Source organism: Moschus berezovskii, chromosome 25, assembly GCF_049115385.1.
Source record: "Moschus berezovskii isolate FMDL1 chromosome 25, NW_MosBer_1.0, whole genome shotgun sequence".
NCBI classification, from domain to species: domain Eukaryota; kingdom Metazoa; phylum Chordata; class Mammalia; order Artiodactyla; family Moschidae; genus Moschus; species Moschus berezovskii.
The window spans coordinates 12,915,537-12,970,206 of record NC_142484.1 but is presented as its reverse complement, the minus strand read 5'-3'; the positions used below and the strand labels follow the sequence as shown (position 1 = coordinate 12,970,206).

Genomic DNA, 54,670 nt, shown 5'->3' with positions numbered 1-54,670 from the left:
GCTGAGCGCACACCATGCGTGTGACAGGAAGAAGTGTAACCACATGTCCTGACGCTAAACCCGCTTGCTTTAATCCACATAAATTATGCATGTGGGTAAGTGCTTCTGTTCCTAAATGGTAACTGAAGAAACCTGAAAGCAGACAGCCTGTCGGATATAGCCGGGTTCTCACGCTCCTAAGCGGTGTGTCCAGACTCGAACCCGTGTCAGCCTCAGCCCGTATCACACAGCCTCCACCATCACATTTTTCTCTTCCCCCACAAACCCTCCACGTCCAAAGCTGCCATCCCCTCCCCCGTAAGTCCTGCTCTTCCTGACCCCAGGACTCTATCCATGGGGGCCTTCCTCAGAAGGCTGCTCCAACCACCCAAACGGCCCTGGGGCCAGAGCTACTTGGAGGCTGTCCACGTGTGGATCTGGCCACAGGCTGAAAGACACTGGCTTCAATGGGTGATGCCTTGGAAGGGAGTAGGGGCCATGTCAGGCAGCTCCAGCTCAAGTTTAAAATCACCGAGCTCTGCTGCTCAAGGTGATTGAGATTGGACACAAACCCAGGTGAGGCAGATCATGCCAGGTCTGCCTGCAGTTGCCACCCCTGCGAGGACCAGTTTGCACTCAAGTCTGGTGTGGGGGAGGTCTGGAAAGAGCAGGGGAGAGCAGAGTCAACCTGTTAGGGAGCCCTTGTCCATGAATGTATCTTAACCTTCTAGAACAAGAACTGTATTTGACACCTACTTCCCTGTGCAGGGTAAACATGAACTAGATTCTAAATACCCATTGTCTGGTGGCCACAAGGGTATTTGGAAATTCTGCCTTTTCCCTGCAGGACGCCCACCCGCACCCCTGGACTTGACAGCAACACTGCATCCTCCCGGCGTCTTCCCCATATCACCCCACCCTGCCTTCTCTCCTTGTCCCGGCGAAATCCAAATTTAGCCCAAATGTCACTCCTATGAAGGTGTCACAGGCAGAGTTAATCTGTCCCCCTTAGTTCCCCCAGAATCCGGAACTCTTCTCAACTAGAGCTTGCACACCAGGGCGTTTTGATTTTCCTGGTCCATGTAAGAGCTCTCTAAACGTGGCTGCAGGAAAGCATGAGGCCATGAAACTGATGAGCATGTGAGCATATTACGAAGATCAGGCTTCTGCTCTTGGCTTTTTTCATGTACCATTTAGGAACAGAAGCACTGACCTCACATGTCATGAGTTTAGTGTCAGGACATGTGGTTATACTTCCTCTGTCACACGCATGGTGTGTACTCAGTAAGCTGACAGGACAGTGTCACAGGAAGGATCTTGGCCTGCATCACCTTCTTTTAATCTGGGATTGCAGTAAACACACACGTGTACATTGCATTCAAATGACAGCACTGGGTGCCTTCTACGTGCAAGGCATTCACAACCCCAAGAGGGGCCTCTGAAGGAACCTGGGAGACAAGATGAGATGCTTCTTTTGTGTGTGGGGCGGGGGTGGAGCAGCAGTCTCAGTGCCATCAATGTCTCTTCTTGTTATTACTTGGGATGGGTTACTTTCAATCATCTTTCCTATCTGAAGAATACTGCATCACTGGTGACTGTAGAGCACCTACTTTGTACACCTACAAATTCCGTAGGTGATTTTGTCCCATCAAGCAGAGAATTACATTCTGACATCTTCTCTTTAGCTTTAGAGTGGAAGGTGGCAGATTTTTTTTTGCTACTTATTCAGTGGACATGATTTACTGCGCCAATTAGTATACCAGGCCCTGAGGACTCAAAGGTGCATAAGACATTGACAGAAATGCAAAGAAAAGGTGATAAATACCACAATTTATCTCTGCTCACTGCAGCTGTGCAGCAGGGAGATGGGGGTCTTGCCTAGATGACGTTGGGGTTGTGCATTGACTCCTTGTGCTCCGACCTGGAAGAGGTGTGTATCATTTGCCATTTGTCATTTCCCTGCCCACAGCGAGCCACATGGCCACATCTAACTGCAAATCCTAGCCTGTGCCTAGAGGGCAGAGACCTAGAAATATTCTGTGAGGGACACAAATGACTATGGCTGTGCAGGTGACTTTCTCCTGATGTGCAGAGATGTCTGTGAAGGAGAATGGCTTCCAGAGGGTGAGAAGCATTAGGAAGAGAGCTAGTGGGGAATTCTGGCTGCAGAGGAGGGATCCCAGTAGGAGTGCTGGGAGGCGAGTTACCAAAGGAAGACAGGTCACACTGTGACGGCCAGGCAAGGAGGTCCAGGATCTGACCCAGGAGACACTGTGGGCTTCGTTTATTTATTTACTGTCCGCACTGCTCTTTGCTGCAGCTCTCGGGCTCTCTGTGGGCTCAGGAGTTGAGGCATACTGACTTAGCTATGGAATCTCTGACATGTGGAATCTTCCTGGATCAGGGATTGAACCCGTGTCCCCTGCATTGGCAGGCAGATTCCCAACCACTGGACCACCAGGGAAGTCCAATGCTGAGGGTTTTAAAGGAGCTGTGGTGTAGGATGAGTGACCTGACTGCTGTGTGTAGGAGAGAAAAAAGGGTGGCCAAACTGGAGGCAGGAGATCCATTGGCTTATTATTATTATTTTTAAATGCATCACTTTGTTCTCCTTGTGGGGTGGCCAGATACTGCAAACCTTAAGCATGTGACAGTCACGTGGTTCCTTCAATAAACCTTGGAGCTTCTGCAGTTCTCCTGGGGCCCACAGACTGCATGGTCCTGAAGAGTCAAATATTAAGTTTTCTTGGCAGCCACACCTTCCTTTGACGTTTGGGTTATTGAATACAAACAATGTGTCTTCAGCATTGTCCGTTTCTGTTTCTAAGAGTGCTAGCTGTGCTTTCTTCTTGATGAACAGTCTGACTCCACCTTGAACAATTTCTTCCTCACAGTTTCCTTTTGTCTTTGTATTCTAGCATGTAGGAAAGGCCATTACAACCCCTGACACCAACTTTCAAAACTATGTGTTCAGGCTTATCTTTATAAAAAAATATATATATATATATTTATTTATTTATTTATACCAGGTCTTAGTTGGGGCATGCAAGATCTTTTTCCATTGTGGCTTGTGGAATCTAGTTCCCTGATGAGGGATTGAACCTGGATCCTCTGTACTGTCAGTGTGAAGTCTTAGCCACTGGACCAGCAGGAAAAGTCCTCAGGCTTATCTTTAAGAAGTTGCTTTATCTTATTTACTTCTGAAGGTGTCTTCTTGCTCATGTCCACTGTCCGGACAGTGGCCCGGACTAATGGAGCTGACATCCTCTCTGTCTAGGTGCCCCAGTGCCTCAGGCCAGAGCGCGGCACCACGGCTTCTCTCCATGGACACAGTGGGGACATTCTCCATTTGATTCTTGCACTAATGCAGGCAAAAAGAATCCGCCTGCAATGAGGGAGACCTGGGTTCGATCCCTGGCTTGGGAAGATCCCCTGGAGGAGGGAAAGGCTACCCACTTCAGTATTCTGACCTGGCGAATTCCATGGACTGTATAGTCCCCGAGGGTCGCACAGAGTTGGACACGACTGAGTGACTTTCACTTTCACATCCAGGCAAATGTGGCTAAGAGCTTGGAGTGGGATCCTCTGAATGGAGAGGAAAGAGAGGACCCTACACATCATCTGCTTAAGAGAAAGACTTGGTGAGGTCTGGAACAAATTACATGCGAGATGCAAAGGAGGGTGGAGAGTCAGAGATGACTCCCAGGTTTGGAGCCTAGGAGAATGATCATATTAGAGGAAACAGTGCAAGAGGGACAAGTCTGGGTCTGGGAAGGACGTTTGGAGCTTGCTGAGTGCAAGTTCAGTTCAGTTTAGTTCAGTCGCTCAGTCGTGTCCAACTCTTTGAGACGCCATGGACTGCAGCATATCAGGCTTCTCTGTCCATCATCAACTCCTGAGCCTACTCCAACTCATGTCCATTGAGTCGGGGATGCCATCCAACCATCTCATCCTCTGTCGTCCCCTTCTCCTCCTGCCTTCAATCTTTCCCAGCATCAGGGTCTTTTCAAATGAGTCAGTTCTCTGCATCAGGAGTTTCAGTTTCAGCATCAGTCCTTCCAATGAATATTCAGGACTGATTTCTTTTAGTATTGACTGGTTGGATCTCCTTGCAGTCCAAAGGACTCTTAAGAGTCTTCTCCAACACCACAGTTCAAAAGCATCAATTCTTCAGCGCTCAGCTTTCTTTACGGTCCAAGTCTCACATCCATAGACGACCATTGGAAAAACCACAGCTTTGACCAGACGGACCTTTGGTGGCTGCAAAGCAGGGCTTTTATTTTGTTTACTCTTGTCTCGCAATACCTAAAGCAATGCTCAGCACACAGTCTGTGCTCAGTATTAGTTCTTGACTGTGTAATACCAGTAGAGCATGGAGAAGTTCCCAAAGAACTCTTAATGCCAGATTGCCACTCTTCTGTGATGTCAATGCTAGGAAGGCAGACTCACCTCCTTTTTAAGTTATTTTAACAATGCAGGGCATGTTGGCTTTGTGGGTTTTTAAAAATATTTATTTGGCTTCGCCAGGTCTTAAATGCAGCATGTGGGATCTAGTTCTCTGACCAGGGATCAACCCTGGCCCCCTGAATCTTAGCCACTGGGTCACCAGGGAAATCCCAGATTTACCTCCTTGAAACCACAAGATGAGTTGCTGATAAAGTGTAGAGGAAAAAGAGGCTGAAAGAGAGAGCTTTAGGAACTTTGATGTTTAGGGGCAAGAATGTAGGACTAAAATCCAGGGAAGGTGGGCATTGGAGGCCCAGATCTATGGGTATCAGATGCTGCAGATGGGTGATGAGCCCGGAACAGAGAAGAGGGCACGGGGTTGAGGAACTTGGGGAGGGCTGGGCGGGCAGCTACTGGCAAGAGGGAGCCGAGGGCAGTGGCTGGAGCGGCAGGCCGGCCCGGGGCGGTCCTGGGTTTTGTTTGGGTTTGGAGGGGTTCTGCGTGGGACCTGGATGTGGAGCTAGGTGGGGAGAGCTTGAAGACGGAGGGAGGCAGGGACGGAGGGAAATCGTGGCGGGCCTCCGAGAGGCGGCTGGGAGGCTGTGTTCCAGCGGAAAGGGCCACTTCTAGGCGAGGAAGAGGGCAGGGGGGTTAAGTTTCGCCATCGCTCGGTCCTTCCCGCGGGCCTGTTCGGTGCGGGGCACAGTGCAAGCCGAGGGCCACCACCGGGCAGGTAGTCAGCCTGGCGGCTCCACCGCCTCCAGGAGGTGGCCGGGCTTCCCGGTTCCTTGGGGAGGAGGCAGCCGCGAGCCCGGGGGGTGGGGGCGGGTGGGGGTGGGGACTGGGGGAGGGGAGGGCCGAGATGGGGGAGGGCCCGGGCCGGGAAGGTGCGGCGGCGCGGCGGGCGGGGCGGGGCGACCGGGAGCCACACCCTGAAACTACCTGCGCGCGACAGGAAGGGCCGGGCAGAGCCTGGGCGGCCGGAGCGCTGGGCCTGCGATCTGAGCGAGGCCCGTCTCGCGCCCCGGCCCCGGCCCCTCGGCGATGGCCAGAGCCCCACGGCCTCCGGGACCATGAAGAGCGAGCGGGCGCGCAGGGGCGCAGGCGGCTCCGGTGGCCTCGGCGCTGGACTCAAGTACACCTCGCGGCCGGAGGTGGGCGGCGCGGGCGCCGTCCAGGCGGGATGCGCGGGGGCTCGGGGGTCGGGGCGCTGCCAGGGGCGGCCGGGGGTCCAGGGAATCGGGGGGTGTTGGGGCGCCGGGGGAGCCAGGGGGACCGGGGAACCGGCAGCGCCGCGCTTGTCTCGGCCGAGGGAGCCGCTGCGCTGCCGGTTTGTGGCCGCGGCGCCGGCCCGACGGGTGGAATTTCCTGCTTGGCGGGTGCCTGGCCGGACCTTCGGCTCAGCCCCGCGGTCCCCTCCCCCGGCCCTCTCCCCCGCCCCAACCCCGGGCCGCTCCCTGGCCTGGAAGTGCGCTCGTCTCGGCACCTGGTTATCTCCGCGCTGTCCGTGCGCCTCGGGAAGGAAGCCGCGGCGCAGGCTGCGAGAGGGGGTTTGGGTCGGGGAGGGAAGTTTCCAAGCGGCTCTGGCGTTCTGGAATCCTTGGCCTCTGCGGGAATTTGCTCTTGTCTTGCTGGCCAGAAGGCATCTGAGCCCCCCGGGCAGAGGGCAACCGGGAGCCCAGAACTTCGGTTGCCATAGAACCTGGAGCTTAGGACTCCAGGGTGGGGCTTGCTTGGTCTTCTCGGAAGGCGGATGGAGCCCTTTGTAAGGAAGTGGGAACCTGTGTCTTGAACTTGAGACCCTGAAGCAGGGAGCTCTCGTGTGGCGGAAAGAATCTTTGTCGCTGTTGCTCAGTCGCTCAGCCCTGTCCGGCTCAGTCGTGTCTGACTCTTTGTGACCCCATGCACTGCAGGACGCCAGGCTTCCCTGTCCTTCACCATCTCCTGGAGCTTGCTCAAACTCATGTCCATTGGGTTGGTGATGCCATCCAACCATCTCATCCTCTGTCTCCCCCGCTTCTCCTCCTGCCTTCAATCTTTCCCAGCCTCAGCGTCTTTTCTAATGAGTCGGGAACTTGAAAACATTAAATCTTACCATAGAGAGTGGAAATGGGTTGTTAGTTTCTTTACTGATGGCAGTAAAAGGGCACCCTAGGGGGCAGTGCCTAGGCAGGACTGGCAGCCAGGCCTCCACCTCCCTGTAGTGGGGCTCCCAGGACTGCTGAGACGTGGGAGCTGTTATGGGCTCTGCAAACATGGGCCTGTCCCCCTCTCTCCCGGGATCCTGGGGCCAGTGAGCTCTTCTACTGGCCCGCACTCGGCGGTTGGGCCCACATTGGGCCTGATTTGGGAGGTCTCACCGACCAGTCCATTTCTCCAGTGGCGCGCGGACTGAGGGAGCTTGCCAAAGACGAGATTCTGGGTCTGCCCTGGTGCTCTGAGCCACCATCGCAACTGAGGTGGGCACTCTGTTTTCTCCACTTGTCCACCCTGTGAGGGAGGAAGCAGGACTCAGCGCCCAGTCTGGAGGCTGGGGTCTGTGGCCGGTTGTCTGCCCTGCTGGCGGCCGATGCAGCCGAGTGGCCGGCCTCTGTTTCCTTTCCATAATTCCCATGTTTGTGAATCCCTGATAATTGCCTGTTATAGGAGCTCTAGAATCTTGCCTTCTCAGCAGAGAGCCCGCTGTCTGGTGGTGTTATTTCAGGACTGTTTTTCTTCCCTCCCTCTTCCTCACTTCCCTTTCAGGGACCCTCTCCAGCTGACACTGCCCACATGCCACAGTGGCCTTTGCGCTCCCATGGCCACCCGTCAGCCCTCACTTCCTTCCCATTTGGTCCCTCCTCATTTCTCACTTTCCGTGAAGCTCATCCATTCCCCATGTTAATTCTGCCATTTTCTCCCACGTGGATCACTCCATCTTTCCTCCTGCCAAGCTCCTTGGAACCGGCAGTACCTTGTCCTGGACTTGCGCCGGGGTCAAAGACAAATAAGATCTGGTTATTTCCCTGGAGGCCCTTACGCTCTTGAGAGCCATGCTGAGAGATGTGCATGAAAATTAGATGTGACTCTGGGCTCCCCTGGTGGCTCAGACAGCAAAGAATCTGCCTACAATGCAGGAAACCCAGGTTCAATCCCTGGGATGGGAAGATCTTTTGGAGAAGGAAATGACTACCCACTGCAGTATTCTTGCCCAGCGAATCCCATGGACAGAGGAGCCTGGTGAGCTAAAGTCCACGCGGTGGCAGAGAGTCAGACTGAGCGGTTGTTTAACACTGTCCTGAAGGAAGTAGCTTGCTATGCCCAAAGCTCATTTCAGTTTCTCCAGGAAGTCTTCCCGAGTGCCTTCCTGCTTCATGCTTCCCCAGCTCTCTCACGCTCCAGATCACTCTGCCGTGTTTGCAGCTGGGGTCTGCGGACTCCGCCTTGGCTTGTCTTCTAACCAGGAGTGCAGCCGCTGCCCCTGGGTTTGTCCTGTGCCTGAGCAGAGCCAGTGTAGGTCACGCTGAGCCCCTCAGGAGCACTGTTGCTTTTGAGTTCCTTGCTCCTGGCCTCTTCCATCCCTTCGTGGAGGGAGAAATGTTCTGTTTGGTGATGCTTGGATCTGGCCGTCTCTTTCCCAAGCTGATGACTCTGGCCCCTGTGCCCCCTCCACCTGATCCTATTACTATTAAGGGGGAGTATGTGTTCCCTAGTGTTTCCAGAGCCCTAATGGACGTGTCCTGTCTGGGGACTGTGAGCCCAGCCTGCATGAGAGCAGGGGCGTGAGTGTCAGTTATCACGGTCATTGATGATTGCTGGGAAGACTGCCTCACTGGGTGTCTTGGCCCCAGTCGGACCTTAGATGGTGGCCAGGCAGCTGCTTGGAAGGAGTCCTTGGTTCTTTCTCAAGTTGGTGTTGCCTGGGTGAGACTCAGTGTCCCTCGGCACGCAGAGACCAGGATTAGGAGAGCAGATTTGGTGGGGTCAAAATCAGATGTCTCGGGGGTAAGGTTCTGCAGCTCTGGCTATTCTCAGGGTCTCCTCTCTTTGTTAGTCGGTCATCCACATGACAGATAGTTATTAGGTGCCCATCGACAGAGCAAGCGCCAGGCCCTGGGCAGCAGTCCTGAAGGAGAGCACAGCCACACAATCTCTGCCTTCAGGAACCGCCCAGTATAGCGCAGCGCCGTTACTATGGTTGAGTTGCTCACTTGTATCTGATTCTGCGATTCCACGGGCTGCAGCGCACCAGGCTCCTCTGTCATTCACCATCTGCCAGCGTATGCTCAAACTCATGTCCATTGAATCAGTGATGCCATAGTGTAGCATAGAGAGATTTGATTCTTCATGGTAAGAACTGGGTTCTAGAGAAGCTGGGGGGCCACTTAGGAAGGGTGTCTGACTCAGGCTTGAAGGACCAGGGTAGGTGAATTATAGCCAGAGCCACCTGCGACATGGTGACAGGAATATTTAATGTGGAGCCAAGACCTGGTGCCACTGCTTTCCCTCCAGGTGATCTCAGAGATGTTACATGATCTTTCTATGCTTCAGTTTCTATAAGAATGATATGTATGTTACAGGCTTGTTGCAAAGATTAAAAGGGATAATTTACATGCAAGCCCTTTATAAGGTGCAGCCTGGTGTACAGGTGTGTGGCCTGCCTCCAGAACACAGGGGATGTCTCCCCAGTGATGGAGACCCTCTTCCAGTCTTTATTTCTCCTCTCTTTACTCGGCTTCTATGAACAAGGTCCTTCTGAGAAAGGGAAATGGTGCTGAGACCGGCTACTCCACCCTTTCTCCCTCCAACCACACAAAATAGAACTTTAAGCACTTCCTTCTTTCTCGGTTCTGTGCTGGCCCCTCCGGAAGGGGAAGGCCCTGGGCTGGGAGGTGTGTGTGGTGGGGTTTGGGGGGCTACTGAGACCTGGGTGCTGTGAATGGACAGGAAGCCTGTGTTCCTCAGCTCTTACCCAGCCTTCCCTCCACCTCGCTCCTGGAAAGACCTGGAAATCCGTGGCCTTCACTTAGGACACGGGAAAACTGAGGGTAAGGGAAGATGACACTAGCTTGACAGCTGCCCAAAGAAGAAGGCTGTGTCGCCTGCACACCCCTGGGAGCCGCCATGAGCTGGCTCCTTGGTGGGGTGCATCTCATCACAGCCCCTTCCTACCCCCACACCTGAGCCTCTGGCGGCCAGCTGTGGTCTGTGGTGGCCGTGATTCTGGAGTTCCCCTGGTGCCAGCTCCTTCTCTGGCCTGTGGTTCTGCCCAGGCTCTTGGCTCACGTCTCCTAAAAGAGAAAGTCTATTCTTAGAAAAGTAGTGACTGTGTGACAAGCCCCCAAGGAGCCCAGGCCCCAGAGATGTGGCTTCTGGCCACATGCATGCTGCTGGAGTGTTTCCAGTACTAATCATTGCTGAGTTCATTGAGCATGGACCTTGTATTACACCTCTTAGCGTCAGTACTTTGTTATCCTTTTATAAGTGAAGGAAGTGGAGCACAGAGAAGCTAAATAACTTGCCTAAGGTCACGGAGCGAAACAGTGGTGACATCAGGATTTGAACCCAAGCAGTCTGGCTTTGCTGTATTCCACTCGGACTGCCTCAGTGAAAGACAGGGCTAGTAGCCCAGTGGGCTCAGGAAGGGATAAAGCCCTTAGGGTAAGAGCTGATTTGATTTGGTAAGAAAATGGATTTTTCTTCTTGGGACTTTCTGGGACTTAACACATTTATAATTACCATTTGGTAGTATAGGAAGCGGAGAAGGCAATGGCAAGCCACTCCAGTACTATTGCCTAGAAAATCCCATGGATGGAGGAGCCTGGTAGGATGCAGTCCATGGGGTCGCTAAGGGTCGGACACGACTGAGCGACTTCACTTTCACTTTTTACTTTCACACATTGGAGAAGGAAATGGCAACCCACTCCAGTGTTCTTGCCTAGAGAATCCCAGGGAAGGGGGAGCCTGGTGGGCTTCCGTCTATGGGGTCACACAGAGTCAGACACGACTGAAGTGACTTAGCAGCAGCAGCAGCAGCAGCAGCAGTATAGGAAGGGTCACTGGGAATTTCTGAGAGGCTCATGGAACTCTCACCCTGCCTGGCAGTGGTGAGAAGAGTGTTTGGGGTTTGCTCAATGTTCGTGGGCAGTATTTGCCCTTTTTTCTTTGCTAAGAACTTTTCTAGAAGCAGATTCCTACTGAGAATTCCATCTTGGAAGCTCATGTTTTCAGAATTTGCTTGTTCTTCTGGGCTTAGCAACAGAATCTTTAGAGTCCTTGTGATGGTTGACTAACGGCTCAGAATCTTGGATCCTTTGTTCTCTTGAGTTGGTGGTGATGGTGGTGAAAGGTGAAGAAGAATAGGATGACAGTCATTACTACCCATCACTCAATATGAGCACTTTGGTTTATTCCTTCCTTATCCTCACAGCAACTATAGGAGAAAAATGCCTAGTTTATAGATGACCATGTGTGTGCGCGTGTGTTCAGTTGCTCAGTCCTGTCTGATTCTTTGTGACCCCATGGACTGTAGCCCACCAGGTTCCTTTGTCCATGGGAGTCTCCAAGGAAGAATACCGGAGTGGATTGCCATCTCCTCCTCCAGGGGATCTTCCCCACCAGGGATCAAATCTGTGTCTCTTGCGTCTCCTGCCTTGGGAGGTGAATTGTTTACCACTGCACCACCTGGGAAGCCCCCACAGATGGCAGTACTGAGATTCAAAAGGTTTGCATAATGGCCCAATCCCAAAGAAAGGCAATGCCAAAGAATGTTCAAACTACCGCACAATTGCAGTCATCTTACTTGCTAGCAAAGTAATGTTCAAAATTCTCCAAGCCAAGCTTCCATAGTACGAGAACTGTGAAATTCTGAATGTTCAAGCTAGATTTAGAAAAGGCAGAGGAACCAGAGATCAAATTGCCAATATCCATTGGATCAATGAAAAAGCAAGAGAGTTCCAGAAAAACATCTACTTCTGCTTTATTGATTATGCCAAAGCCATTGATTGTGTAGATCACAACAAATTGTGAAAAATTCTTTAAGAGATGGGAATACCAGACTACCTTAACTGCCTCCTGAAAAAGGTAGGTTCGGACATGGAACAACAGACTGGTTCCCAATTAGGAAAGGAGTACGTAAAGGCTGTATATTGTCACCCTGAATATTTAACTTATATATGGAGTGAAAGTGAAGTCACTCAGTCGTGTCCGACTCTTAGCGACCTGATGGACTGCAGCCTACCAGGCTTCTCTGCCCATGGGATTTTCCAGGCAAGAGTACTGGAGTGGGGTGCCACTGCCTTCTCTGAGTATATACAGAGTACATCATGCAAAATGCCAGGCTGGAAGAAGCACAAGCTAGAATCAAGATTGCCAGGAAAAATATCAACAACCTCAGATATGTAGATAATACCATTCTAATGGCAGAAAGTGAAGAGGAACTAAAGAACCTCTTGATGAAGGTGAAAGAGGAGAGTAAAGAAGCTGACTTAAAACTCAATATTCAAAAACCACAGATCATGGCATCCTGTCCCATCAGTTCATGGCAAACAGATGGGGAAACGATGGAAACAGTGAGAGACTTTATTTTTGGGGGCTCCAGAATCACTGCAGATGGTGACTGCAGCTATGAATTTAAAAGACACTTGCTCCTTGGGAGAAAAGCTATGACCAACCTAGAAAGCATATTAATAAGCAGAGATATTACTTTGCCAACAAAGGTCTGTCTAGTCAAAGCTATGGTTTTTCCAGTAGTCATGTATGGATATGAGAGTTGGACCATAAAGAAATCTAAGTGCCGAAGAGTTGATGCTTTTGAAGTGTGTTGTTGGAGAAGACTCTTGAGAATCCCTTGGACTGCAAGGAGATCCAACCAGTCAATCCTAAAGGAAATCAGTCCTGAAAGTTCTTTGAAAGGACTGATGCTTTTGGCCACCTGATGCAGAGAACTGACTCATTGGAAAAGATTCTGATGCTGGGCAAGATTGAAGGCAGGAGGAGAAGGGAACGACAGAGGATGAGATGGTTGGATGGCATCCCCGACTCAATGGACGTGAGTTTGAGCAAGCTCCAGGAGTTGGTGATGGACAGGGAAGCCTGGAGTGCTGCAGTCCATGGGCTTGCCAAGAGTCGAACATGAATGAGTGACAGAACTGAACGGAATGGAATGGCTGAAAGGCAGTTAGAGGCAGAGTGAGAGTTCAAACCTAGATTTGTGCGACTTCAAAGTCTACGGCCTTAACCGCAAAGCCATTGTACAGTTGTATTCCGAAGCGTGGGTGATTGACGTACATTCCCAGCAAAGCCCAGGAACGCGTGGTTGGACAGAGTCCTGAGCACCAGGTGCCAGCATGGGTCCAATGCCGGCCTCTCACCATCCGCCTTGTTTCTGCTTTGATGAGCTTGGTGAACCTCACCTGGTAAACCAGGAGACTGACTGGAGATGACGCTGAAAATGTAGCTTTTGGTTAGGATACGCATGGTTAAAAATCATTATGGGAATTAAAAAAATTTTTTTTTAATTTATTTATTTTTGGCTGTGCTGGGTCTTCGTTGCTGTGCGGGCTTTTCTCTAGTTGCGGCGAGCGGGGGCTGCTCTTCGCTGTGCTGCACGGATTTCTCATTGCGGTGGCTTCTCTTGTTGCGGAGCACCAGCTCAAGGGCGCGTGGGCTTCAGTAGTTTCCACTCCCCGGCTCTAGAGCACAGGCTCTGTAGTTGTGGGAAAGGTCTTAGTTGCCCTGCTCCGTGTGGGATCTTCCCTGACCAGGGATCAAACCCTGCATCGGCAGGCAGATTCGATACCAGGGAAGCCCAAAATGGGAATTTTAAAATAGAAGAACTTCACCTGCCAGAGGAAACAAATCAGGTTGTTTGTGTTTTGCGTGCTCTGTGCAGTCTGTGCCACGTCCAGGGGTTTTACCTAGCGTGTTGTTGTCCATGAGCAGTGTATGTTCTGGCAGGTGTCTCAGCCTCCTGTCTGCTGGGCCCAGTGGAGGACTGCAGGCGGGAGGAATGGGTGCCTTGCCGCACAGCTGTGCCCAAGAGGGAGCCCTCACGCACCCAAGTCGCTCAGGGCTTGGGGCTGCCCCTGCATCCTTCCTGTGTCGTTTCTTATATCGGAACAGCTCTGACATGGTCTTGGAGAAATCGGCTCTGTTGGTGGCATCCTACTGGGAGGGAAAGGCCGACACCTGGGATATGACTTAATCATGAGTCAGAAGGCCCTGGGCTGCCTGCCGGAGAGGCCGTGCAGCATAGCACTCTGTCCGGCTTTGCTGAGAGTGAGCACACCACCCTGACTGCAGACGCCAAGCCTTCAGCCTCCCACTGCTGGGACCGGAGGAGTCCAAGGAGCCAGCAGGGCGCCACGGCAGACCCAGAGTTTTGAGTTGACGAAGCCAGGCCTGTAATGTGTCTCCCTAAAATGTCAAGTAAATCTCCCCACTGTTTTTACTTGGTCATACTTTAAACAGTTATTTTCACGTTTTATTTATTTTTGGCCACACCGCACGGCTTGTGGGATCTTAGTTCCCTGACCAGGGGTTGAACCCAGGCCCTCAGCAGTGAAAGCGTGCAGTCCTAACCGCTGGACCGCCAGGGAATTCTCTAGAGAGGCTTTTTAATATCTTGGTATTGCCTGTAATATTTTCTATTAAAAAGTTGCTTTCTTTTTTCTGATGATTGAAGTGAGGAAAGGACTTTTATTTATTTTTGGCTCTGCAGGTTTTCTCTAGTTGCGGCAAGCAGGGGCTGCTCTTCGTGTGGTGTGCAGACTTCTCATTGCGGTGAATTCTCTTGGTGCGGAGCACGGGCTCTGGGGCGAGCGGGATTCAGTAGCACATGGGGGCTCAGTAGTTTTGACGCACGGGTTTAGTTGCTCCACTGCACGTGGGATCTTCCCGGACTAGGGATCGAACCTGTGGATGGAACCTGTGTCTCCTTCATTGGTAGGCAGATTCTTAACCATTGGACCACCAGGGGTGCCTCAGGACTCTTAAAATTGAGCAGTGTAGAAATATACACAGTGAAATTCCTGTGAAATTCTCTCCCCCAGGTTTCATAACCCCTATAAATAGTTTGGATTCTATTCCCCCACAATCTTTTATGCATGAACCAATACTTCTGTGCATATTAATATATGTGTGTACATGTATTCTCTCCCAAATGGAATCATAATGTTCTTCCTGTTCTGCAGCTAAAGGCATGGTTGTAATGAACTATTCATCACACATTTATTACAGATCTTTATGCATGCTAGGATTGTGGAACAAGACATGGATCCCTCCCGCTCCCCACCTCCATCCTTAAGGAGCAGGTGGTTGAACTTGAGATGACTGGAGCAGTGCTTGCGACGTTGGGGAGACCGGAAGGGGCAGGGCTTTCCTGGGGAGCTTCTCAGAGGAGGCACCCAAGGGGGAGTTTGGAAGGGTGGGAAGGGCCCGACACTGAGTTTGTTTTTCTTCACTTAACATTGTATTTTAGAGAGTTTTTTCCACTTTATTACCTACTCTTTGAAAAACTATTCTTGATTGCTGTGTCAAGTTTCATCAAGTGAATGTGTCATTCTGTATTGTTATTTTATTTGTGGTGTTTGTGTGTGCTAATTGCCTGTGTTGTGGAACAATGAATGGAAACAGAGCCAAGGGGCTAGGGGAAGAAATTGACGAACAGCCCTGACCCCTTTGAATTCTGCTGCTGAATTCTGGGTTCCAGGTCTTAATGGGAACATTGCTCCTGTGAAGTGGCACCACATGACCAGAGGTTCAGGAAACAGTTTGAACGGTTGGTTGAGTTGAGCATTTGAGCTGGACAAAGAGCAGACCCAGAGGAGTGTTTCTGTAGCTGCTTGGAGCTGGAGGAGCTGGGAGAAATGAGGCTGGTTCTATTGCAATGCTAATATGCTGGGCTATTGTGATGCTGAGCGCCCTGGGGGAAGGGAGAACTTTGTAACGCTGGCCCTAGCCGAAAAAGCTATTTCCCTCAGAAAGGGTGGCCCCCCGGGGGAGGGACTGGAGAACACGGTTCTCAGGTCTCTCCTTGCTCTGTCCTTGCACGGTTTGTAATCATGGACTGGGGCCTTCAGGCCTCTCCCTGGTGATGGGGCTTTGTTGTTAGCATATTCAGTGCTTTCTCCCAAACTGCTAGATTTGTAGTTGAGCTCATGTTCCTGGCCCTGGAGAAGGAAATGGCAACCCCCTCCGGCAGTCGTGCCTGGAGAATCCCATGGACAGAGGAGCCTGGCGGGCTGCAGTCCATAGGGTAGCAAAGAGTTGGACACAACTGAGCAACTAACACTTTCACTTTTCTAACATTCCTGGGGCCTTCCTGGTGGCTCAGATGGTAAAGAATTTGTCTTTAATGCAGGAGACTTGGGTTCGATCCCCGCATCAGGAAGATTCCCTGGAGAAGGAAATGGCAGCCCAGTCCAGTATTCTTGTCTGGAGAATCTGATGGACAGAGGAGTCTGGCGGGTTACAGTCTGTGGGGTTGAATCCATGCCTGCTGCGTTGAAAACAAGGAGTCTTAGCCACTGGGCTGCCAGGGAAGTCTTGGTTCAGGATCCTGACTGTTGGTAGACACACAGACAGATACAGAGATGTACACCAGTGTTGAAATCTTATGGAACTTAATAATGAGTACAAGTAAAATGGGAAATCTGAATCAGATCTCTGGGTTATAGCAGTGTCGCGGTGTTATAGTCTTATGAGATGTTACCATTGAGGGAGAGTGGGTGAAGCGTACAAGGGATCTTGGTATTATTTCTTACGACTGCATTTGAATTTACAGTGATCTCAACAAAAGTGTTAATGACTAAAAAAAGCACTGTCCCATGAGACTGGAATGTGGGCTCAGAAAAAAAGTCAAGAAAGATGAAAAGAAATTACATGGTGCCGCTTTCACCTCTGTCTTCAGTTTCTCATTTGTTAGCTTCTTAGTCTAGTCAGTTTTTTAGTTTCCTGTTCAGTTTCTTTCTGGTTTAGCTTCTGGGAGAATGTGCCTGGTTAGCCCCTGCAGGCAGATACTTCTGCTCCCAGTCAGGTGACAGGAGAAAGGCGGGCGTGGCTGGGCCAGGAAGAGGGTTTCTGACCAAAAAAGGACACAGTAGGGGCAACGTTTGTGGGATCAAAGAGACTGGTGGTATTGAGGGGAGCTGCTCTGTTATGAATCTTGGAGCCCATCTGAGATAGAATTCTCTGCTTGAAATTACAAAAGAGGGGGTTCATTTAACTGAGGACTGGGGGAGGAAGAGGCCAGGAGGCTCTAAAGTGAGATGCTGGAGGTGTAGCACGTGGCGGGGTGGCTGACACCAGAGAGCTTGGCGAGCTGTCAGCTGATCCCTGGGGTGTAGACTGAGCTTTCTCTCCCCTTCCAGGGGAGTGGAGACAGGTCTGGAAAGTTCCCTGGGCCTTGGAAGCTGTCTTGGGTAGGCTACTTAATTCTGGCTGTGAAGAGCGAAGTCCTTCAGTCAGTCTGTCAATCAGGTTCTAACCCTGGGCAAAGTCAAGGGTAGAGGGTGTGGAGGAGAGAAGCAGTAGAAAGAGGAAACTGGGGCGCCTGACCTCCCAGGACTGCCTGTCTGCCCGCTGTGCCCTGGGGATATCATTGATGCCAAGGGTCTTAAGGGAGGAGAGGTCCCAGGGACAAAGACTGCACTGAGGTTGTCCACAGACACTTCCTGGAGGGGCTGGGCCCTGGCTTTGACCTCGGGGACACAGGGGCTTCGGAGGTGGTGATGGGAGCCGAGCCTCTCAGGGTGGCGGGATGGGCACCAAGCTACTTCCTCACAGGTCTGGGGGCCGCCTGACTGAGGACAAGGTTAGCACGCCCAGACCAGTGTTGGAGGGATAGAAATCCACCCACCCCGACCCCTTGTAAAAGAAAGAAGAGGCTTGTATCTGCTGAGTCTGGTTGCAGGTGTGTGGTCCCAGTGCAACAGTGGTGTGGCCAGGCGGGGCCCTGGGCAGTGCCAGGAATGGGAGGGGATACAGGCATGAAACCTGCAGGAGCTGGACGCTGACTGGCAGAGAATCACCAGGTCCTGTGCCCGCAGTGCCCACAGTCGACTGAGTCAGACCCTGGGAACTTTCCGTCCAGCTCTGACCAGGTGTACGGACTTTGGGTTTTATTTCCTCCAGTGAGAGCCGTTGGCTCTGGGTCAGCTTTCTGTTCTCCTGGATGCCTTGGGGTCACAGATCTGTAGGTAATTCTGAATCCTCTGTAGGGCCCCACTGCCTCACCCATTTCCCAGCAGGTCAGCAGCTGAGAAAAGTGACCAGGTTGAAAGGGAGGGGTCAGAGGTTCGAGCAACAAGAAGGCAGAGAGCTCCATCAGCCGCTGACGAGCCTCGGCTGGCAGTTTTGTCTGCTGGCAGCCTCCGGGACTTCTGGGTGCTGCTCATAAGCTGTTGTGGGAGGGTCCTGAGCTTGGGCGCCAAGTCCAGCCCCTCTTGCAGGTACCTTGCTTCCCAGGTGGTTGCTTAAAATAGGCCGACTGAAACTGACATGACCCAGCCGACGGGCTCCTCTCACTGAGAGGGGAGGTGGGTGGGCCGGGTCAGCAGCCTCCGGGAAAGGGTAGGCAGCCTGGCCGGTATTCTCCAGATCCATTTCCCGAGAATGACCTGGGATGCAGGTTAAGCTTGCAGACCCTGGGATGGTGCCCCTGCCCGGTAGCATCGGAACCTCCCGGGAGAGGAGCCAGGGGATCTGGACGCTGGGCAAGCACTAGGCTCCTTTTGCTGATGTATTTTAATCATTATTTTTCACGACCAGGCAAGTCTGGAAAATGCTGGGGTGGTGCAATTTAGAGGAGCCTCCTGTTGCTTGAGAACCTGGCTGCTTTGGGGAATCAGTCGCCCCAGGGCTGGTGAGTGAGTGAGTGGATGCCGCCGTGGGTGTCTTTTCCCTTCTCCTTTGTTGCTTCGGTCATCCTGTGATGAGCGGATCAAGTGTCTTCTCTATGCCGGTCATTGTGTGGGGCTGGAACTGCAGTGACTGCAGAGCGAGTGAAGTCCCTGCCCTTGAGAGCCTGCATGTCGGCTGCTTTCTGCCCACAGCTGCTCGAGTTTTTTTTTTTGATGGGTGCTGGTTTTTTAACATTTATTTATTTATTTTTTGGCTGTGCTGGGTCTTCGTTGCTGCGCCTGGGTTTTATCTACTTGCAGAGAGCGGGGACTACTCTAGTTGAGGTGCACGGGCTTCTCATTGCAGTGGCTTCTCTGCTGCGGAGCACAGACTCTAGGGCACGTGGGCTTCAGTAGTTGTGGACTCGTGGACTCTAGAGCTTGGGTTCGGTAGTTGTGGTGTTCAGGCGTAGCTGCCCGATATGGGATCTTCTTGGACCAGGGATCAAAGCAGTATGCCTTGCATTGCAATGTGGATTTTTATTCACTGGACCACCAGGTAAGCCCATGCTGCTGATTAAACTGGAGAGAGCCCATCTAAGTAGGGCCCCTCCTGCCTGGAGACAGGGTCCCTTCATAACTGGCAACTTGAAGAAGGGGCCTTTCTTCAATTTCACCCCTGGTATCTCAGTGCTATGCGTTGTACTGTGCTCAGTATCTCCCAGGGTGACAAATACAGTGTTAGGTTTTGGAATTCACTCCTTGCTCTGTCATCTCTGGTGGCCTTGAGCCATGCTGAGTTTCTAGGGACTCTGGCCAGGATCTAATCTGAGCTGGCATTGGGGAGTGGCCAAGAGAGTTATGCTGGCTTTGTCTTTTCCTCTTGAAAATAAAGGCACCTTTGAAGTCGCACGAGATGGACCCTCACCTTGGGAAATGATTGCAGGCATGCACACCATGCTTTCTTGTTTGAACCATGTCACAGATATTTTGTGGTTATCATCATGGAATTGACATCCATCCTGGGCTACCCTGGTGGTCCCGTTGTTAAGAATCCACCTGCCAATGCTGGGGACACAGGTTCGTTCCCTGTTCTGGGAAGATCCTACATGTTGCAGAGCAGCTAACGCGTGTGCTACAACTCCTGAGCCCATGCTGTAGAGCCATGCACTGCTACTAGAGAGTAGCCACCACTCTCCTCAACTTGAGGAAGCCTGTGTGCAATTAAGACGCAGAACAGTCAAAAATAAAGAAAGAAATATCTCTTACAAAAGAAGTGAAATCTGTCCCACCTGGTGGGTGTAACTGAGTCACCGAACCTGTGACCAGCAGCTCATGGTGAAGCTGGGAGTGGCGCATGAAGCCAGCCATCCTGTCTAGCCTCAGGTCAGTGTCTGCAGCCAGTGACATCACTTCTGCCCGTTGACCTTGATCCTCGGCTGCAGGAGCACGTCATCAGGCGTCACGAGAGGGCGTTTCGTGGCCCCTCCCAGGACTCCCCGTGACCTCTTCAGCCTCAGCTTCATCCCCTACCTTCCCAACAGATCACACCCAGCCTTGGCCAAATGAGGAACAGTCTTGAAAAGGAGAGCCTGGTGTGAATATTTATTTCTTCCCTGTCTGCTTTGACTGGAATCTCGTGTGGATTTTGGGGTCATTCCTGTCCTTTCTGCTGTTTGTAAACACAAGCACTTACCAGGAGCTGTTCTCCCACAAGGACTGTAATGGGCTGCCAGCTGCAGCTGCTGGCTCTGGATCTGCTGGTCCCTAGAGCCGGTGGGAGAGCCGGCCTGGCGGGAGAGCAGTGGTGCCAGGCCATCCGGGGGCACTCGGGGAACTGAGTGAAGGGTCCTGTCAGAGGAGGCTTCTGAGGCTGACTTGGACACAGTTTTTCTCGCTAAGCATGTAGCTTTTAGCTCTGGTGAGTTTGGTACTTAACAGGAGAAGGGTGGCCACAAGAGTCTGTTGTTTAGTCACTCAGTCGTGTCCGACTCTTTGCGACCCCATGGACTGTAGCCCTCCAGGCTCCTCTGTCCATGGGATTCTCCAGGCAAGAATACTGGAGTGGGTTGCCATTCCCTTCTCCAGGGCATCTTCCCTGATCCAGGAATCGAACCCACGTCTCCTGCACTGACAGGAGGATTCTTTACCACTGAGCCACCAGGGAAGCCCACAAGGATCTTTCCTATAGCATCAAATAAAATATGCCTTTTCCTTTTTATCTTCTATAAATTCGTTTTTTGGACTACCCCTGACTTTGGGGAGGATAGGCATTATTTGCACTGGTGTGCTTTAAACCGGTAGAAAATATGATATTCTGCAGGGCTTACATGTCCCTCCTCCTGGGTCTTTGGGTGGTACCCCCTCATCCCTCCAGGAAGTCGGGTGGACACGGTGGTGGTCTGGTGTCCCGCTCCCTGGGTCATCCCTCCAGGAGCTCTGTGTGCACCTGTGATGCCCGTCTGTCCTTCAGGAAGTCATCCCTCACTGTCTTGTCTGAGCTGGCCTTGAGCCTCCAGGGTCTGACTCAAGCCGCTGGTGAGAAGAGGCCGTGAGACTTGTGTGGCCTCTGTTTGTGGTCGGCCAGCACCTGCTTCACAGCACAGCCCTGGGTTTTATGTGCGCACCTGCAAACATGTTTACTTTATGAAAGAGAAAGGAGAGGCCCAGCTGGGCATGAACAGCCTCCCTCTTCCATTGGCTCTCTGGCCTGTAGAGGTGGTCGCATGTAGGGAGAAGGCTGTGTTTGCCGTTGAGCCTGAGCCGGTGGGAACTGCCTGCCTCCTATTTCCCTGGGGGTCTCCCGGTCCCATGCATCTGTAAAACCCCAGCCACAAGGGTTGGTGTGGCTCGTCCCTCTTTGTTGTTTTACTGGCTTCACTCCCTTTGTGAAGCGGAGACATCACTTTGCCAACAAAGGTCCATAGAGTCAAAGCTATGGTTTTTCCAGTAGTCATGTACGGATGTAAGAGTTGCACCATAAAGAAGATGAGTGCTGAAGAACTGATGCTTTCGAATTGTGGTGTCGGAGAAGACTCTTGAGAGTCCCTTGGACAGCAAGGAGATCCAACTAGTCGATCCTAAAGGCAGTCAGTCCTGAATATTCATTGGAAGGACTGAAACTTCAGCTCCAATACTTTGGCCACCTGATGGGAGAGCTGACTCATTAGAAAAGACCCTGATGCTGGGAAGGACTGAAGGCAAAAGGAGAAAAGGGTGACATAGGTTGAGATGGTTTGATGACATCACTGACTCAATGGAGATGAGTTTGAGTCAACTCCGGGAGATGGTAAAGGACTGGGAAGCCTGGCGTGCTGCAGTCCATGGGGTCACAGAGAATCGGACATGACTTAGTGATGAACGACAGCAGCAACACCTCCCTTGTGACTTTGGACAGGTCACTCCCTGTCTCTCAGCCTCAGTCTCCTTATCAGTAAAATGACTGGGTTAGGCAAGATGATCTCTCATATACCTTAAAATGGAGCCAAGAGTAGGGTAATAAAAGAAATTGTCTAGTTACTGATTAAACAGCATTTCTGGGCTGATCGGAGCCCAGGATTCACACTGCAGGGATGAACAGACCTTGGAGCCAGCCCCACCGCCGACACTGTGCTCTGCAGCCAGCCTGGGGTTACCCATGGGGTCCACTGTCCATGCTGTCAGCCACCTTTCCTTCCCAAGGAGTTTGCTTTCCCGTTTCCCAGAATATTTGCTCCCTGAGTTCTGGATGCTGACCAAGGGAGGCCAAAGATGAAGGTCAAATCTGGAGCGCCACCTCGTGGCTGTGTGATCCCACAAACTCATCATTTCTCCCTGCCTTTCTGTAGAATGGTGGTGAGGATACCCATCATGAATGTTTTCAGGGTTGTTGTGGGGCTTCAGTAAGAAAACAGTTGCGAAGTTACCCTGTACGCTGAAAATAAACTGAATAAACTATTATTCTCTTAACATTTCTTCCAACACCTATAAACATAGACACGCAGTTTGATTAGAGTCTAGCTAAAGTCTTACTCTTTTTTCATTTTCCAGTATGTTTAGACAACCAAGGACCATTGGGCATTTAAAGCAAACCTGCAACCTAGATGGGCAAGGACATGATTCCGAAGATCATATAAAAACAATCAAGTTGGTATCCTAAGAACGAACAAGAAGGTGGTGAATTCATAGAATCAAAAAGGCTATGGTTAAAAAAAAGAACCATCTAAGAATCAAAGTCACTCTTGGAAATGAAATGCATGACTTAAAAAAAAAATTGTTGTCTTTGCATTAAATCTCAAGGTGATGTAGGTCCTTCAGTTTTGTTCTTTTTCAGAGCTTGTTGCATATGAGTTTCAGAAGCAGCTCATCAACTTCTGTGAACAGCCTGTTGAGGTTTTGATCAAGATAGTGTTGATGCTGTAGGCAACTGAGGAAAATAAGACATCTTAACTGTCTTGAGTCTTCCAACCCATGACCATGAAATTTTGCTTGATTCATTTGTATCAATTTTTAGATTCCACATATAAGCGATATCATATGGTGTTTGTCTTTGACTGACTTCACTTAGTATGATAATCCCTAGGTTCATCCATGTTGCTGCAAATGACAATATTTCATTCTTCTTTATGGACGAGAAATATTCCATTGTATAAATCTACCATATCTTCTTTATCCATTCATCTTTGGTCAAGATTTAGGTTGTTTCCATGTCTTGGCTATTGTGAATAGTGCTGCCCTGAACAAAGGGGAACGTATCTTTTTGAGTTACAGTTTTGTTCTGATATAGGTCCAGGAGTGGGACTGCTAGATCACATGGCTACTCTGTTTTTAGTGTTTTGAAGAACCTCCATACTGTTTTCAATAGTGGCTGAACCAGTTTCCATTCCCACCAACAGTAAGAGGGTTCCCCTTTCTCCACACCTTGTTCAGCATTTATTATTTGTAGAATTTTTGATGATGGCCATTCTGACCAGTGAATAACTGTGATTCCTCATTGTAGTTTTGATTTGCGTTTCTCTAATAATTGTCTAGGTTGAGCATCGTCTCTTGTGCCTGTTGGCCATCTGTATGTCTCCTTTGAAATGGCTGGTTAGGTCTTCTACCCATTTTTCGATTGAGGTGTTTGTTTTTTGTTACTGGGTTTTCTGAGCTGTTCGTATATTTTGGAAATGAAGCCCTTGTCGGTCACATCATGCAATAGAGGATGTACTTTTAAACCTAGGTGTTCTGAAACTTCATCATGATGTATTTTATTATATATGTGCTTTTTCATTTATCTTTCTCATTATTCAGTGAGCCCTTTGAAGAGATACGACTCTCTTTAATGCTTGGAAATATTCTTCTAGTATTTCTCTGATAACGTCCTCTGCCACACTCAGGAATGGGGCTCAGGTATTTATAGAAGATAGAGGTGAGACAGGGAAGGGCATTATTAGAAATCTCCAGAGCCCCACCTCCACTCCAAACAAAAATGCTCCTACCCACACATCCGGTAGAAGGGATGGGAAATTGATTTCTCCAGACTCGAGGACACCGGGTTCCAGAGGGGTGCAGTGAAGGTGAAAACAGTCATAGGTCTCTTCTCTCCCATGTTCTGAATGTCGTGGCTAGGTTTCAATTACCCCATCCTGGAGATTAGAAAATTATTCTCTGCAGTAACTAAGCCATCCCTTAGAAAGATCTACACAGCCTAGCAGCATCTGAGGGAGTGTCTAGTAAAGTATCTGGCTGGTCACTGAATTGTGGCCCAAAGTGAAGCCACCTGTGGCCAGCCACGTCCACAGAACTTCCAAACAACCATTAGGACTTCATTCCTGAATTTGAGCAAATAGCCTCATATTCTCAGGCATTTAAGGAAAGCCTTCAACACAAAAGAGAAAATCAACAGCAGTTTCTCTACTAAGAAAAGTTACTCAGTAGAAATATCAGGATGAGAAGACTTTTGCATCCAAAAGTCAGAGAATAAGACAGAACTTTTGGAGATGAAAGTTTTGATAGCAGAAATGAAAAACTCAATAGAAAGATTAAAAATCAATATGGATAATAGTAGCAGAGAAAGGATAAATAAAGGATCCATATAGTAGGGCTTATAGAAGGAGAAAATAGAAGATAAAGGGGAGGACATAATCTAAAATGATACAGGAAACTTTCCCAGACTGAAAGATATGACTTTCCAAGCTCAAAGGGCGGACGGAGAGCTCAGTGTTGTGAAGTTGAAAGACCCAATTCCAAGCACTTCCTCAAGATTTTCAGAGAAAGACAACAAATTACAAATAAAAAATGATGGATTTGTACTATTATTTCTGCAAAGCAAAATTAAAAGCTGTAGAACATTGGGGACTTCAAAATTCTAAGTGAAAATTATCTGAATTATACCCAGCCCAGACAGCAACAAACATGAGTACAGAGTTACGGTTCTTCTGAAACATGCAAAGTTGCGAGAAATGTCCCTCTCTAGAAACTACTGAAGTATGTATTCACCAAAATGAAGTAAGCCAACAGTGATGAAGACGTGGAATCCAGGAAATAGGGGTCTTAATGCAAGAGGGAAAGGAAGTTCCCTGGTAGTCCAGTGGTTAGGACTCAGTGCTTTCACTGCCATGACCCTGGGTTCAATTCCTGGTCGGGGGAACTCAAATCCTGAAAGTCACAGGTATTATCCACCCAAGAGGAAGTTGAATTCAGGAACTCCCCAGGGTCATGGTGGTGGGGGAAGTTCCAGACAGCAGCTACGGGAAAGGACAGAGTGCCTCCAGGAAGAAAATGAAATGAGAGGTTCTTTGACGGACTTTATATGTGGGAGGTGAGAAGAATGTTACAGAACACTTAGATTGTATGGGAAGACTTAGATGTACGGGAAAAAAAAAAACCCGAGTAAATGAATGTTCACAGCAGGAAAAAACAAATCAGTTATAGTGAGAAGGAAACTGTCGTGAACAATATTCTCAAGACTAATAATGAAAACGTAGAATATGGATATAATTTTTTTTTTAACTTTAGCCCTGTATCTTTTGGGAAGATGGGTGAAAGAAGGAAGGACTTTGAAATACACATTACCGTAATATAAGTCAGCTGATTATATTTTATAGATGAATCGAGTTGGTGGTATTGGTGTATTATTCAGAAATATGGAGACAAATTCCAGAACAAGCAGGTTGAAAACATCTTAAGTGGTTGACTCTGGAGTGTGCTTCTTTTTAAAATTTTATTTCGTTTTGAGATGTAATTTTTGAGGTGTACAACATGTTGGTTTGATACGTTTATATATTGTAGTACAGTGATCATGGTGAGGTTAGCTATGGGATGTATGTCTGGGTTTGATATTAGATGAAGTCACCAGTATAACTCATTAGGAAACTAAAATTCGAGATACAGGTACCCAAATGTGGTTGGTGTGGGGGAGAAACTCTCACAGCAGTGAGCAAGCTGTGCAATGAATGTGACAAACCAGGAAATATCAGCTCAAGTACAAGTCTGAGGTTCACACCAAAGCAGCCACGTCTGAAAACTGTAAACGGGCTCCTCTGTGGAATTTGGGGTGGGGCTTTTGCTTTTCCGGCAAGCCCTGTTGGAGTGGGTATGAGGCAGCTGACTCTGAAAGGGCACAGCCCCTCCCCAGGGTTTAGGGCGGCAGACAGAGTGTGTGCTGCAGGTGGACGAGTCTGCCTTCCTGCCATTGCATGCTGCAGACACCCCACCTCTCTGCCCATGCCCCCTGTTCCTAGAGCCCACCCCCACCGCCATCCCGTTTGTTTTTAATGCTCTTGGGTCTGAGCATGGACACGGATGGATTCCAGTAGAGACCTGGCCTTCTCAGCTCACTATGGTGTCCTGGGCTGGGAGACTTCAGGCTCAAGGCAGAGAGACTTGTCCTGCCGTGGCACGGCACAGCTGCCCAGGTTACTGCCTTTTTACTTCTGGCTGGTTACACGCTGGCGGAGCAAGGATTGGGGTCAGGGTGTACAGTGCAGCTTGCCCGGAGATGCTGAGGAGGCGATCCCTGGGCTGGGCTGGCTCTCCCCACACCTGGCCCTCCTCCTACATCCGAGGTGACTCACTGAGGTGACAGTCTCAACTGACTGTGCTCAGACGGGCTGCTTGTTTCATTTTTATTTGCACTCACAGTTCTCAGGCGGTGCGTGCCTGTGGATGCCCGGAGGGGAGGCCGCTGCTCCGTCCTCCTGGCTTTTCTCGTGCAGCTGGACCTGAGAGCCTGGACATGTCCTTCCCCAGCGGGGCCGGCAGGCTGCAGAGCTGGGGTTTCTGACGGGCAGTGCACTGGCTTCTCTGTGCAGAATATGAATGGCTGTGAGGAAGGCGTGGAGTTCTTGCCGGCCAACAACAGCAGGAAGGTGGAGAAGGGCGGCCCGCGGCGGTGGGTGGTGCTGGTGGCGGTGCTGACTGTCTTCCTGGCACTGTCCCTCCTGGCAGGGCTGCTGGCATGGCACTTCCAGGGTGAGTGACCCTCCTCGGGGTGGAGTGGGCTGGTCTGGGGCAGGGAGAGGAGACGGCAGGGTCCGCTCCCCGGGGTGGCTGAGGGCAGCTGTGCCGGTGCGGGCACTGGAGGGCATCCGTCCCTCCCTCTGACCGCCGGCCTCCCCGGGTCTCCCGCAGACCGGAACGTGCGAGTCCAGAAGATCTTCAACGGCTACCTGAGTGTCCGGAACGAGAACTTCCTGGATGCCTACGAGAACTCCAACTCCACTGAGTTTGCAAACCTGGCCAAGAAGGTGAAGGAGGCGGTGAGTCCCGGCCCCCCAGCACTGCTGTCGGCTCTGGCATCCCCACCGCCGCCCAGCAGAAAGGAGGCCCCTGCTGCCCCCAGATGTGTGACAGGGGCTCTCCAGCACCTGGGCTGGGGGCCGGGGTCCTTTGTGCTCTCTGGCCCGCCATCAGCCTCCTCTCCTTCCCTCAGCTGAAGTTCTTATACAGCGGGATCCCAGTCCTGGGCCCCTACTACAAGACGTCGACGGTGACCGCCTTCAGGTGGGTGCTGGGAGGGCTGGCGGGAGGGGGCCGCTGCGGGGGGCGGGCAGGGTGTGGGGCCCGCCGGGGCGATGAGACCATGAGGTCCTGCTTGAAGAGCCAAGATGCCTGCCAGTCCTTCTTCTGACTTTATCTGGAAAGTACTTTAGATTTTGCTAGTCTCATTTAATCTTTTACGGAGGCAGTATGGCAAGCGGCTGGAGAAAGAAATGGCACCCCACTCCAGTGTTCTTGCCTGGAGAATCCCAGGGACGGGGGAGCCTGGTGGGCTGCCGTCTGTGGGGTCACACAGAGTCGGACACGACTGAGGCGATGCAGCAGCAGCAGCAGCAGCATGGCAGGCGGCACCGTCAACCCCTTTCAAGTTCAGGAAACAGACTCGAGCTGTCAGTCAGTGCGCCCAGGCTAGAGGGAGAACCCACACTCCACTCCAGGTTTTCTCTCACTCCTGAGCCTGAGCGGCAACCCTAGCAAGTCTGGTTGGGTGTGAGACTATGAGAGTCAAGGGCCCAGGCCTCTGGCTCAGGGGTCAGCAGGTGGGTGGGCATACAGGAGCCTAGGGCGGCATGGGAGGACCGGCCTGGAGAAGGTTTCTTGGTGAGTGTCTCCTCCAGCCGGGAGGCTCTTAATCCTGCCGTCTTCACTGGGCACCCGGGAAGGTGTGGACCCCGGCGTTTCAAGCTCAGCCCTCTCTCCCCAGCGAGGGCAGCGTCATTGCCTACTACTGGTCGGAGTTTGACATCCCCAAGCACCTGGTGAAGGAAGCCGAGCAGGCCATGGCGGAGAAGCGCATGGTCACCGTACCGCCCCGAGCCCGTTCCATGAGCTCCTTCGTGATGACCTCGGTGGTGGCCTTCCGTGAGTGCAGGGGGCACCGGGGATGGGCGTTTGTCCGGCCTGGAGCACGGCCTGCTCCTGGGCTGGTGTGGGGGCCTCAGCTCTCCCGGAGTCAGTGCCTGGGAAAGGAGACTGCAAGCTGGCCGGGCGCCTCCCTCTAGGGGAATGAGGAAACGGACTGCATGAGTAAGTGCTTTCTTCTCCCTCTTGTTCTTCAGCCAGCGACCCCAGAAAAGTACAGAACACTCAGGACAGTGAGTATCTGCCCTCCTTCCGAAGGAGAAGGGAAGCGATGTGGCCAGATGCCCATGCAGTCAAGGGGGTCCCCCAAAGTCACACGTGGCGATGGCCAGCACATCCTTCTGCCCTTCCCAGCCTCTCCTGGTTCCAGAGCAGCCTGGGGCACCTCAGAGGGGCCAGGCCCGGCTGCACCCCCATGGGCGGGGGTCATGGTGGCGCTCCTGCCCAGTTCTGCCCCGTGTCCTCTCGCCCCACACAGACAGCTGCAGCTTTGCCCTGCACGCCCAGGGCAGCGAGCCCACCCGCTTCAGCACGCCCGGCTTCCCCGACAGCCCCTACCCATCTCACGCCCGCTGCCAGTGGACGCTGCGGGGGGATGCTGACTCTGTGCTGAGCCTCACCTTCCGCAGCTTCGATGTCGCCACCTGCGATGAACGTGGCAGTGACCTGGTCACGGTTTATGACACCCTGAGCCCCGTGGAACCCCACGCCGTGGTGCAGTGAGTGTCCTGGGCGAGTGGAGGTGGGCAGTGGGCTGCCTGTGGTGGGCTGAGCCTCAGGAATGACCGCTGTGGAGGTTGGAACGTCAGGCCACGGCCGACTTGCAGGCATCACAGAGCAGGGGTGGCGTGGTCCTCAGCGTGAGCTGTGGGAGCATCTAGAGGTGACCATCAGCCTTGGCAAGGGTGCCGGAGGCCCGGGTCCCTAGATGCTGGTGAGTGGGTGCTCTTTTATCTGTCCTTTACTTGCCACTGTGAAGGTGCTGCCTACTACTGTATTCTTTTTTCTTTCTCTCTTTTTTATTTTTGGCCACACCATAAGGCTTGCAGGATTTTAGTTCTCCAACCAGGGATTGAACGCAGGCCATGGCAGCGAAAATGCCAAGTCCTAACTGCTGGACCACCAGGGAAGTCCCACCACCCCCCTCCCCCAGCCCCCGCCCTTGCTATTGTGAATGAAGGTTTTCTTGTTGTTCAGTGATGCCGAGGCCTACAGATGGGAGATGACTGCTGTTGAAAAGACAGTTTGTTATTCACAAGCGGACAGTTGGTTGCTGAGAGGAGGAGCCACACAGGGCCACAGGGGGAGGCGCCAGGGTTGTTCAGGAGGCATAGGGGCCTGGAGGATAATGTGGGCAAGGGCCTTTGCGTGGATTCTGCAGGAAAAGCAAGGCAGAGTTACACCTTAGGATGGGTTGGTTTGAATAACTCCAGTGGGCTCCGTAGCCTGGGGCCGTCTCCATTAGACTGGTACCTGGACAATTAGAGGAGGTAGAGTGGTCTCCAGCAGAAGAGCCCCACAGAGAAGGTGTTGGGGTGTGGGCTCTGGTTAGCCTGTGTGTGAAAGTCTTGCCCAAGGTTTTACTGTCTTGAGAGATTGACTAGCCCTGGGGGGCGGGGGGGAAGGCTACCTCTCCAGGGTTAGCAAGTCCCCAGGGGTCAGAGCATCAGAATTATTGGAAATAAAAAGGCATAATAGATACACATTACTGTATATAAAATACATAACCACAGGAAACTATTAAATATCTTGTAATAACCTATAATGGAAAAGAATCCAAAAGAAAAAATATATATGTGTAACTGAGTCACCTTGCTGTACACCTGAAGGACTGTAAATCAACTGCGCTTCAATTAAGAAAAGGCATGGAGGCTTCCCTGGTGGCACAGTGGTAAAGAATCCACCTGCGAATGCAGGAGACTAGGGTTGGATCCTTGGTCTGGGGAGATACCACGTGCTGCAGAGCAGCTAAACCTGTGCACCACACCTGTTGAACCTGTGCTCTGGAGCCCAGGAGTCACAACTGCTGAGCCCACATGCTGCAGCTGCAGAAGCCCGTGCGCCCTAGAGCCCACGCTCTGCAGCAAGAGAAGCCCCTGCAACGAGAAGCCTGGGCACAACTGAAGGGTAGCTCCCACTCTCCAAAACTAGAGAAAGCCCAAGCGAAAGCAGCAAAGACCCAGCACAGCCAAAAATAAAATGAAATAAATTATTTTAAAAAGGTTTTTAAAAAAGGCATAATACACCTGCTGGGGGGTGCTGAGGTGAATCAGAGCCTGCAGGTAGGGGTGAACTGCCTCCATTTTTCTCCCCCTACCACCTTGGACTCAGTGGACCGGAGCCTTCAATTGTTGTCTATAGAAATGAGCTGGACAGATGTTTTGTGATTAATAAGGGGCTAAACTTCAGGCCGAAACCCAGAGAGAGCCATCTGCTGCCGGAGCTTTGCAGCCAGGACTTCTATCTAAACACCCCTTCCATGCTGGGTTACTTTCTGTTTCTCTAACTGATCGTCTGTACAGCCGATAAATACCTGGTCCTGAGAGGCAGAGGGTAGAACAGATGTGCGCAGAGAGAACAGACACCACTCATAATCTTACCGTCTGGAAATGGTCACTGTTAAATGTGTGTTGTACCTTCTTGCAGGTTTTCTTTGCTATGTGTATATTTGTGTATTTATTTAAAAGTAGGATTATGTGGCACACTTGGTTGCATTGTCTGCTCTGTAAAGATGAAGCATGTTATGATGGCCCTCCCAGGTGAGTGGCATGTCTGTCACTGTTAATGGTGGCGGTGGCGGTCAGCTCATATGCCATACTCCTTAGCAGTGAGGCCTCTGGTGCCCAAGTGACGAGTCTGAAATTCAGTCCTGCTGTTTTTCTTTGGTGGGCGGAGATTTTTTCCTTCATTGACTTATTCACTCATTTAAAAATTGTATTTTATTTTGGTTTTTTTTTTCTTTTTTTAAATTTTATTTTACAATATTATATTGGTTGGTTTTGCCATACATTGACATGAATCTGCCCCGGGTGTACATGAGTTCCTCCTCCTGATTCTTTTTTGTCTTTCTTCACTGAGTACATTTATATATTTCATATTTTTAGACAAATAAACACATCAAAAATGATTCTGTATGTGATATAACTGAACCACCTGAAAATGATACTATATATAAAATAATAACATCTTATATTTCAGGTACACAGGCACCAAAATTTTAATTTTTTATTTTATGTCGGAGTGTAGTTGATTTACAGTGTTGTGTTAGTTTCAGGTGTATAGCAAAATGATTCAGTTATGCATATCTGTATCTATTCTTTTTTCAGATTATTTTCCTATATAGGTTATTACAGAGTATCAAGCAGAGTTCCCTGTGCTATACAGTAGGTCCTCGTTGGTTACTTCATAAATAGTGGCGTGTATCTGTTAATCCCAACCTCTTAATTTATCCCTCCCTCCCTTCCCCCTTGGTAACCAGAAGTTTGTTTTCTGTATCTGGGAGTCTCTTTCTGTTTTATAAATAAGTTCGTTTGTATAATTGTTTTTAGATTCAACGTATAAGCCATATCATGGGGTACTTTTGTTTCTCTGTCTGATTTACTTCACTTAGGATGATGACCTCTAGGTCCGTGTTGCCAGAAATGGCATTATTTCGTTCTTTTCTGTGACTGAGTAAACCCTCCATTCTACGTACACACTGCATCTTCCTTGTCCATTCATCTGTCAGTGGGTATTTGGGGGCTACTGTAAATCGTGCTGCTATGAACTTTCAGGTGCATGTATCTTTTCAAATTATGGTTTTCATCTTTTCTGGATATTTGCCCAGGAGTGAGATTGCTGGGTCACATGGTAGCTCTATTTTTGTTTATTTAAGGCCTCCATACTGTTTTCCATAAGCTGCACCAATTTACCTTCCCACCGATAGTGTAGGAAGGATTCTTTTCTCCATACCTTCTCCAGTGTTTGTTTGTAGACTTTTTGAGATGGCCATTCTGACCAGTGTGAGCTGTTACCTCACTGTCGTTTTGATTTTCATTTAGCTAATATTTAGCTGTGTTGAGTATCCTTTCATGTGCTTTTTGGCCATGTGTTGTGTCTTCTTTGGAGAAATGTCTGTTTAGATATTTTGCCGGTTTTTTGGATTGTAATTTTTTTTTGTTTTGTTTTTGATATTGAGCTGCATGAGCTGTTTGTATATTTTGCAGATTAATCCCTTGTGGGTTGTATCACCTGCCAATATTATCTCCCACTCTATGGGTTGTTTTTTCCTTTAGTCCTGCCACTTATCAGCTGTGCAGTCTTGGGCAAGCTATTTAACCTGTTTGGCCTCTGTTTCCTTATCTGTAAAATGGGGATAATAGTATTTAATGGTTGTTGTGATGAATACCCGAGTTAATGGATATGGAAGCAGTAAGGACGGTGCCTGGCGTATTCTTAGTAAGCGTCAGCGTTAACAGTTGATGCTGTTAATGCTGCTGCAATTATTTGGCCCATAGTTTAGCTAGTCCTCTATTGTTAGGCATTTGGTGTTTCTGAGTTTTTTTATAAACAAAGTCTGATGAGGAGATCTTTACTTAAATGGCGGGTCCTTGGCTCCTCTGCTGGGGTTCTGTGGCTCCCGTGACACTCGCCCTTCTGCCCGCAGGCTGTGTGGGACCTACCCTCCCTCCTACAACCTGACCTTCCTCTCCTCCCAGAACGTCCTGCTCATCACGCTGGTGGCTAGCACAGAGCGCAGGCACCCTGGCTTCGAGGCGGTGTTCTTCCAGCTGCCCCGGAGGAGCAGTAAGGGGCGGCCCAGGCGGGGGCGGGCCTCGGGGCCACGGGGTCTGAAGCTCAGGCCCTCCTGAGCTGTGGGCGTCTGGTGCCCAGGCTTGAGGGAAGCTGGCCAGCTCCTCGGGGCCCCTCGCCCTCCTGGGACTGCAGTCGTCACGTGCGTCTCCCTGCCTTTCCTTCCAGGCTGTGGAGGCTACTTGCGGGGAGCCCAGGGGACATTTAGCAGCCCCTACTATCCAGGCCACTACCCGCCCAACGTCAACTGTACCTGGCACATCGAGGTGGGAGCTGTGTGCTGTGGGGGGTTAGAGAAGCTGGTTGGGAGTAGATGGGGGGAGGAAAGAGGAAGGGGTTGGGGGTGCTCCAGGGAGGACGGGGGCGGGGTGCTCCAGGGAGGCAGGAGAGAGGGCGCTGAGCACGTTCGGCCACTCCTGAGGGGTGTGTGTGGAGGCTGTGGGTGGGGTGGTTTTCGAAGGAGCATCCAGCAGACCCAAGCTCAACCCCTCCTCCTGTGGCCGGTGCCTGCCGGAGGGACCCAGCCCTGGGATGCGGCTGGCTCTGGGGCTTCCTAGAGGAGCTGTGGGGACAGTGAGTGCCGTGCAGAGGAGGACACGCTCACTGGATGGCTGGAAATGGGCGCTGTCCAGTCAGTGATGTGGGAGAACTGCCCGACCTTTATAACACCAGAGTGTGCTGCTGCTGGCGAGTCAGGAAGGTCTTCCTTCCAGATCCCTCCTGCCGTGTCCTCACTGTCCCGCAGGCGGGCGGGCGGGTGGGCAGGTGGGAGGGAAGAACCCCCCCTACCCATCCCCCCCCAGCTCAGAAAAGAGGGAGGCTGTGCAGAGCCAGGCCCACAGCAGCATCTCTCTCTGCAGGTGCCCAACAGCAAAAACGTGAAGGTGCGCTTCAAAGCCTTCTTCCTGCAGGAGCCCAACGTCCCCGTGGGCTCCTGCACCAAGGACTACGTGGAGATCAACGGGGAGAAGTGAGTGTTGGGGGAGGGTGAGTGGGGGTGCCCCAGCCCCGGGTGGATCCTCTTCCTCCACTGAGCCGCCTGCCGCTCCCAGGTACTGTGGAGAGAGGCCGCAGTTTGTCGCCAGCAGCAGGAGCAACAAGATCACTGTCCACTTCCACTCGGACCAGTCCTACACCGACACCGGGTTCCTGGCGGAGTTCCTGTCCTTCGATGCCCGTGACCGTGAGTGTTGCGCTCAGGAAGCGGGCCCTGGCTGGAGGGCCGACCTGAGATTGGCCGTCTATTCTGCATCTCATGAGCGTCTCTGACGCTGAGCCACCAGAGCTCGTGGGGTGCATCTCAGTCACTGCACTAGCTTTCTGAGGGTAAAAGAGCCAATAGTGCCCTTAGGTCCCTGAGAGCAGCCCCTCAGGCCGGGGACCCCAAAGTGCCTTTGGGCCACTGTCCCTTTGGCTCTGCACCACTTTGAGAATCTATGCTTGTCTCTGGCCTTTTGGCAGCTGTCAGATGAATAGCATGCTTTTGAGATAGCACACTGGGGCATGGATCATTGCATGAACCACTCCTAGCTCTGAAAATTGTGAGATCTCTACTGAAGAGATCTTAACTATTTCCATGGCCTTTAATTTCACTGTCTGCTGTGAATATCAGTTTTTCTCTGTCCACAGTGGGGTTTTTTTGTTTGTTTCAACCTTGTATCATAGAATAGGGCTTCCCAGGTGGCTACCAGTGGTCAAGGAACTGCCAGTGCAGGAGATGCAGGTTCAAGCCCTGGTCTGAGAAGGTCCCCTGGAGAAGGAAATGGCAACCCACTGTGGTATTCGTGCCTGGGAAATCCCATGGGTAGAGGAGCCTGGCAGGCTGCAGTCCATGTAGTCGCAGAGTTGATCACGACTTAGCTAGTAAACAATAACAAATCATAGAATAACCTTTTGGAAGACACTTTAACTTCACACAAGCATCCAAATTTAAGTCCACATTCAGCTGCATGGCTGACCACCCAAAGTGTAATTAGATGAGCAAACCCCTTTGATAAATGAGAAAGCTACTTGTGCAGAGAAAGGGAAACAGGTTCCTCTCAGTTTGTCATCTGCCCGATGACGTCAGTTGTCAGACACATCCTAGTTTCAGAAACGTTCAAGTGTGGAAACATCTTAGAATTAAGGAGATCTGGCGATTCCCGGTGCCTGGGGGAGGACACGTATGTCATCTGTCTGCTGAGTGGTTGCTGCTCTGGTTGCCGATGGGGAGCCTGGTGCTTGGGGTCATGGCCGGCCAAGGACACGGGGCTGTAGAAATCAGTGCACACCCGCTGGCCTCTCTCCGCTCTGCCCAGGGTCTCCCGGGGGTTGGTCATGGGGGCCAAGAGGGACCGCAACCAGCGTCTTCCCCACCCTCTCCAGCCATCCCACCAGTTGTAGGAACCCCTTGCCACAGCTCAGTGGGCCTGGAGACCCCCAGTTGCAGCCTCACTCCTCTGTACTGGGGGCTGGGCTGGGAGGTCTTCTCTGGTACCCAGTGCGGCTGGCTGCAAGGTCGGGAAGCCTGCAGTGGAGGTGATGGGGGTGGCTGTGGACTTCAGGCCTACCCTCTGCCTGCAGCGTGCCCAGGCAGTTTCATGTGTAACACGGGGCGGTGTATCCGGAAGGAACTTCGCTGTGATGGCTGGGCCGACTGCACTGACTACAGCGATGAGCTCGACTGCGGTGAGTCCCCTGGCGTCCTCTGCCCTCTCTGTGCCTAGCTTCTGCCTGCGAGCCCAAGTGGGAAGGCCCGAGGTGGGGGCGTGGGGGTCGTTCCTGTCCTTTGCAGCCCGTGGTGCTGAGGCAGCCTCCACGCCTGGGCGGGATGGAATCCCCAGGGGCATGGTGAGTGACTGAGTACCGAGTGAGCCTGGCATCTAACTGCCTCCCCGCCCCTCCAGAGTGCAACGCCACCTACCAGTTCACGTGCAGGGACAAGTTCTGCAAGCCCCTGTTCTGGGTCTGTGACTCCGTGAGGGACTGTGAGGATGGCAGTGACGAGGAGGGCTGCAGTGAGTGTGGCCGGGGTCGGGGCGGGGGTCGCTGCCCAGCTCCCCGTGGCCTCGCTGCTGGCCCTCGAGCCCCTGCTGAGTCCTCATGCTCCCCAGGCTGCCCGCCCAATACCTTCAAGTGCGACAACGGGAAGTGCCTCCCTCAGAGCCAGCAGTGTGACGGGAAGGACAACTGTGGCGACGGGTCTGATGAGGCCAAGTGCCAAGATGGTGAGGCAGGGGCCTGCCTCCCACGGTCACTCAGCGTGGAACACGATGAGAAAGGGTGTCAGCTGGGAGAGACTCGTCCAGAAGGGCGGGAGGAGAGTGGGTGTCAGTGTGGGTGGGTGGGGCAGGCCCAAGAGAGGGGCGACAGGTGGGTGAGCATCAGGTCAGGTGCCTCAGATAAATGGATTGCCTCCCCTGTGTCCTCCTTCTCGAGCAGTGAAAGCCGTCACCTGCACCAAACACACCTACCGCTGCCTCAACGGGCTCTGTGTGGACAAGAGCAGCCCCCAGTGTGATGGGAACGAGGACTGTACTGATGGCTCGGATGAGAAGGACTGTGGTGAGCAGGGCTGCTGCGTACAGTTGTTCAGGTTGTTCAGTGAGCAAGGCGCATACAGAGGCAGAAATCACGCCAGGGCCTCGCTCACCCAGCTCTGTCCCTGGGAGAGGATGTGTCTGCCTGGAGGAAAGGACGACTTTGCTGACTGGCACCCAGGCACTGCCTCACCGGCAGCTCTGATCCTAGAGGCAAGGCCCAGGGCAGCTAGTATGTCAGGCCTCTGTGGCCGGGCTGCAGTGCTGGGCTGACCCCTGCTCTGTGGACCTGGCCATGGGGGCAAGGCCGGGCTTCTCTGTGTTAACCTGGAAGAGAGAGAGAGCATAGCTCCTAGAGCCCTGGGCGGGGTTCTGTCCACATCCTGCCCATATTTGCAGCCCCTTGCATATTTCAGAAGCGCTGGCCACAGGTTCAGTGTGTGCAGAGCTGGGCCATTCTGACTTCCCGTCACCCATCGCTCTCGTCTCTGAGAGCTGTGTCCTTCAGCACCCAGTGAGGACATCTAGGCAAATGACACCCAAATTAAATCAGCAAACCAGCAAAGTTCTGAAGGCCCGCAATGCCTCTGAAGAGTGAGGGTTTTGAGTCCAGGGGCAGGGAGAGGGGCCAGGAGGCTGGTCTAGAAGAACTGCCCCCGCCCCCACTCCCACCCAGTGACTCCTGCCTCTGCCTCTCCCAGACTGTGGGCGGCGGTCATTCACCAGGCAGTCGCGGGTCGTCGGAGGTGAGAATTCGGACCAAGGCGAGTGGCCCTGGCAGGTGAGCCTCCACGCCCAGGGCCATGGCCACTTGTGCGGGGCCTCTCTCATCTCCCCCAGCTGGATGGTATCCGCCGCACACTGCTTCGTCGACGACAGAGGATTCAGGTGGGTCACAGGGAGGAGCCGGGAGGCTGCTGCAGGGCCCTGAGTGGGGCCCCTCTGTAATTCCTGGGGGGGAAAGGGCCTGTGTCTGTGAGTCCTGACGAGGTGAGGCAGGAGCAGGACTGGAAGGGTGGGGCTCGGTAGCGGAAGCACTAAGTGTTTAGTGGATGCCCCTGCTTGTCCAGCGGGATCTCAGTGCCTCTCCTAAAAGCCAGGCGGGCAGGTCTCCCATGTGCCCATCTTACAGAAGCAGAGGATCAGAGAGGTAAGGATATTTGCCTGAGGTTGTACAGCTCTTAAGCTGCAGAACCAGACTGTAGCCCGGAGTGTGGATTCCTGAGCCTGAGCAGTCAGTGTTTGCAGGGCGGGACCCCGCCTTGGGGCCCTCAGATCCACGGCCCAGCTCTAGGCTGACAGGCTGCCATGGGCAAGTTTTCTGAGCCTGGGGCTCCTGGGAGCTCACGGTGATGCTGTGATTTGTAGGCTGAGAGGTGTGAGAAGGAAACATGAGGGTGACAGTGAAGCGCTGAGCCCATGCTGGTGCCCGTGCAGACCCGAACCCACCCCGGGGAGGGTCACCAAGCACATCACTGGGCCGAGCTGGCCTCTCAGGGTGGCTGAGCGGGAGCGGGTGGCCCAGGGCTGGGGCTCTTTGTGACTTGGGTCCAGCCCGCCCAGGCCCTCTGGCCATCGGCTGAGGGAGTGAGACTGAAGGCTTAGAGGGGCCCCCTACCTCAGGCCTTTCCTGTCGGGCGCCAGCCTTCCAGGCCTGGGCAGCTGCAGGTGGAGGGACCCACGCTGCCACGGTCACCCTTTTGCAAAGAGAGAGAAGGAGCACTGTGGACTTTTGGGACAGACGGGGCCCGTGGCAGGAAGTAGGCCTGTGTCCAGATGGCGGGGCCTGACAGGTGCATGTGCTGGAGGGGTCACCGGAGGCCTGTGGGGGCTTGGGAGCAGTGGTGGTCGCTGGGCCTGGCTGGGCGGGTGAGACATGGCCTGTCTTCTTGCTGTCAGACTCCACACCACTCTGGGCAGAAGTGAGCTGCTTTCTTCTCGGGGTGGTGGGAGCCCGCTGAAGACAGTTTAGAATGAACTCATCATTTTGGAATGTGGACAACTTGCAAAGACAGGCCAGGAGTCACGGTGCCACCCCCCACACATACTTTCCCTTGATGTTATCGTGCTGCGTTTGTCAGCTCGGAGAAACTCACAGTTCCGTACCAGAAACTCGCCTCGGGGCTGCCGCAGGGCTCCACTCCCGCCCCCCACCCCAGGTGCCACACCAGTGTTTCACGCCATACGCGTTTCATACGTGTCCTTTCTGCAGCAGGAGTCCCTCCAGGTGCCCCCTTGGCGTCTGCGGCCCTGTCTCCCCAGTGTCCTCTGTCCCGGACGGTTTCTCAGTCATCTTTGTGTGTTTTGCGTGACCTGGACGGTCTGAAGGCAGTGGGTGCTGACGAGGTTCTCATGGTTAGCCTGGGGTCACGAGTGTTTGGAAGACAGTCATGTCTTATCAGCAGGTAAATGATGTCACCGTGGCTGATCGGTGGTGATGCTCGTCTTGGTCATCTGGTTCAGAGGCTGATTGATGCCAGTTTCCTCCACTCCCTCCCTGGATCTCCTTCTTCTGGTCTCTCTTCTTTGGAAGTGAGTCAGTCTGGCGTTGTTCTGTAAGGAGGATTTGTCCCTTCTCTCCCATGTGTTTATTTAATCATCTGTTTATGTGTGCAGGGGCTCGTGTGTGTATTTTGGGTTGTAATCTGGTTCCGTGCTGTGTGCTGTCACTTGATTGTTTTGGAGCTGGCCACCGGGAGCTCTCCAGGCCGGCTCCTGGCTCCCTTTGACATGCCTCTCCTTCTTTTGTTCTTCTGAGTCGCCTCCCTGCTGACACTACTTGCTGCTCCAGGCTCATCTTGTATTTTCCTGGCCCAGCCCCAGAGCTAGGTATTCCCCTGAGAAGAAGCCAAGATCTGGGCACTGTGCACCCCCTCAGTCACTGCAGTCCCCTTTCAGCCTCATCAGCCGGGTGAGCTGGGAAGTGCTTCCTGAAGCTCCTGCCCCTGGGACCACGTTCCCCGGCTTCATCTTTTCTTTTCTCATTTCCTTTTCCTTCATCTTCTGCTCAGCAGTCTTCCTTCTGTCAATGAATGCACTCAACACCCATTGTTATCACTGGCGTGGGAGACAAAGCTGAATTAGACTTGGTCCCTGCTCTTCCAGATGTCCCGGGGCAGGGGGACGAGGCACACACACACATACACGTGCACACATGCGTGCACAGAGCTGGGGACAGGCTGTCGAGGGCCCGGTATGTGGGCTTAGAGCTCTGCTGAAGGCTGGGGAGAGTGACTGCTAGGGAGTGCCTGTGTGGGCAGGGTATCCCGTCTGGTGTTGAAACGTGAGGGTGTTCGTCACTGGGCCAGGTGACTCAGACCGTCTAGGTAAAGGCAGGGCTGTGAGCAGGTACAGGCAGGGGTGAAGTATGCTAGGACCTGAAGTGCAGGTACTTTGCACACATTTCTAAGTCAGCGGGTGACCCCAGGCTGTTCCTGAGAGGTGGCATCGTGTGTCAAGAGCACAGGCTACTGGGTAGAGTTGGTGGCCCATGACCACCTTGATGGGGTGTCTAGGGATAAGATGACTTAGCATGTCAGCCTCTGGAAGGGCACTTGTTCTGGTTGACTGGTCGACCTCTGCTTTTTGTCTTGGGTCTCAACAGAATGGCCAGGGTTTACTGCAGGTGTTTCATGCTGCTGTGCTGTCCAACCTGTCGCTGAGTTACCTCTTGATGCGTGACCTTCTTGATTCCTTCCCTGTCTGCCGTCCAGCCCGATGCGCCTGTGACGGTGGCAGCACGCAGTGGCACCAGCTGCCTTGGCCCGACCAGCGTTCTTCATGACCTTGCGGGCCTTTCACCCTTTGTCTCTTCTTCCCCCTGCTTCCTTTTCTCTTCTTCGTCTTCTGGAAGTTCCAGGCTCTCTCTGCTGACTGACACCGAAGCCATCTCAGGTTCCTTCTTGTCTCAGACACTGTACTCATCTGTGGGCTCTAGCATACGGGTCACATCTCAGCTGTGCTTCCCGAGACGTTCACATACACCCTTCTGAGCCATTTCCCAGTTAAGTGCAGCCGTCATGGCGCTTCTGTCCTAAGTACAGCCACTGGTATCCCCCAGAAACAAGGAAATCCTCCCATGTTACCACCATACAGTTATTACACCCAGAAACAAGAGCACTGACATAGCACCGTTAGCTGGCATATGGCCTGGTTTCAGGTTCCTCCAATTCTCCTGCTATTTATAGGTTTTTTAAAAAGTCTAGGATCCAGTCAAGGGATATGCTTTGCTTTAGTCATTAGTTGTTTTCTTTTTAAATTTATTTTTAATTGGAGAATAATTGCTTTACAATGCTAGTCTCTTTTAAGTCTAGAATAGTCTCTCCCAGCCTTTTAATTTTTGTTTTTTTATGGTGCTGCATTTTTGAAAAGTCCCAGCTGTTGTTCTGCAGAACGTCTCTCGATGTGGATTTTCCTGGTTGTTGCTTCATGAGAAGAGTTCAGTATTTTTTTGGTCAGGAAACACTGCACAGGTGATGTGTCCTCAAGAAGTACACGAGTCCCCATCAATGGAGGACAGTTTGGAGAAAAGTCTGATTACTTGGTTAGGGTGATGTCCGCCAGGTTTCTCCATTATAAAGGTACTTCCCCTGTTGGTGTCTTTTATTGTTTAGTCACTAAGACATGTCTGACTCTTTGAGGCTCTAGGGAGTGTATCCCGCCAGGCACCTCTGTCCATGGGGATTCTCCAGCATACTGGAGTGGGTTGCTGTGCCCTCTTCCAGGGGATCTCCCCAGTGCAAGTTCTCCTTTTTGTCCGTCTCTGCCTGCCAGCATCTCCCTGTCTCCCAGCAACAGCAGGGTCTTGTCCTTATAGGTTCAGTCCTCCTGTGTGCAATGGTCAGAATTGCTGCATCCTTCTGCTACCATCCACAAACCTGGGAGACAAAGTTCTACTACTTTTCAGCTCACTTGGTACTTAAAATATGTATTGCCGCGCTAGAGAAGTACTTGGATTGATGTGCTATTTTTATCCTGCTTACTGTTGTTAAGTTGACATGTCTGTGTCTCTGCAACCCCATGAACTGCAGCATGCCAGGCCCCCATGTCCCTCACCATCTCAGAGTTTGCCCAAGTTCATGTCCATTGAATCGGGGATGCCATCCAACCACATCATCTTCTGTTGTCCCCTTTTCCTCCTGCCCGGAATCTTTCCCAGCATCAGGGTCTTTTCCAATGAGTCGGTTGTTTGCATCATGGGGCCCAAGTATTGGAGCTTCAGCTTCAGCATCAGTCCTTCCAGTGAATATTCAGGGTTGATTTCCTATGGGATTGATTAGTTTGATCTCCTTGCTGTCCAAGGGACTTTCAAGAATCTCTTCTGACAGGAAGGGTAGATTAATAAGAAGGGAGATCTTTTTAGTAGTGAGATAAGAGTGTACAGAGAGAGGGCAGCAGGGAGGGAGGCCTCTGAGCATTGTTGCCTGGGCGCAGGCTTGGGGCAGGGCATCTGGCTGGGGTCCTGGCTCAGGCCTCCCTCTCGGGTTCTCGCTGCCCCCTACAGGTACTCGGAACACAGCATGTGGACGGCCTTCCTGGGCTTGCATGACCAGAGCAAGCGCAGCGCCCCCGGGGTGCAGGAGCGCGGGCTGCAGCGCATCATCAAGCACCCGTTCTTCAACGACTTCACCTTCGACTACGACATCGCGCTGCTGCAGCTGGACCGGCCGGTGGAGTACAGCGCCACCATCCGGCCCATCTGCCTGCCCGCGGCCGACCACACCTTCCCGACCGGCAAGGCCATCTGGGTCACCGGCTGGGGCCAAACGCAGGAGGCAGGTGAGCGGGTGCTGAGGGTCTGCTGGCAACCGCACCGCTGTGGGATTCGGGGGCTTCGTGGCGGTCCTTCTGTCCCTTCCTTTCCCACACGCCTTCCCAGGATTCCCCCCCTTCCCACGCCCCCCCCCCGCCAATGGTCAGGACCCCCTGACCGCGGTGTCCAGCTGCGCAGCATCCCACTCGGCTCCGCAAGCCCTGGACCTGGGTCCTGCCTCCGGCCCAGCTTGGCGAGCTGGCGATTCCCACCCTTGCTCCTCCGCAGGCCAGGCGGCTATGATCCTGCAGAAGGGCGAGATCCGGGTCATCAACCAGACCACTTGCGAGCACCTGCTGCCGCAGCAGATCACCCCACGCATGATTTGCGTGGGCTACCTCAGCGGTGGCGTGGACGCCTGCCAGGTGGGCGCGGGGCAGGGGGCAGGGGCGGGGCTGGCATGGTGGGCACGGGCTGGGGGCGGCGACCAGGGTGGGGGCACGCCGTGCCAAGGCCTGCTCTCCCCGCAGGGCGACTCTGGGGGCCCCCTGTCCAGCCCGGAGGCGGATGGGCGGATGTTCCAGGCCGGTGTGGTGAGCTGGGGCGAGGGCTGCGCGCAGAGGAACAAGCCTGGCGTGTATACGAGGCTCCCTGTGTTCCGGGACTGGATTAAACAGCAGACCGGGGTGTAGACGCGAGGCCCAGCCGCGGCCACCCCAGGTGCGCACCTGCCGGCCGAGGACGGGATTGCTCCGCACGCCCCCGCCTCGGGCCCCGGAACCCAGACTGTGAACTGATCCCCGAGACTGCGGATGGGGGCGCCTCTCTCCCCGCTCAGCCTCAGAAATGGGGGTCGGGGTGGGGTGGGAAGGACCCGGCTGTGCCGGGAGGCGCGTTAGAGGACGGAACCGCCCCTCTCCAAGCTGGCCTGCTTCGCTGGGTCCGCCTGGAGCACGGGAGCAGCTGTCGTGTGGCCTTTGGGACCCCTCGGTGGGGCTGGGGCACCCCCAAGGTCACAGTCTTCAGGAACCCCAGGCCCGAAGGCCCTGAACGTCAGCAGGGTCCAGGATCAGAATGTCTTACCGGCTCCAAGGGTGGGGTTCACTGTGTGTATTTGTGTGTATGAGTAAAACGCTTTATTTCTTTTTAGGTGATTTTTTTTCTTACTGGACTTGATGGGCTCTCCTAGTTCCACTAGCAAGAAATTGGGTTTAAATTCCCCTCAGCCCAGACCCTAAAGGGTCGGGCTGAGAGCGGGGACCACTGTGCCCCGTGACCTCCCCAGGGCCAGCAGGGGGCTATGTTTTTGCCCTTACCTGAGGCTCCCCAGACAGGAGGGTGGGGGAAGGGTGTGCAGCACCCCAGGACGGGAGCCTCAGCGAAGTCCCGGGTGGTGAGGATGCTCCTGGGTTTGTGTCAGTCCTCGGGCGTCTCCTCTTGCCCAATAAAGGTGGTTGGCTGAGGGAGGGAGGGGGAAAGTGTCTGTTGGAAGCAGGTGGGGACATGCTGCCAGGTCAGGTACCTGGTTGCTGGTCTGGGATTCCTTAGGGTGGCAATCAGGAACAGAGCTTGGAAAGCCACCAGATACCACTCAGATGATGAGATCAAACCCCAGAGCAGAATTTAAATACTTATCACTTGTGTTTACATCCTGGGATTACCTAGAAGGTGGTCTGAAGAGTCCTTGCACAAGATGACAAACATGGGCACTGACGCTGGGGAGGGACGTTGTCAGAGAGGTGTTGAGTGAGTGGCCCTTCCTCTAGGCCTGCGTGACCAGCCTCCCCGGGACTAGCCCACTGAGCTCATGGCGGATAGAAGGAGGGCGAGCTGATTCTGACAACGTCAGGAAAAGCAGGAGCAAGCAGGCTATGCCTGAGGGGAGGCCTGGGTTTAGGTTGTTCTTTAAGTTCAGTCTGTCTGCACCCCCACCCCCACCCCCCATCCCCCACCGCAAGAGAGATGCTGAGGAAAGCGCAGCCTTGACTCTCAGATCAGCACTTGACGATGCACTAATCGCTTCAGGGTCTGACGTGCCTACGGCAATGATTCCTTTTTGGTGAACAAACCCCAGCTCTGAGGATGTAAGTCAGTGCCATCATCTGTTTCCCCCTCTCCTTCTTCAGAGGCTGTACACTCCCATGCCATCATTGCCCTGCGCCTGATCTGGGAGACTGTGTTCAGTCTGCCCTTTGCCCTCACCTCCAGCTGTTTCCTAAAAAGTCAGGGTCCAGACCATTTCCAGGTGAGGTGGAATCAACCCCATTCTGTTTGTTCCACTGTCTCAGAACCTTCCAGCAGGAGAGCTGTGTATTTTCCTGGGGTGCAAGCCCACCTCGCCCTTCCCCTTGGCTCTGTGCTTGCCTCTAGCACATGGTTCCTCCACCTTGAGGTTATCAGCATTTTCCCTGCCCACACCCCTGTGGTCCAGAATAACTCAGTCCCTCCGCCAGGCCTCTCTGCTGGAACTTCACACGGACTTGTTTAACTCGAAAAGGAAACTCTTCTCTCTTAGCCTGTGCTGTTTTTCCAAAGAGCTGTGTGTGGTGGGGGTGGGGTGGGTGAGAAGGGCCAGGTCCAGAGAGAAGGGTGGGGAAGGGCTCGCTGTCTCTCCCCTCTCCCTCTCTCCTGTCGGGGACCACCAGCTAGCTCCCAGAGTAAACAGGGCATCCAATACCTCTTTGAATTTCATAACCTGAGTACTCTCCAGATAACTAATAGGGCAGGAAAAATGTGTACAAACAGACTAGAGAAAATCGGAAGTCTATGTTTGAAACACGTGACTTGCAAGAAAATGGTAACAAGCTTATTGATAGCAGAGGGAAGATGGAGAAGGAAGTCGTCAATTCAACAAGATTTTGCTGTGGGCCGGCCCGTGCCCTTTGTGACAGGGGAAACGGGCAGTGGTAGGTTGGGGGTTCACGTTCCTGGGCGGTGTGGGGTCCCCGGATCTGGCCACCTGTCTGCTGGGCCTATGCTGGCGGCTTTTTTGGGTGCCTGCCAGGATGGCTCTGTGCCTCCCCGCTGTTACTTGGTGGGATAACAACTGCCTGAGTTTTAAAACTGGGAGGATACCTCCATTCAATCTCACAGCTGGAAAGAAACTCGAAGGTCTGGTGGGTAGGAACCTGCTTAACATTGGGAGATAGACTGCCAGGTACGGGGACACCCACGTCCACACACCTGCCCTGCCGACTGTTAGAAGACATCGAGACGTCTGTATGTCTCCGGCTGCTGTCTGTGCGGGGGAGGGTCCGGTTGATCAGCTACTCCCATGGTATCTAGGAGGGGCCAGCAACAAGGGGCACCGCGTGCTGAGTGCTGCGTGTGTATTCCGTCACTGCTTCCTCACCAGAGCGTCTGGTTCAAGGTTCCTCCCAAAGAGAAGAGGAATCCAGACTTCCCTCGCGGTCCAGTGGTTAAGAATTCGCCTTCCAATTCAGGGGATGTGGGTTCGATCCCTGGTTGTGGAACTAAGATCCCACATGCAATGCGGCAACTGAGCCTGCGTGCTCTAGAGCCCACACACCACAAAGAAAGATCCCACGTGCTCTCCTCAGTAGCTCGGTCGTGTCCAACTCTCTGCGACCCCACAGACTAGCCCGCCAAGCTCATCTGCCCATGGGATACTCCTGGCAAGGATACAGGAAACTGAAAGTCACACAGTTGTGTCCAACTCTGTGCATTCCCATGGACTGTATAGTATTCTCCAGGCCAGAATACTGGAGTGGGTAGCCTTTCCCTTCTCCAGAGGATCTTCCCAACCCAGGGATTGAACCCAGGCAATTCTCCTGAATTGCAGGCAGATTCTTTACCAGTTGAGCCACAAGGGAAGCCTGGAGTGGGTTGCCATTCCCTTCTCCCAGGGATATTCCTGACCCAGGGATCAAACCTGAGTCTCTTGCATCTCCTGCACCAGCAGTCACCTGGGAATCCCCAGTACTACACTTGATCTTAGCCAGAAGGCCGAGAAGTGACTGACCTGATGCAGCCATTATTAAATATTTTTTTAAAAAAAGAAAAGAACAACTACATTTAAAAAGAAGTAGAGAAGAGGAAGGATGAATTTCAGCCACTGTGTAGTAATGTCCTGCACTGCCTTCCGGGAGCAAGGCACTCCCTACCTGAAGCCTCAAGGATCTGGGACCTCTTGTGAGGTGATCAGCTCCCTGGCTCAGGCACGCGTGGACGAGGTCAAAATGAGCTAGCTGGGCTCTGGAAGGGCTCCTGCAGCATTTATAAATTTTTCCCGTCCTCATTTTCTTGGCCAGCCCCGGCAGCCCCTGGGTATTTCCCTCTCTCAGGGGCCAAACCATCTGCTTTTCCCTTGTCCCCCTGCCTGAGACTAGCATGGACTGGAGGGAGAAAATGTTTCCTTGAGGTCTCATCTGTGGGCAGCTGAACATGTTCTGACCTGTGATTCAGAAGGATCAATTCTTCTGACCCCAGTTTCCTCCCTGGAGCCAATTCTGCTGAGTGCTAGCTGGCTATGGGGGAAGCTGGAGCAAAAGGAACAGAGGCCAAAAGTGATGGTGCACCCGGGCTTGGAGGAAAGCCTGGAAAAGGAGGGCTGACGGAAAGCCAGATGAGTCCAGGAAATCCCCTTTCTCAAGATTCTTCCAAAGAGCGAGCCACAAAATGAGCATGTGTGAGGTGACAGAAGTACTTCTGTCACCAATGACAGGGACTTTCACTAGGACCTGCGGGAGTATCACCCCCAGAGCTGAAAAGACTCCATCTCATTCTAGTTTAAGGGCTTTTGAAAAATACGTGAGTGGTTAACAGTCTGAATTGTCTCACTGGGTATTTGTTGTAAACAAAAGCCTTTTTGGTTAGGCTTAATATTCTGTAAGTTTGGGATTTCCCTCATGGTCTAAAGGCTCTGTGCTCACAAGGGGCCCAAGTTCAATCCCTGGTCAGGGAACTAGATCCCACACGCTGCAGCTAAGAGATTCCATGTGCCGCAGCTAAGACCTGGTGAACTTAGCTGCGGCATATGGTACAGCCAAACATGCGTACAAATATATAGTTTGTAAGTTTTTGGTTTCTTCTGATGCCTCTCTTCCTGGCTTAAAAGGAAATAACAATTCAGAGGCTACAGCTACTTTGATAAATCTTTTGAGAATAACATATCAAATATTAAACTAACTATTCTGTTGGGATCATATATAAAATTTATATCTTTTCCTGGATGGCTGGAAGTAGCAACAGAGAATGTAAGTAAATATTGGTGATCTTGGGATTCCCTGCTCCGTCTCCTTGTTTCTGTGGAAGGAGTTGCCTACCAATTTCTGCATGTCTATGACCCTTCCTGGGAGAAGGCAATGGCAAGCCACTCCAGTACTCTTGCCTAGAAAATCCCATGGATGGAGCAGCCTGGTAGGCTACAGTCCATGGGGTCGCTAAGGGTCGGACACGACTGAGCGACTTCACTTTCACTTTTCACTTTCACACATTGGAGAAGGAAATGGCAACCCACTCCAGTGTTCTTGCCTGGAGAATCCCAGGGACGGGGGAGCCTGGCGGGCTTCCGTCTATGGGGTCACACAGAGTCGGACACGACTGAAGTGACTTAGCAGCAGCAGCAGCAGCAAGTTTGGGTTAAAGGCAGATTCTTCCACCCTGGGGCTCATTCTAGGTGAGGGCAGCAGAGGGCGCCCATGCTCTGCACGTCACAGGTGCCGTGGCTGAAGCAGCCACGTCCAGAAGGAAGGCATGGTGGGCAGCTTCTCTCCACGACCCTCTCCCACCCAATTCATGGTGAGTCTTTCGCGTCCCTGTGTTGCCAAGTGTGGGAACACCACGTGTGGGCCCCCGTGAAGGCAGCTTTCCGGGGGGGCCGTGCTGCATGTCCTCTTCCAGGCCACTCACTCCAGGATGTGAACTTCATGGGCAGTGGTCCCTATGGGAAGCCCACCATCCTGGAGGCTGGCAGGCGCTGGACTGCTACCTCTGCATGTGGCGCCGCCTTGCTTGGCAGACTCCTAGGCTGGAGCAGGTTTACGGGAGGCCCAGGGGGTTTGGGATCGTCGTCACTACCACGGGGATGCAGTATCCTCTTTCTTCTTGGGGTGCGGGGGGATGAGTAGAGGGTCCACAGAAGCTCCTTGGGTCACCTTTTACAAGGCGTGGATTTATTTCGTCCCACTTAATGTATCTGTGTTTGGGAAGAGCCTCTGGAAAAGGGAATGGCAACCCACTCCAGTATTCTCGCCTGGAGAATCCCACAGGCAGAGGAGCCTGGTGGGCTGCAGTCCGTGGGGTCACAAAGGGTTGGACACGACTGAGCGTGCACGGACAATATGTGGCAACGGTCCTGTCAGACTTTTCTCCCTGTGACTGTTTTCTGGCTTCTCGGTCGTGTTCATATCAAGGTCTGGGGAAGCTGCTGAGGAGCGTTGCTGCTCCATGAGCAGCTCGCAGTCAGCTACGGTCCATTGCTGAGGTTGAAAGTGAGAGGCAGGAAGTGTGCTGCGGTTACACCTGTTACAGGTGTGACACCTTTTAACTGTGACCAGATAGATTATCTTATGAACCCATTTCCAGGGTGTGCATTTGTCCCTCCTCACCAAGCCTTTCCAAGGACACTCACTGACCTCTCAGCATGTGCCAGGCCTGCTCCAGGCTGTGGGGGGCCAGAGCTGCACCCACGGTAACTGGGGAGGAAAGCGAGGCCCAGGGAGGTAAGCGGCTCAGCTGCCCACACACCTGTCTGTCCGGTGTGTCCGTCAGGGGATGGGAAGAAACGTCAAGAGGCAGGAGGCAGAGCTGATGGTTTCACAGAAAACTTTCCAGTGCCCAGCGACTCAGATGAGGTTTTGGCTCTGGAAAGGTCTTAAGCACGTTCGTTACCACATGTTCCTGTCACCCTAGATTAACATTATCTTGGACTCAGTCTGAATTATGTTCAGACTTGACCTCCCCACATATTTCTCATTTTCCGTGGCATTAGTGATTCTTAGATTCTTCATGGGACTGCATTATAGATAAATTCTGGAAAGCAAGGACCAAACTTTCAAGTCTACGCTGAAAACAGATTATGCTTATATAATGTACTTGGAGTGACGTGTGGGCAGCCAGGGAGAGGCCTGCATTCCAAGGTGCCGGAGCCCAGGCGCTGTGGGCTGGGCCTGGGAGTTGTTGGGCACACTGAGCTTCTGGGTTTTCCCTTTGCTCTTGGCTCTGTTCACCCCTCCACCCTCATTTCAGCCTACACTTGATGGTGGAAGAGGAGCCAGAAAATCCACTGACGCACACGACAGCTAGGGTAAACTAGTGACTGAGCGGGAGTCCAGGTGGGAAGGGATTCAGTGCGCTGGGGAAAAGCCTTCCACACCTGCTGCCTGCAAACAGAGGCAAGTACATGGCTAGAACTGTTTTGCTGTGGAATGGTGACTGTTGCTGACAGAAAGAAGTAGTGGCGGTGGGGGCAATGTCAGCTCCAGTGGGGGCACGAAAAGCCTTCTGGCCTCACGTGTTTCAGGGGTGCAGGCTTGGGGCCCCAGGAGGGAGGGCCTGGCAGCAGCCCTGGGGAAGGGGTGCTGGACAGGCAGGACTCCTGGTCACAGCAGCTCTCCAAGGATGTGGGGAGACCAGAGCTGTAGATGGACCCTGACTGAAGGAGAGAAGCCTACCTTCATCACTTGTCCTTATTTTGTTCTGTGGCACTTACAACGTGTAAGGCACTTACACTTCTCCAGAGCTGATTTGTGCCAGTCTTTCTCCTGGGACCATGTGGAAAGCCCTGCCATGTCAGACAGTGGATGTGAGCTCTCACAGATGTCATATGGTCGTACCTGGGAGGCTGGGATGCTGTGGAACCCCAACTCTGGCTAGAAATTGTGCATGGATGCACCTGGCACGTACTCAGCAGGACCGCATGAATTAGTACATGTTTCTGTGTTTAAACCTCCTCATTGCCCTAGACCTCCCTCTTGTACCTCTTCGGGAGGCTCGTAAGATTGTCCTGGGCAGTTACGCATGTCTGCTGGCCTGTCAGGAGGTTCTTGAGGGGAGAGCAACTGTATTACAAAAGCCACTTCCCATCTCCTGGGTGAATGGGGATTACACGCTGGCAGTCTACACCTCGCTTCTGGGCTGTGTGCATAGGAGCCCGTGTGCAGTCCATCTTTGCAGGAAAGGCTGCATCCGGATATCTGACACATGCAGAGGTCTCTTAGAAGAGGCCAAAACTTTGGATTAGAGAACAAGCTCAGCTCTGTTAAGATGTTACACCTACAACTGCTGCCAGGACTGGCCTTTAATCTGTTTCTGACTCCGAGCAACCTGTTCCTTGGCCTGAGTTTGTCCAGGAAAAGACATCACACGTGGAAACAAACTTCCTCCGTTCTCCACACTTAGATTCCCTTTATAATCTCCTGGCACAGCCTTTGCTACTCTGGCTTCTTCCCAGAGAGAAGTAGGTGGGGAGGAGCCCGGCCTCCTTGGTGACCCTCTGCGAGCAGCGCCCTGGCCCTCACGTGCTTGGCCCCAGCTTACCGACCATTTGCTCACCTTGGCCAGCGTACCTAAAGTTGCTCCTCTGCCCACTCCCACGCTTCATCTTGTTCATTGTTGGCCAAAGCCCTTCCCCCACCAAGACGATAAGCCCCACGAGGGCAAGGTTTCTGCTAAGCTGTTCCCTGCTGTGTTTGCAGTGCCCAGAACAGTGCCCTGTGCAGCAGTCGGTTGAAGGAAAGTAGATGGAATGTAAGCAGCAGAGCAAAGGGGAACTTTCAACCCCAGCAACCTGGTTTAGTAGAAGCCAGGCTCTGCTAGCAAAGATCCATGCTGCTACGTAACCTTTCTTGCAGGGCCGTTCTTAAACCTCTCCTCACCCTCACTCTGAGCTCAGTTCTGGAACCCAGCTCGGAACTCTGCCTGTCAGTCAGTCTAGGATGCAGAGTTCCTCCTCAGAAACAAGGGGAGTCTGCCTGAGAGCCATCAAGGTCAAGGAAGCAGCACTGAGTGCCTGAAATGGAGCATCTGTCCATCGCCCAGAGATGTCTTCAGACCCCAAGCCCACGTCTCCTCAAAGCCCTCCTGAGACCCCTGCTCTAGCCCCTCAGCGCACCCTCCTCTGAGTGCTGCCCTGAACTTCTGACGCAACTCCTCTGTGATCTCAGCTCAGCCCGTAAGCCCTCTAACCTACTCCACGCTTGTTCATCTTTCTAGAGCCAGCTCTGATGAAGCTGCCTCTCTGCCTCAAGATGTGTGATGCTTCTGTTTCCTACCGGATTCAGTCCAGGTTCTTAGGACCTCCTCTGATCCAGCCCCAGGCTGCTTTCCAGCACTCAGTCCTTCCAGGGGTGCTGAGCCAGTCACTGTGGGCACCCCGCCTTCCACGCTGTGTGGTTTCCTGCACCCCGCCCGCACCCACCCCCACTTCTACTGGCACAAATCCTAGGCCTCTTGACAAGGAGGCCCTCCCTCACATGTCCTCTCTGAGCCCTCCAAATCTGCAGAGCACACTCTGGTAGTTCTCTTAGGGCAGTTGTATCTCCATTAGTTTTGTTTCTGTAATTCAGTTCAGAAACTGTTAATTCCTAAGGTCTGAGGCTTCATTCAATCAACCCCAGCCCAGAGGATGCCTTAGTACAAGAGATGGGTAAGGGCCCTGTCCTAATGGAACTGAATCTAATGGACTGCCTTTAAATCCTCAATCACCACTGTAATAAAGACATAGGACGCTCCATGAACCTGATAGGCGAGTCCCACCCAAGCCAGTGCAGCTGTGGACTTGATGGAAGAGTAAACCCGACGAGGGGAGAAAAACGGCAGGAACAGCGTTTCAGATAACTTGAGGGAATTTTGGTCAGGCTGATGGCAGTTGTTCTGAGGATCAGATCTGAAGTTATACTCATTGCCTGGGAAATCCCATGAACTGAGGAGCTTGGTGGGCTACAGTCCATGGGGCTGCAGCTGGACACGACTTAGGGATTAAACTGCATACAGCCTCACATTTCAGACCTTCGTTTAAGGATGAGTAGGCTTCTGATGTATATGGTGAAGTGGGAATGGAGGCAAGCTACCAGGTGACGTGATTCTTGGTATTCTGTCCTAAAGTTCCCTGGTGAGCATAAAGTTACCTGTGAGCATTTCCTAGAACATTCAATTATTCATTTGACATTTTTTGAATTTTACTATGTGCCTGGCACTGCAGGGGATATACAAATAGAAGACACAGTCCCTGATGTCAAGAATTAAGTCAGCTGAGGGAGACACACGAGTAATAGACAGGACTTGTTAAGTGGCTACTGTATACACGCTGTGTGTCCTGGGTGCTCTTTGGAAGGGCAGATGTTGAAGCTGAAACTCCAATACTTTGGCCACCTGATGCGAAGAGCTGACTCATTTGAAAAGACCCCGATGCTGGGAAAGATTGAGGGCAGGAGAAGGGGCCGACCGAGGGTGAGATGGTGGGATGGTGTCACTGACTCAATGGACGTAAGTTTGAGTGAACTCCAGGAGTTGGTGATGGACAGGGAGGCCGGGTGTTCTGCGGTTCACGGGGTCGCAAAGAGTCGGACATGACTGAACGACTGAACTGATATATACACTAGGCACAGTTGTAAGCATTTTACATATAATTCATTTTAATTCTTACAGCCACCCCATGAAGTAGATTACAAGATGATGTGACTGAGATGTGGCTTGTTGGGAGCTAAACAAAATCTGCTAGGGGAATAAACAGGAGGGACCGCATCCCCAAACTGGAGGAAGATGCGAGTGGGGGCAGAGGGGTGGGTTCTGACAGGAGGTAAAGCCTGATCTGTGCTGTGAAGTCCAACTACAGTGAGCCAAGCTCAGCAGGCTGGGACATTTCCCAAGAGAAAGGAAGGCAGATTTGAAGTAGGGCAGTGGCCCAACTAAAAGATGACTCCAGCAGAAATGGGAAGGATGGACCAGAGTGGGCCTGGCAGGAGACAGGGCTGTTTTTGTTGCTAGGTCAGCAATAACAAAGGCTCCAATTAAGTACCAGCAGTAGGGATGGAGGAGATAATAGATGGTATTACCAGCAGAAGTGGGAAGGATAGTCCAGAGGTGGTATTTAGCTAGGTAAAAGCACACATATTACAAAAGTTTACACAGTACAAGGTCACGTGCAATTGTTACACATCACAAGGGGAAGTTAACATGATTCTCCTTCAGAACTAGGCCGTGGCACAAAAGACAGAATCACCCACTCGCATAACTGAACTCAAGTTTTCTGCCAGCACTGCCCGAGGGATTCTCCCCAAATGCTACTGCCCTGAAGAACTCTGATGCTGGCACTGGCTGGGTCAAGCTCTTGGTGTCTCTGCCCATCAGTGGGCCTGGCAGAGCACAGAGCTCTGTCAGCTCAACACCTCTCGGGCTCCAGCCCTGTAGGTGCCTGGAGGTTTCAGGGTAGACCTTATGCCCTTTCACAGTGGGTTGGAAGGGTGCCAACTATCTGTGCAGGTCACATGTTTGTTATTATGTCATTGGGGCTTTGAAGACCAAGTCAGTCACAGTGCTAGCCTTTTATAAACTGTAACACATACTGAAAAGGAATCTTTGATCATCCTGCAGGTAGACTTGTTTGCAATCAAGAATTGTTTCTGGACAAGTTATCAATCATGCACACAGGTCCTGCCATATGCCCAGTGATGCCTGAACCCCAGATAGCACATGTGCCCCAGCCCCTCGATTAAAGTGGATGAGTGGAGATCTATTTGGTGTGACCTTTTCTTCTCTGTTTTAAAAGCAGCCTTCCCAAGGATCTCTACATGGACAGGCTCACCAGAGGCCGTGGGTATGTGTGGATGCTCAGGTTCTCTGGTCAATGAGACTCACTCATTCACTTATTCAGTCATTTAGACTTCAGCCAAAGGCAGCCAGAAATGTTAGCTGTGGAAAAACAAACAAACAAACATAGGCAAGAACAGACAGAAGGGTGTGGGGCTGCATGGAAGCCCAACAGGATTCTAAAGACAACTCTGCCCACAGCCTCTGCAATGACTTAACTATAAAATGGGTGAGTATAGAAATTCAGTATTTTTGGTATAAGAATTCAAGTAAATGGACCAAGAGTTTAATAAAACAGCCTTCCCCTCCTCTCCACGGCTGTTTAAACCCTAGTTCTCATCATTTTGCTGATGAGGAAGCTCTTTCTGGATTGACTGTCCCGTCCTAGTTTTCCCATCTATATAAAAGTTTACCCATGTGGAAAGGGAATTATGTTACACTTTGGGATTTGATGTTTATGGGCAAATATAGCCCACTGAAACTCTCAGTATGTCTATAGCTCTCTCAGGGTTAGTCCTTAGAACATTCTGTTCAGAAAAGCGGCTATCAATCCCTGGGCCATATGCCAAGGACACACACACCTTTGGTGATCACGTTAAGTATCATTCTCCAGAAGCAATCTTTCTGGTCTCTAATAAACTATAGGGCATGATTCTATGGATGCTGCCTTCTGCGTTTGTAGAGATCACCCTTGGCTGGGGCTACTGAGGACTCCAGCAGTTTGCTGACCTTGAGTAGTCTGGTGAACTGTTGTTAAAAATACTCAACACACT

The 54,670-nt window shown here is 52.3% G+C and overlaps 1 protein-coding gene across 2 annotated transcripts; it reads left to right on the top strand.

Moving 5' to 3' along the window:
• The first annotated feature begins 5,356 nt into the window (after positions 1 to 5,356).
• Positions 5,357 to 43,277, top strand: ST14 (ST14 transmembrane serine protease matriptase). Of its 2 annotated transcripts, none has more exons than XM_055415859.2 (19): positions 5,357 to 5,579; positions 26,519 to 26,678; positions 26,838 to 26,965; positions 27,139 to 27,209; positions 27,910 to 28,067; positions 28,265 to 28,300; positions 28,546 to 28,786; positions 32,713 to 32,852; positions 33,027 to 33,124; positions 33,719 to 33,828; positions 33,911 to 34,041; positions 35,421 to 35,525; positions 35,744 to 35,854; positions 35,951 to 36,064; positions 36,279 to 36,401; positions 37,078 to 37,264; positions 41,880 to 42,154; positions 42,417 to 42,553; positions 42,659 to 43,277. In XM_055415859.2, the coding sequence occupies exons 1-19, from the start codon at positions 5,499 to 5,501 to the stop codon at positions 42,818 to 42,820; spliced, it is 2,568 nt and encodes an 855-aa protein (XP_055271834.2). In that variant the 5' UTR covers positions 5,357 to 5,498; the 3' UTR covers positions 42,821 to 43,277. The 2 variants fall into 2 exon arrangements, with proteins under 2 accessions (XP_055271834.2, XP_088688548.1); XM_088832422.1 differs by lacking the exon at positions 5,357 to 5,579 and adding an exon at positions 25,808 to 26,122.
• Positions 43,278 to 54,670: the final 11,393 nt, after the last annotated feature.

Bases quoted from the DNA above. Each gene is read 5' to 3' on its own strand.
- ST14 (XM_055415859.2), top strand. From the start codon at position 5,499: ATGAAGAGCGAGCGGGCGCGCAGGGGCGCAGGCGGCTCCGGTGGCCTC. The intron at 33,829-33,910 runs GTGAGTGTTGGG...TGCCGCTCCCAG, and splicing joins GTGGAGATCAACGGGGAGAA to GTACTGTGGAGAGAGGCCGC. The intron at 34,042-35,420 runs GTGAGTGTTGCG...CTCTGCCTGCAG, and splicing joins GTCCTTCGATGCCCGTGACC to CGTGCCCAGGCAGTTTCATG.